This window comes from Halichoeres trimaculatus, unplaced genomic scaffold (assembly GCF_033239565.1).
Source record: "Halichoeres trimaculatus isolate MK-OKI-2021-1 unplaced genomic scaffold, fHalTri1.1 fHalTri1_scaffold_13, whole genome shotgun sequence".
NCBI lineage: Eukaryota > Metazoa > Chordata > Actinopteri > Labriformes > Labridae > Halichoeres > Halichoeres trimaculatus.
The window spans coordinates 12,354,720-12,426,808 of record NW_027437191.1 but is presented as its reverse complement, the minus strand read 5'-3'; the positions used below and the strand labels follow the sequence as shown (position 1 = coordinate 12,426,808).

General features: G+C 42.5%; 1 protein-coding gene across 1 annotated transcript; it reads left to right on the top strand.

Moving 5' to 3' along the window:
• The first annotated feature begins 25,051 nt into the window (after nt 1–25,051).
• Nucleotides 25,052–68,354, top strand: runx2b (RUNX family transcription factor 2b). Its single transcript, XM_074685129.1, has 8 exons — nt 25,052–25,481; nt 25,696–25,819; nt 43,806–44,068; nt 45,546–45,702; nt 47,553–47,657; nt 57,941–58,108; nt 62,578–62,739; nt 65,219–68,354. The coding sequence occupies exons 2-8, from the start codon at nt 25,762–25,764 to the stop codon at nt 65,695–65,697; spliced, it is 1,392 nt and encodes a 463-aa protein (XP_074541230.1). The 5' UTR covers nt 25,052–25,481; nt 25,696–25,761; the 3' UTR covers nt 65,698–68,354.
• The last annotated feature ends 3,735 nt before the right edge of the window (nt 68,355–72,089 follow it).

Here is a 72,089-nt window from a genome sequence, read left to right as displayed (position 1 = left end):
GATTTTTTTTTTTTTTATGCAGCTGGCTCTTTATTTAATCTACCATGAGTGGAACTGATATGACAGCCACACCAAGCCCGTATACTCCCCTAACAGTGATGATGGATGCTTTTTGATTCTGTTTTTTTTTTTCTCTATGAAGTCCTTTTTTGCTATGGTGCCCTTTCAATAAATATTTTCAACTCTGTCAGTTGATTCTGAGATCCCATCGATGAACTCTGTCCAGAAAAATAAACCGGGCAGCCACAGCCGTTGGCCTGGATGAGGAGTTGTTATTTTGTTCGGGCCATTGGCAGAGACTCTGCAAAGAAATGTTGCTTATTTTGCTTCTTTTCAGACTGAAGCTCCTGACAGCTTATGTAAAAAGCTGCTAACTGTATTACCATTACAACACTTCAGCTCTGCTCTGTAATTACAAGCTTCATTCACGCGGATGAGTGAGACAGAGAAAGAACAAGGATTGCTCTTTTCTGAGATCTAAAACAAATTGTGGTCAGATTGCAGTCAGGACTTAAAGAGATATTTTTCCTCATCACATTTGTATCAATCTCTTCTTGCTTTAAAAGACTGAACTGGAAACCTTGGAAATCCCAACAGGGCAATTTGTTGGATGGGGCTTGGGAAAACACTGTGGTGAAATTCAATGTCCGCTCCGTCAGTCATTTTTCTTTATAAAGGATGTTGCAGTGCATAAATGTTGACACAATCACCTCAAAAATGTCCTGCGTCAAAAAGGCAGCTTCCCCGGGGTGGTTTACACCCAATCATCTGGCTTTGTTGTTAAAGTCATGAGTGGGCCAGTGGACGTAGTGGCCCACAACCCACCGAGTGGGCCCGCTCAGAAATAGAATGGTACATTCCAAACCAATATAACAGCGGCAGTGCACCATCACAAGACCGCAGTAAATGGCAAAATTATTGTGCATACTTTCTGAGGCACGCCTAAAAAACCCTGCTGTGTCCACATGCACTCCCGCTAACATCAGGTAGCACTTAAGTGTCCTTCGCACTAATGTATGACTAAACATGCTGCCCCTTCACCAAGCTGCTCTGATATGCAGAGAGGGACGCTGCCATGTGCCGCTGCCTCACCAGGCAATAAAGACACCCCGGCCTTCAATAACAGGATATGGTCTGCGTTTCTCATTTTGAAAATGTGCACAAACAGCTCTTTAAAATAAAACGCAGCTTCTGTTTGATAAAAAAAGAAAAGACAAAGAGTCACAGAGCAGCCGCCCATTTCCTGGGAAACTTTGCTGTGTCGCCATAGCACTTTCACGTTTTCCTCTCTAGCTGTGCCGTCTGCTGTTTTCCCACTCTCATGTTGTAAAAGTCAGGAATGTCCCCGCTCTAATGAAGCGCCTCTCTGAAAAGACAGACTGGGAGAAAATTGAATTAATGTTAATATGGCCATTAGTTTACCACCCAGCAGGAGGAATATAGCAGGCCTAAACTATTCATGCTGTTCTACTCTTAATCGCTTTCTTACACTCCAATCTTTCTCAGGCGTAGCTTTGGCGAGAATCAGGGTGAGACAGCAGAGTTAAACCAGAGATCTGTCTGCTAGGACCTGTCGTCCAACCACGCACTGAAAGTTCCTGGTGAATGCACATTGGCATCCTTGAAGAGAATATCCATTTACTTCACAAAAAGACACAAAGGTGTTTCCTGAACCAGGCTGGAAGGAAAAAGCTGACACATGAAGGCACACTGGCAGCTTCGAGCAGCATCTCTTTAGTTTCTCACTCTCAGGTGTAAGTGTATCTGCCCGTTGATGTTGGCCTTTTGGGGAGGACGCTGGATGAAAAAAGAGCAGTCTTGGACCACAGCTGCCAAAACTTTTGACTAAATCTTAAAGGAACATGTTGCCTCCTAAAAATTTTGCAGTAATACTGGGGCACAATTTGAAAAAAATCTGAGTTAGATTTTTATGCTGATTACAACTAAAGTTGTCATGCTGATTCTAAAACTGCAGTCAGTTTTTTTTTTTAGCACATAATTTTTTTTCTCCACAGCTTACCCTCCAGATAAGCAAAATCCCACTGATTATCTGTAGTAAGACTTGCCAGCTGATTACGATTGGACTCATCTACAGCTACGAGGCAAGTTGTTTGTGCAGTCACATTTGAGACAGTGCAGTGAGAGGTGTGTGCAGCTCCAAATAACAGAACAACAGAAAGCTAGCATAGTAGGAATTAAGAGAATTTGTGCTGAATGTTGTCTTTACCCTGTAACCATGGACAAAGCATTGTAAGTTCTATTTCATTTAATGCTGTTTTTTAGTTTTCAACGCTTGTAAGTATTCCATCTTAGTGTTTTATTAACATAGAATAGAATAGAATAGAATAGAATAGAATAGAATAGAATAGAATAGAATAGAATGGAATGGAATAGAACTTTATTGTCATTGTAACAAGTACAACTAAATTGAAGTCACAGCAGCAATCAAGAAAACAAAAGTAAGAAAGTGTATAGAAAGTGCAAAAAGGTCCATAAGAAAATAGATGATGACAGCTTGTCCATCATTCTCCAGTTCAGCCAGCCTCCACCTCCACAGGGTCCAGGACTGAGCTTCTTCAGTCATGCTCCATCTCTGTCTCCTGGATCCTGTCCGCTCACAGCAGGTGAAGCTCTTCCAATGTTGCATTGGTGTCCAGTGTTAGCTCCGTTAGCCATGTCTGTGAATAGCATGATGCTACTCTGCCCTCTGGTATTCCCTCTGTTGCTGGGTTAGCACAGCTAGCTCGTCCATTTTATTGGAGATAGGTCTTATGTTCCCAATAACGATGGATGGAAGAACAGGTCCATGTCGTCACTTCTTAGCTCACACCTGAGAACCAGCAAGTCGTCCTCACCTCCTTCTCCTCACTTTGTGGGAAGACATCAGGCCTTACACCAGTTAGCATTGACATGCTACAGCTGGCTTCACATGTAAACAATGCAGCCATGGTTACATGTAGTTTCTCCAAACCAACACAGGAGAAAAAGTAGTAAAATATCACTGAAGCCACAAAATGTTTGGTGTTCATGACCAACAAATGAGCCACACAAAGTAATGATCCACTCCAAATACAAAGATTACGAAAAAGAGATGAAAAAATTACAAGAAACAGACAAAAAAAAGAGAGTTGCTGCAAAAGGCAGCCATTGCCAACAGGGCAGCACCATATATAGGTGTAAATTTCCTTTGTTCCAGATAATGTCTGCTCCTGTAGCTCCTCCAGTAGCCATATTCTTTGTAAAAACATCATAGTGTCAAATAAACATTGCAGTCATGCCTGTTTATGTCATATTTTATTGTATGTCAATATTTGAAGATTTTTATAAAACAAGCACGTATCTGTTAAGAAAAGTATTTTTCATATATTTAAGAAAACAGGAATCCTATGGTTCAAAAAATTGATGTGATAGAGAAATCAGTTTTGGGTTCTGCGAAAATTAGATAAAAACAGCTGTCAGACCTAACTTATCAAAAATTGTGTTTCCCAGTGTAATTTAAGGTCTGAATGTTGATTTTAAGTCAGTGCTCTTTGATGAGTAATTCCATCTTGATAAACTATAACAGGACCTAGAAAAGTGAACGTGTGGACACAGGCTCTGAAGATTTAACCCTGTACTCATTTCACAGCTCTGAGTCTACTTCAAGCCTGTCTGAGTGCTTGTACATATCCTGTGAATCATCTGTTGTGTATCAAATAGATCCAGAGTTTCGTCTGACAATGGGAGTAGCATCAACATCAATGTGTTCCAGATCTGGCAACGTGATATCCCGCCTTTCTTCTGCCTGTAAACAGATCATCCATTTAAAGCCTCTACGTTTTACTTAAGACCGGCTCGGGCTCAGTGTCCGCTGACTGGTTCCACGTGTGTGCAGGCGGCACTGAGGTGTGTGTCTGTGTGGTTTCAGCGTGTAAGCGTGTGCTGTACTAAGGGGGTCATGAGTCAGTGGAGCAGGGACGTGACTGATGCCCTCCCTAAGTCTTTCTCTAATTACCATTGAGGTGTTTGTGATCGCCCTGGTGACAATCCTGAGCTCGCTGGTGTGCAGTTTCAGCCCTGCCAAGAAGACACTGTCACAAAACCCCAGTCCGTAAGCTGTAATTGTGCATTTTCAAAAGCAATGCATTAGTCAATCACTGCACACCTTGATGTTTGGATGTGCGTAGGTTGGAGCAAGCAGCAACCCTGTCAACTGCTGTAGTAATTGCTGCTGAGTAATGTTCTTGCTTTGGCTCAGGTTGGGAAAAAAAACTCACCAATAAATCTGGAGGCCATTTTAGGACGTCACCCAACAGGCTGTGAGTTCGCATGGGAAAAAAATCAGCTATTATAAGCCAAAGAAATGGCAAAGTTGAAACCGTATAACCCTAACAACATCAAATTAAAGCTCTCATCAAAAGTTGGCTGCCGTGGAAAGAGGGCGAGAAGGCACAATGTTGGCCAACAAAGCTGCACGGTTAAAGGAAATACCCACACCGCTGACTGCACAGAAGCACAGCCTCCAGTCATTTCCAATGCTTGCAAAGACAATGGGGATACGCTGAGGCTTAAGTAATAAGCCCAAAATGACTTCCAGAGCGGCAGGGCCTCCTCATTTCAGCGAGGCAGCGATGCGAGGAAATCAGAGCCACGCGAGCTGAGGGTTTCATGAAGGATCAAAGATCGTGATTAGCCTGCACTGTCCATCCACCATTATGGGGAGATCTGCTGCCGATGGCAACCATATGCCGGCCGGATTAACCTCTCCATCACAATCACTATCCAAGGGAGGAGGAGACGAGGAGAGGAAGGTGGAGAGGAGGGGGAGCAGAACAGAACAGAGAGGTGAGAGGAGCCAAGAGAGAGAGAAAAAGGAGGGAAGGCATGAGAGGAGTGGAAGTGGAGAGGTTGAAAACTTCAAATGTCAGTCAGTGATGTGTGGCACAACACGTGTGCCCAATATGCAGGAAGCTTTTTGGCAGGTTTCCCTGACCTATATACTCCGGAAGTTGGAGAAATTGCAGCCTGAAACAAGTCTTTCAACTTTTAAACGAGCCACAGTGGATGCTCTGTGCTGCACATTTGGAATTTTAATAAAGCTGATACAAGTCAGCAACTAAGAAGAGTGATTTCATGAGCAGTGTAAAAAGCTGTGGTCATCTGATCAATAAAAAGTGTGAAATATAATTTACAATGCAGCTGAAATTTGACAATTCTAAATAATTCCCTCAGTATTGGACGTAAGACTGCTGCAGGTTTATTGTTGGAAGAGGTAGAAGGATTAAAAGGAATTAACAATAAGATGGAGCTGGAAAACATAGAGATATGACACCCCAGTGTATGAATGATCCCAGAATCAAACTGCCCTACCCTGCAGCTACCTTATTTTTCAATTTGCCAAGAAGATTAAAATTTGTCGACTCATCTGTGGATTATGTTCCCATTCACAGTCAACAAGGGTGGGAATCACAGGCACTTTTGCAGCAGCCCAAGTACATTTGCCAAATATTAGCATCTTTCTCTTTTATACGTGGAAGGCCGCAACCTGCGACAGATAAGTAGTGAATAATCTACCCTCACGCTCTGCTTTTTATTCCTGCATTTCAGTGTCTAACCTGTATACCGTATTGAGGGATTATTTGTTTATCAACAACGCCGGATGCGCACGCAACTAGGGTGCAGAAGAGCAATTTAAACACACAGCTGTCAATAAATCAGAAACCCTCCCAGACCAAAAAGAGTTCACAGACTGCTGAGTCTGAGACCCGGTTCATAATTAAAGAACCAGAAAACTACGTCCAGAGAACTGCACCAAATCAGAAAAAGACGACAATTAATTATTCACCTGCAGACATTGCTGGTGTTTCAGTGTAAAGTGTGACCCTGTTAACTGGTGACTCTTGACTGTTAATTACTGATTCTGTCAGCTGAGGGTCAACCGATAGCATGATCACTGTTAACTCCCAAACACCGGTTGCTCTGTGACGGTTCTGGCAATGTAGCTGTCTTTGAGCGCCCACCATTTGGCTTTTATTTCTATTTACTTTGCAGACCAAAAGCCTCAGTAAGAGCGGATTGTCAAAGAACAAGTCTCCGCTGCACCTCCCCTTCTTCTTCTTCGTCGCCACTATTTTCAAACAAATGCGACATATCAGCTCATTGGTGTTCATGAGCTCACACTTTGTTCATTCTGATAAAAAACAAAATATTCCCACACTGGGACTGTGGCAGGCGGCTTAAGAACCGTATCTTTCGTGCCATCACTCATATTGTGTGTGTTTCCTCCTTACCCCTCAGGACGCTCGCTTCAGCTCCCTCTGTGTGTACGCGCAAGCAGCCCCGTCTTCACTCCAAAGATCGCATTTTGGACAGATGCTCGCTATGCACCCTGATGTTAGGAAAGATAGACGTAGTGAGCCAACTTCTCATTCAGCCTTTTTGGTGGAAAGACAGGAGGAAAACAAACATGCATGCACGTGTCAGTTTATCGAGGCTGGCAAACTTACCGAGGACGTTTTTATTTATCATTCGGTTAATTGGTTTATTGATTATCGTGACAGGGCTTAAGTTAGACTGATAATCCCTCTATAAAACATGGACATAATCTCTGTGATGTCACCCCTTGGTTTTTGAAGGGACATTTTGAAGCCCAACAACTGTGAGTGTTATGACCTCCATCTTTTAGGCTACTGTCTAGTAAGAGATGGAGAGGAGGTGAGCCCTCAGCTTCCCAACTGATGGTTGTGAACATGTTTGATTTTGCTGTGGAAAAAATAAAATATCTCAATTTAGGGCTTTACAGGGATTATATTTTTTTTTTAAACCAGATACTTGAGGAACTGCAGTTTTATGCGTTTGAGCATCCCATTAGCAATAACCAAACTCAGTAACATCATTATTAGAATCCGTGAACTCCTCATGCAGTCTCTCACAGAGACATGAACCTCTTGCCATCTGTACTTTGGAGTAACTTGACCTGTTTTGGGTGCTCTCTTCATTCCCTGTCTGATTACTGAGTTGTTGCACATTGATGTGGTTTCTTGGGAGGTGTCCCTCTGGTTGACTTTTTCTAAAGCAGACACAAGTTTTACAAAGACATGTTGTTTCTTTCAATTTTGGGGGGAAAACACCACATCACCATCTCCAATTTTAAAAAAATAAGAAAAAAAATTGATGTGAAGTGTTCATGTTATTTTCAATTAAAAACTGGTTGCAGAAAATTAAATTCATCTTTTTTGCGTCATCATTTTACCCAGAATCCCACCTCTAATTGGTCTGGATCTGTAATAGCTATGTGATGTTGGTTTCTGCTGGTGTATTACTGAAGTATGAAAGGCTGATCATTTCAGTGCAGCAAAAGGCCGCTCCACATCAACTAATGATAGACTTACACTGAAAGAGATGAACAGAACTGGACTGTGTGTGTCTGTGTGTCTGTGTGTCTGTGTGTGTGTGTGTGTGGGTGTGTGGGTGTGATTTGTTTGTAACAAAAACAACAAAACTTGTCAGGACAGGGCTCATGATGAGGTAACGGTACAATCATTGAAAACAAGAGGATCTTCATGTTGTTACTTCCTGATGACTCATGTTAGCCTTAGTGACGTACAGGGGGAAATGAATGGCAGCTAATTGTCTGTAGAAGAAGCTGACAGCTGATTAATACCAGAAGAAATGTGAGATGTGAGACAGCTGTGAAAAGGAACCAAGAGATGGGGTCAACTCTTAAGAAGAAAGAGAGAAAAGACTGCGACACCAGAAAGTCCCAAGTCGAACTTAATGCCCATTTTGTAAACAAAGCAGAAAATATTGTTGTAGTAATTGAGCCTGGGACTCGGACTCAAGTCCAGATATCTAGGACTCGTGACTTGACTTGTGACTCAACTCGTGACTCAGCTCTTGACTGGACATATGCGCTGATGACTCAGATTTAGATCGGGATTTTTTTTCATTATTCATTCTGGTATAAAACCCTAAAAACAGATCGGTTTTCAGTCTACGGCTGGCACGTGTGTTTGTTTACCTGCTGATGACAACGCTAGCCTCTGAAGTCACTCAGACAACAATCCCATGATGTTATATTAAGTTGTGACATGTTTTTAACTTCACAAACATGCCCCCTTTAACAGATAAGTTGTGTCTTTAATTGAATTAAAAAAATCTCGTACATTGGGTGAAGCATGACTTAATTAAGCATTTATTGTATGCATTATACATTAAGTCTTTACAAATAAGCCAGGTTTCTAGTAGAGACTCTTTACATAACCCCCACACTGAAGAATTCAGATCAACAGACACTAATATAAATGAATGTGTTTTCTGAACATAAAAAACTGTCCCACACAGTCAGTTCAGGTTTACCAAGCTAATAATCTGGAGTCAAACAGCAGCATTCCCTTTCCTGAGCTCAATCTTGGCTAAATTCATAATAGTATTTTATATTATAAAAGGTAGATACTTGAAAGTTCCACGAGGTGAGCTTGTGTCCTGCTGTGGGAACTTTTCTGGGACTTGGACTAAGGTATAGACCTGAAATCGGCTCAGGTGAAGAGGACGACTTGGAATCAACCCAGATTTTTTCATTGGTGACTCTGACTGACACAGATAGGTTAGGTTTTTTTTTTTGGGTTACTCCGACTTAACTCTACTGGGACAATGAGGACTCAAACCTCGGCTCAGGCTCAAGCTGTTGTGACTTGACTAGCTGGCACATGGGACTAAGGCCATAGTTCATATGGCTGAGGTTATACTGAATGCAAAGGAAAAACAGGTGACTTAAAGTGTAACTATTGTTGTTACAGTCATACAGGTTCACATAAAGACAAGTTTATGTTTGATACTGACAATGTCAAATTTGAACGTGTTATCAACAGAAAGCTTGCATGCTTTGGAGATCTAACACATATATAATTTCAATGCGTTTTTACACTTTTACTTTAATTAAAAAAAATCTAACTTGCATGAAATTATCTAAGTAAGACCAAAGTGCAGTGTTAAAAACTTGAATCCTACTTTTTTATTATTTTTTTTTTTTTTTTCATTTTCTTTCTCCTCAGTTTATCAGATATTATTATATTTTCTGTAATATAATTTTCTTCCACCAATATTACAGTATCACTGATGTGGAAATACATATCAAACATCACATTATATCCTGAGTTGGAAATCTGATGCTCTGTATGCAGTTAAATTCATGCTCAGTTATTTAAAAGAGAGCAGGAAAATCTTACACTGATAATGAAGGAAAATACTTCAGAAGCATACTGACAAAAAAAATATGGTAATAATCTTGACTGTGTCTGTTTATTTCTACTGGAGCAATGTGTGATCTAGTGTACGCATGTGGTAGTAAACCTGTAAGGAGGACCAAAGGTGGGGTGGTGCTAGCTCTGCTAACTTTAGCCACACTCAGCAGATGAGTTGGATAGTGTTTACTTTCAGACTTTGATCTGCAGACATGTAAATAAGCTGTGCCTTGTTATGTCTTTGAGTGTCTTCTTAGCTTTAAAACAGTCATTTAAGTAGGTTTTAAATTTCTGTTTAATAACTAGAAAACTGGTCTCTGGAACATCACCAGCAAAACATTATTAGTTCTATGTATAAACGACACTTTTATTATGACAAACCAGCGCTCTGGGAACCTAACAGATTCTGTAAAGCAAACATAAAAGCATAAAAAAGCAAACATAAAATATGTTTTATATTAAAAAATAACATAATCTGACACAGTTCTTTAAACTGTACATCACAAATTTATTCAGCCAGCTTAGCAATTTGTGGCTTATTTGAATTCCTTTGAAAAAATCTAACTTTAAAAGTGTAACCATACAGAACAACGTCAAAACCCTCTGCTGTTTTGCCGTTGTTTGCCTCTATAATTTTTCTGTCTCCTTCGCCCGCTCCCTCTGCTCTGTGCCTGTTCCAGATTACTCAGATGAGCCGATGAGTCGCAGCTTTAATGGGCCCTCGCTCTCTTTCATCAGCAGAGAGCCCAGTCATCACTGCTGAGTGGAAAACCTATGTGGGCTCGGCTGCTCGGGGAATAGGAGCCGGATTAAGTGATATCATATTGTTGTGCAGGGGATCTCCCTCCCTTGGCAGCAGCACTGAGATTCAGTCATGCCTTCAATAGGTGTGTAGTCATCCTGTCTTCTGATACTAGCCTGCACGTGGTGATGTCTGTGCTGGTGATACTTTATCTCACAGCTGTCATGACCATAAATTGAAATTAAAATGAAGGCATTTGTTATAAAGGGATGAGTCACTTGTATATCATAGAGGCACATTCATTCACACACAGAGCATCTGTGAGGGTTTGTCTTTCTGTCCTCTCCAGCTGAGAAAATGAGTGGGTGGGACAATTTAGCCAAAACTTATTAGGCCTGTTTTTTCTTCAGATGAAAAGCAATAGCTATGGTTAATGTATTTTCCTGTGTAAACTATTTGGCTGCGTCTGAAGTCATTGCACCAACTGCAGAAAGACACAACGACCTGTGTCGTCTCTTAACAGTACTTTGCTCTGACATCATGTTGATACATTAGCCTTTGGTGAAATTTAACTCAGCGCACTGTAACATAGAGATGCTTTGGGGAAACCTTGTCTGGTCATAAGAGAAGGTCAGGGCAGATTACTGCTGCTGCTGCTGCTTAAGACTTTGTAGCAGTAATTCACACTGGGCTTGGATAGCTCCCCTGTGGTTTTTAAGCTTTTAAAACAACAGTTTCAGTCAACTTTCTTAGCTTTGTCACCTCCGTACTGAAGCTACCCAGAGTCCTACCATTTATATGAAATGAAAGCATCCAAGAAAGGATACATGACTTGATTAATTTGACTCTACATATGAATAATATGACATGAATTCTCTTATTTAATTTGAGGTTTTCTGTAATTAATGAAATGTGGAGACATTGTACCTGAAACAACAAAAGAGCGCTGCGGTTGCGTTAGAGAAAAGGATATTTGTGGGACTGTGAGGCTGGTTTGTGCCTGTGAATAAGCAGACTCTTCCATCAACCATTCCCGTCTAATTAGGTGCAACAGATTTAATATAAATGTCACAGCCTTTCGTATAATCCTGCCCATTGAAATAAGAACAGCCATTAGGGAACACTGATGTAATGACTGTTATGAAGACAAGCAGTTCTACGTGTCAAATGTCATTTATCACGGCCACCCAGGTTTATTTGAGCACCGTAGCCTTTGGGAACTTTTACAGACAATTTATTAAAATGATGCGTTCTGTTTTGAACACATAAACAAGAAATAAGGCAAGGATAGATGTGCAAAAATTAAACAGTACATTTACTAAATTAAGACACAATGGTGTCTCTTTTGGAGCAGGCCCCTAAACTGGGGTTAGCAAAATATCAAGTTTTGTCCTTCCAAACTAAGCAACACTGAACACTCTGAGACGTCACTCTGAGTGCAGTTCAAGTTAAGCAAAGAGAGCAGGAAATATTCATCACGAGAGGTTTTTACCGAACGAGTGTGGTGCCCCTTGCTAGTTGGTACCAGAATTACTCGTCAGTTAAAGGCTCTGTGAGGTTTATCCGTTTGGCGTTGATTGCAGTGACACCTGTGGCAGAAATAGAGAAGACGTGCGAGCACCATCACTGTAAGGACATGTATAGCCGCGTTTCCACCAAGCAGTCCGGGTCGGTTCATCTCGGTACGGTGCGCTTTTAGCGGCGTTTCCACTGACTCATCCCGGGACGGATCCCTAAAAACCGAGATGAGCCGTCCCACTTTTTTGGGACCCTTTCGTATGGGTGCCAGACTGAACCGATCCGCTCTCGGGAGGTGGAGCAACACACTGCAGACCGTTGATTGGTCAAAAGAATCGTCACTTACCCCGACAGCAGCTGCATTTCTCCTGGTGGGACACAGACTTCTCTGAAACGAAGCTTGATTGAACTTTGTAACAGAGAGTTACATGAAAATCACAGAGAGGACGAAATGCTGCATGTCTTCCATCCGTGCTCTTTGTTTACTGTGTCGCGTTTTCTTCTTTGTTGGATTTAATAGCGGGGTAAGCTGCTACGGCGTTGCGCCATTGTTTACCAGCTGTGGCTTCCGGCATCCAGCTTATACGGCGCCCACCACAAGAGGGCACAGCTTGCGGTGGAAACGCAAACGGGATGAGATTTAACTGTCCCAAACCGTACTGCTTGGTGGAAACGCAGCTTATGTTGCTGAGGCTTGTGGTTGTGTTGGAAGTAGGGCCGAACAATCAATCAAATTAAAACCAACATCACAATGTAATACAATGCAATTTTCAAATCACAAAGGCTGCAATTTAATTGCAATTGCAATATTGGTATAAAAAAAAAAAAAAAACGCAATTAGATTATTTTCCAAATTCGTTCAGCTCTAGTTGGAAGCAGATTAATGGAGGGCAGACTGTCTTCTTAACACATCTTTCAAAACTACCTTTTGCAGGATGCATAGCAACAAGATAATGTACAATTTGTAGTTGCACAGTGCAAGAAGCAAACTTGTAAACTCAGTTTGTAGCGTAGTGTCCAGAAGGTGTGCAGACTATCTGGTGCTCTGAGACGTGTCTATACCATGTGACATATTTTTTATTTTGTCCTACCAGAGCTCATCTACCCACTCCAACCTCACCAAGCAGAGCTAACGTAACCTCACTCTTCATTTTATTGATAAACTCTCAAGTTTGAACAGACAACTGCAGAATAACTGCTGACTGTGGGTTGGAATGAACATTATCACAAACAGTTTAACCGTTTTTTATCTCTTGCTTTATCACTCTTCCGTTAAGCTTTCTTCTGCTATTCAGTCCTTTTTCATTTTGCCTGTCCTGCTCAAGTGTCTAACGTAAGAACAAAAAATAAATAAATTAAAAAAATTCCTGATTAAAAATGGTCACATTTTGATAAATCTTGATCACACTCCATCAACTCATTTCTCACTTCTGAATTCTCTGACTTCCTTAAGTCTATGTACTATTAATGAATTTGTTTTCTGCAGCCTTGATTTCATATTATTATTCTAGGACACCAAACAATAGAGTTTCCAGGAAGTGTAAAACAATTCTAAGATATCAAATTCTATGTTATTACAGTATTCATTTGAAGAATTTGACAGATGCTTGGTTCTAGCAGAATTTCCTTTTCTATTTTGACGTTGAAATTGTTCAGAGGATAATGATTAATAGGTTTATTTGACCCCTTCTCTTTTAACACACTGTGTTCTCGTTCCAAAATGAGTATAAACAAACTTTAATGCCACATTTTCTGTGCAACTTTCTTGCCTTAAAAGTTGAAAACAGTTTGATACATGAGTTGAAAGTATTTCAAGAAGTCCACACATTCTTCTGTCCCTGTTTTACCAAAATTAACTCTACTTTATGATTAAATGGATCACTTATCACTCAAGATGGAATTTACAAGTACTTAAAAAGCTTTAATACCAAGAGTTGTATAGTCATTAAGTGTTTCTGTATTTCAAAGTGGAAAAACAGAAGTCAGGGTGTATTGATTCATTCCCCTCATGCTGTAACTTTAGAAATTCCTTCTGGAAGTATCAAGTCCTGCGTCTGGTGATCCAGACGGCAACACAAAGACACCTTAAAATATTTCATCAAATTTCATGACACAGAGAAAAACACAACAGGACTAATGTTATTTTAAGGTTTATGACAGTTGACATTAACAGTGATGTATGAAGTGTAATGTGTACGTTAGAAACTTCTTCAGCTCTCAAATGCAGCTAGGAATCTTCCAGAGGAAACGACTTGAAGGATGAAATGTTTCTTCAATCTATTTTGAGTGAGAGTTGGTTTATTAAATATACTGGAAAATCACATTTTCTATGCTGGTCTGCAGCATGAAAAGTCGTAGGGAGGAAGATTTAGAATTCCAAATAAAGAGGGAGACAGATCTCCTCTTTAAAGTCCGCTTTCTGTTATTTCAGTGGGGATTAAATGGTTACACTGTGCTTTGCTTGAGCGGCAGTCAGTAAACAGAACAGCAAATATGTAAGTTGGACCGACTGGAATGCTTTTAAATTTCTTAATGTAAGGTTTTAACTTTGTAAACTCAGAAAAATCTCTCGCAGTGAAGAGGAGCTCACAGTTTATTGAGCAGTGATGATGTCTGTGCAGACATAAAAATTTGCCTCCCCACCCAGACTCTTAAGGGAAGACACCAAGTGGAAACACTGTAAATCTATCATATGCAAGACTCTCGACAATTTAGTCACCCTTTGAAATCCGCCTTGATGATCAGTAATTGCCATCCGGACCCTTCCATCTTCTGCACACTTTCATGTCCCCTCAGTGGGTCTTGAATCATGGCAGCTCGTGGTCTCCTAAACGACCCTCCCGGTGTCTGATCTCTGAGAGAAGACCACCAAAATTGCAAAACTTTGGCACCCAAGCAGGCTCTCTGGTGTGCCCATTAAATCATCTTGCCCTATTCCCATCTCAATATAGCTGTGTATTTTTGAACAAGATAAATATTTGACTAATGCACGCTGAAGGTGCAGCGCTGAGCTCGGGCCAAGAACACCAGAATCATAAGAGGAATGAAAGAGGAGCATTCATTAGACGCAGCGTTTGCACGTGATAAGGTCGGATCCTGATTTGTCACAGTGATTCAATTCCAATTTCACATCCTTAATAAAACATGTAACATTCACCTAAAGCCAAAGGGGCCTTCTTAATATTTTGATTATTTATTGATACAAATTAGATATCAGCATCTGGACATCCAATGACTGTGCCCCATACTTGCCCTTGTGAAATCTGTTGGACCTTTTTGATAATGAAATAAAAACATAATTACAGGCAAAATGTCCTCGGTTTCAAACGAAACCCAGTCCACATCCAGAGTCGTTCCTTCAATTACAAGCTGTTTCAGAAATATCAGATATAATGTGGAAAAAATAAACACTGATAATTTGTTGAGAGACAATTTTGAAATGTTTACAGTATCTCAGTTACATAATGCCTTTCGGGTTGTCGTCCAATTCGAGAGACACTGCTGGCTTTCATTAGCAGCAGGCATTTTTCTCCATCATATTGAGCGATGCTGCCAGAAGTCTGTGCTTCTGAAAACATTGCACAGCCCTGCCAATAAGTTTCCCCCATTCCACTCCACCTCCCTCCCCCAAGCGCAGCCAGAGCGGGGCCAGAACTGCTGAAAGGCAGCACAGGCAGTGTGGCCCTCCTCCAAGCCTGGCCACTTTGGAAATCGCCACACGCAAGTGCTGGCCTCGCTGGCGGTGGCGTGATGGGGTCACCTCTGGGGCCCTGGGGTGGGTAAACACACATGACCCAAGACAAACTTTCACAATTCCGCCAGGTGTGCAAACAGGCCGCAAAAATACCCGGAAAAGTCTGACCATGCAAAAACAATATAACTGCCTCTGATGAACTCCTACAAATGCAGAGGTAGAGGCATAGAGGGCGACCGGCGCTGGGTGGGTCAGACGCCAGAGGGGAGGGCATGTTAGTGTTGCACGCTGAGATTCGTCACGCCTTACAGAATATGAGGGTTTTATTGGTTCGATTCGGAGACTCACCTGTTCTAATTTGTCTCCAGTGCGGACCTCATCCAGCCCACCCAGTCAGCTGTGCAAATTCAAAACTTCACAGAGAAATAAAACAAGAGAAACAGGAAACAGAAGCCTTTTTTAACTGCGTCGATTAAATCTGAAGAGTCGTACATTTCGCCTTGTCTTTAGAATTCTATCTCCATAAAGCTTCCCACATCGCCGAAGGTCCATTTAAAATCTCGAGCTTCTCCAGTGTTCATTTCACGGCCTGAACCAGGGACTCTAATCCATTGTCTCCTGGGCCGGTGAGTCCTAGAGCTGACCTCTGTGGGGAGTCTTCGCGGCACCAAATGTTGGTTTTCTGTCCATATGAACTCTACTTGCTTGAGCTTGTTGGGCCTGTGGCACCAAGTCTGAAGGACACAGAAAAACAAGAATTTAACTGAAACCAGATGCAGCACTGTCCTCCCAGATCATCCATTATGCTTTGTGTTAGATCTTCTCCGATAGTCACGCTGCCAGTGGAAGAGGATGCCTGTTATTTTGTTAGCAAGAGACAATCAAAGGATGGGAAGTAGACTCACAAATATGTTATAATTCTGGCTGCCAGCTTATGCCATGACACAGACTGAACATCTGTTTTTGCTATTTTGCAAATGTTATTTAAATTTCTGATCTAAGAATTCCTTATGAATGATAGCTAACGGGTTACTCTACATCTGACACCGAGGGTCACATCAAACAGAGAATCTTTGTAACAACAACACACAATCTGAGGCAGCTGATTTGGACTTTATAAAGATATCATTGTTACAGTTTACCTCTGCTCACCCCTACTGCTAGACATTGACTAAGCACGCAGCAGCCTGCTGGTTATACTATTAGTGATACAGATGAGAGATGTCTGCATGTCTGTAAAGTTAACCTGTAATTATCATGGCTCTATATCCCCGGGCGAGAGACTAAGTCAGATTTATAGATTTATTCTCCTTCTAGTCCTCAAATTAGCATCATGCCTCAGATTCCAGCATTTCATCTTGCAGGCTGCTGGAATGTTTTGAGAGTAAAAAAAGGAGTCATTGTAATTCACAGATACACATCCAGAAACCACCATCTGAAAAATAACATTGCAGAGAGGCAGCTATAAGAGCCTGCCGTTCAAAAGGAAGACTTTATTTGGGTGCAGCTGTACTTCTTTTAATTTTAGGCACAGCTCTCGACTGTTGTGGATTAAAAGGGCACAGAAATGTCTAATTCTGTTCATTAATAAAAGACTGTGCTCCCGGTGAAGGGAGGCGTGCTGCTGGAAGTCACCATCAGCTGCAGCTGCGTTCAAGTCTTTCTGCTAAATTAGGACATGAAAGATTTTTCCTGCTGCATTAAATGTTTTGCTGCCATATGGCACACTTCACTAAACCCTCATTCATAAAAAAAACTCCAACTTTCCGCACCGAACATGTGTACCAATTATATTCCTGAATGTGATTCATCTTTTAATTCTGATGTTTGGTTATTGGAAATACGCTTGTAAATGTTCTATTTCGAGTTTATTAGTTTAAGGTACAGGACGGCCAACAAAATGACGCTAATTCACCTTGATGGATAATTATTTTATTACCAAACTTTATGAGTACCTTGTGTTTTAAAACCCCACAAGTCACTGCAGCACATGAAATAGATACTTCACTGAATGAAGGAAAAGTGCAGTTTTAAATGATGAGCAGGAGATAACTTTTATATTATAAGGCTGTTTTTTTAAATCTCTTTTTGTTTTGTGTTTAAGAAGAAGTCATAAATAGTAGAGAAAGAAAAGTAAATAATCAAGTGACAGGAAATCAATGCAGTCAAGAACTGGAGACTAAGGGTACCTTTTTGGATAAAATTTGTGAAGCAGATTTTTTTTTTTTTTATTCCAAATTTTCTGAAAAATATTACTTGATGTGTTATGAATGAAAATGTAGACTGCGTCTTAACACAGAATACAAAAAAATCCAAAAATAAATTTAAAAAATATAAAAATATTCATTAATTTTAGATACATCTCTTTGGATATTATACGTATAACCCACCAAATTATACATTTATGATGTGATAAAACATGAAACAAAAATAAGAGGTCAATCACTCAGTCCATCTCCAGTTTTCCTTTTTATAATCCTTGTTTTATTTAAAGTATGAAGAAATCAGTCTTCTGATGCACATGCATTTACTTTTAATGAAGCTTGTTGCTTATAATTTGTTAAAGCATTTATTAAATCTTTGATTTGAATGAAAACACCAGAGTTGATGAAGAAAGCTGGGTAGTTCAGCTCTCTTCTCCTGAACCACATTTAAAAGGATACATAGCACACACCTCTGTTCAAAAGATTTTTTTACTGCCATATTTAATCTGCGTATGTGTCTGAAAGGCACGCGCTGGAATGCTTGTTAAAGAATGTGTTCACAACTCACTGATCCGCTATCTACATTACACTGTAATGTATGCATTCCTTTGTGCCAATATGCTGCTGGAAAAATCAGATTCCAGCATATATTATAAAGTGAACTATGCCCCCTGTTTGAAGTGATAGCAAGTGTTTTTCTTTTTTTTCTTTTTTTATTTTCCAGGAGGAGTAAATACATTCCTTGTCTGGCTTGTCCCGGACTGATCTCTGCTGACTCAGAAAAAAGATTACATACCTGCTGAGCACCTAACAGACAATGCCCTGGGGGGTTACTCCTGAGCACATTTAGTACGTGTGCAGACGCCTTTGTGTTCAGAATAATTTCAACCCAGCCCATGTCAAAGCAACACACACAGACTCTCGTTTATTCGTCTTGCTGTCAGCAAGAAAGAAACATTAATGGTTAAAGAGGTTCAGGTGAAAAACACTGGCTCACAAACGCTTGTAAATGCAGCTTTATTGTTATTTTAGTGTTAAAGATAATTGTAAGAGTTAGAAATAAAAGTCAGATGTGATATAAATGTGCTAACACTGTGGCAACTTCCTCTATAAGTCCATTTGGTACATTTGGATTTTCCCATCTGATTTGAACTTGATATTCAGGAAGCAGTAATATTTAAATCCATAAACCATAGAAACCATGCTGTGAGCTCTTTTAAAAATTATCCTAAGACAATACAGCCAGTGAGCTGTGGGAGCTGGCCTGCCTGCTTACGCTCCAGGCTGTATCATGACTGGTTCAAGTCAACGTCCTGCTCGTACATCTTTCTAAAATTATACACCACAACGAAGAAAAGCGGCCACTTCTAAACAATGTCAAAAATTCAGATTTAGATCCCTTCTTCTTCTTCTTCTTTTTTTTTTATCTTGTTATTGTGTTACACAGCGACTGAAAGACGAGTCACAGCATTATGAAATCATGTGAGGAGGGCAATTATCCATCACAAAAGCCCCACAGAAGAAGAAAAAAATAACCCACCGGCTGGAGGAGACAACAGAGCCTTTTGTTTGCTCCATTGTCAGTGACACAGTGCCGAACTCCTCCTCATAATGGCTTGTTTCTCCAGCGAGCCTTTATCAGGCAGACTTTGTTCTCTGCAGAGAGTAAAGCTGAGTTTCTCAGACACATAATGGGCAGCTTATGTGTAAGCTCATTCAGGTTGTGATTGGCTGTCGTGACCCAAAGATCTGAGTCATGGCCATTGCAGAGTTAACGTATTCCTCCTCACACTCGCTGCACACTGTCATTTCTGTTATTGACATTTGCGTAGAGTGACGGCATCATGTGACCGGGGGCGTCATGTGACCTCGTAGTGGAGTTGTATCATCAGTGCATTGTAATTATGAAGCTGACTTAGCAGTTGAGTGGCTCGAACTCTGTTGACCTCGGCCTAGCTGCTATTGTAAAATCTCTCAGCTGTTGACAACTGACCACACAATGACAGGGTTTCTCGTCTCTGCAGCTATACTGTACCAGCTTCATCTGACACATGCTGCAGAGAGTATCCAGAGAAGAAGAATCAGGAGCGTCACAAGGTCTTCAGTCATGGTCAGATACCGTGAGTTAGCGTTCAGTGTGAAGAAGCTGCTAAAAGTCTCAGTTCAGGACTCAGCGACGGGGACCTGTCCTCACCTTCAACACAGCATGGCAAACACAAACCAGACAGCAGGAACATGTAGACGTCCAGTCTGCTTTTAATGCATACAAGTGCCATAAAGTTTCACGGAGGTAGTGAAACAGCAGGAGAGTGGTATTCACGCCAAGCTTGAAAGATATATAGAAGTCCACCTCCATCTACTTAGCACACAAATTAAACCAACTTGTCAGTGAACATTTAGAAATCATCGCTTGGGTCTCTGTGGGCTTGGCTGTTTGAACTGCAGTGTAGGTAGGCACTGTTTATCCTGGACCGGCCGCTTGATTAAAATGAGGAATGGAGAAGAAAAAAAAGACATGGCTCAGCTCGGTCTCTGAGTGGTCAGCCACAGCCTCCTCATCGCGGCCTCCGCCAGTGATCCTCTCTTTTTTCTTTTCTTTTTTTTCAATTTTATGTAATCACAACTTGGAGAGCTATTTTTAATGTGTGTTTATGTTGTGCGTACGCCATTTGATATTAAACATTTCCCCTTATTACTTAAAGGCTGACTTTATTTTCCCTCAAAGCTGTGACTCCAAAAACAGCTGTCCAGACACCACAAAAAAGAAGCCCGAAGTCACTGGAAGATGTAGACCCCGCCGCTGGAGTCCAGAAGAAAAATATCTACTTTTCATTAAGACTATACCGTACCGTACTTTACCAAACAATTCACATAGAACATCAACATCCTCTTGGCAACTCAGCGTCGTAGATTATGTTTCGACACGTCTATACGTTTTGGACCGTGTTGAAGCAAAGCCCTCCATGACCGTTGCTCGGCTCTGTGGTCACAGGTCATCGTCCCGCCTCAGCAGCGCTGTAAGGAGATATTTACGTTCACACCAGCGTTGCAGCCGCCAACAGAAGCTGATTGCAAGTGGTGTTTGTTTCCAATGAAAGCACGTTAATTCAGGCTCGGCCGCAGTGTAAACTACCTTGGCATTTTACAGATGTCGCCTGTTAAAGTGAATCACTGTACCTGCCTGTTTGCCCCGAACGGGCCGTTCTGATGCTTCGCCAGGGAGAGTACACAACACGGGCCAAAAGGGCTATTAATAAGCCCTTCCTTTTCTAATACTGTAATACCTCCATGTGTGTAATGTCTGCTCTGGGCTAATTATGTCACGTCATTTTTAGCCTCGGCAGAGAGACGGACACAGACAGCCTCAGTCTGAGTTAATTTTAACTCATCTTAGGTGTCATTATGCCCAAAATATCCCCAGAAATGCTTTTTTTGCTAGAATTAATGAAAAAACAAAAGTCTACCGCCAAGTTCATGTGCTGCAACAAAGAAAGGAAACAGCTTACTGTATCCTACAGCACACACACACCATGTTAATAGCATGTGTAATTCTGAGCATGTTCCAACACATGATACCTCTATTATGTTTCTGTGAGAGCTTGAGATAACAAAGCTAGTCCATTTGAAGGTGTGTGGTCCGAAGTGGTAGAGAGAGAAAGTGTCTGGCAGGGTGGGCCATCGAACCACAGTCCTCAGGGCAGACCTTGGCCAGAGCCCAGAGTACGGCCAGGCTCTTCAGCTACACACACACACACACACACACACACACACACACACACACACAGGCAGTGCTGAGTGTAGTGTACGGCCACCAGTGGAGAAGCAGTAATGAATGAAATATTATATTCCACATCATATTCCAGCATTAAACATTATTACCTTCATATAAAAGCATGTTTTTGACAGCAAGGAATACATATATTACAAAATTGTCTATGCAGCAAAATGAAGACCCGTCAAAGCTGGAGGTACTTCCAGTACAAATATTCCTTTTTTGTTAGAAACCAGTCCATGCATTGCCTTTACACAGACATGAAGTCCAAATAATCCACCTATTTAATTTAATTTAGTCCAAACTAAGAAAATCACTTTAGAAAGGAGTTTACCAACTGAAAAATAACTATGTGCATATTTGTGTTTCTGCATCTTTTCTGGACTAGACCTGCGGTGAGTTAAATTAAATTTCCCATCTGATTTTTAGCCATGAGAAGCGATCATGGTAGAGGTTCCAGAGATAGAAATGATTTATTTGGTTTTCTTAAGGTGGTTGAATTGCTGTCCTCACCAAAAGCTGGGAAAGTAAAACAGCATTTGGCCAGTTTGAGCTAAACTTTGTGACCATATCTTCGGAAAATATCATGCATCTCGTGTAATTCCTCTCCCTCCAGTTCTTCCGCAATTCACGCCGAGATATCTGAGACTGCAACATCATCATAACTCAGATTTTCACCATCAAGGTTGTTTATGACATACCGTGCCACCCAAGAAGTTATGCCTCCTGCCATATGCACGAGGTTTGACATTCGTGCTTTATTTTTTCATTCAATATTTTAGATTCAGTCACGATGTGCAAATTATATTCCCATCAAACTGTGTGTGATTTACTGCGGCTCGGCTGAACACACTGCGGTGCTGCACTCTGTCCTAAAGTTTAATGTTTCTGACAGCAAGGCTTCCATTCCCAATAACTTTCAAAGTGTTTATACATGACCTTAAATATTATTCTTCACTTCAGTATCAGGTACCAAACTAATCTGTATGCGCATTCTGCCTGTCTGATTGTGCATACAAAACAAATAGCCAAACAATTATTAAGGGAGACTTTAAAGGAAAAAGATTTAGATAAATCCATCCCAGACATGGTTGACTGTATTAAAGTTTGAATATTTACTGTGTGCTGTGAGATTCAGTGTGTTTTCAGCATCTGAATAGCCTCTCCCTAAGGATTCTGTAACATGTGCTGCAGCTCCAGAGGCATGTTCTTGTTTTAGACAGCAAATATTTACAAAGCAGCGAGCCAAGGAAAATGTCTCACCGGACAAAAATAAGGTAGGTGGCAAAGGCTTGTGGAAATGCTGTTGTGCTGTGGAATTTGGGGATTGTTTGTTTTTCATGTTTGACATTTTATTTTATTTTTTACTTTTATTATATTAACTATGAAAAGTTAATAGAGAGTTACAATGCAGGAGACTGAATTATAAAAAGTGACAGCTTGCTTAGTTTTATCATATAAACAGGTAGGGCTTTATTTTTTTGTTCCTTCTTATCTCACACAAAGAAGTGTACATTTTTCATCAAAGTCTATTTGTCCATTTATTTTATTTTTCGTGTCAGGAAAATAAGGTACAACAAATGTGTAAAAAACTAAATACTTGCCACCTTATGGTTAACTCATCATTTGTTGTAGAAATGCTGTTTCAGCACTAAATGTATCAGAGCAAAATCATTCCACTGCATGCACATTTTAATGTCTCAGATGAGTATTTGACTGTGAATTTTTTTTAATATCCTCTTCCTCTTCTTTTTCTCTTAAAAATGCAAAATATTAATTATAATATCAAAGATTTTTTAGGGTCAGTTTAGTTCAGTTCAATCCTTCACCGATTGTGCAGAGGCCACAGTTGGATCAAGTAGCCTTGTTTTAGATGTAATTCTTGTTATCACCATACCAGAGCTTAGATTTTAGCACATTGGTTGTTAGACAGTCACTAAAATTTTACAAAACAATTTTATTTTAAAAGTCTAATTTTCTCTTTTCTTTGTTTTCATTAGCTGTGCTCACTCTGTTAACTTTATCTCCATGTAACTCGACCCCTGCTGCTGACTCTTGCACTCATGGCACATTTTGATGTTAATAAGCTGTGGTAATTAATGTAAGAATAATAGACTGTTACTTTTTAATGCATGTGGTTTGAAAAAATGTTAGAAACTTTGACATCCCTACTCCCTCTCTGGTTTCCTACTCATTCTACTGTCACATCCTCTAAATACAAGCAACAGCAAAAGAATGACAACTCATAAGAAACTTGTTGAAATAATGACACGTGCAAATTGAGTTAATTAAAATAATTGCTGTGCAAATTAACTTCAGTGTGAAGTCGTTTGAAAATTATATTTTAAAAAGCGAAAACTTGGGTTTGTGAACTATCTCTGAACAATGTAGATACCTCAGAAATGAAGTGATTCTCACCATGTGTTGTGTTGATAGAGCACTTGAAACACTCAGCAGAAGAATGTTTGAATTAAAGTGGACCGCCCCTTTAAATAAAGGGAGGTAATTAAACAGTGAAAGCCGTATGACTAATTTAAAGGTAGTTTTGATTGGCAGCAGTAAATCATGAGAAGACAACCCGAGGCAGTTTTTTTTTCTCTGTGCTGCTTAGTCATACTTGCCCAGTGGCCAGTATCAAGCTGGCTGCCGTACTCCAACTCTCTCCAACCTGACTGAACTCCCCGCTTCATTCCACACATTCCCCGTCTTCTCTACGAACACCCAGTCTGTGTTTTTGATGTGTTGAAACAAACACCTCCGATGGCTGATCAAAGACGAGCCGTGATGTGTGAGGGCGTGTGCCGCGTACCTGCGTGCGTGGGAATCTGAGCGTGTGATGATTCACGTTAAGTTGTCATGAGCTGCCTGTGTCTCCCCCCCTTCACGCTGCCAGGGTTACTCTTGCAGCGAGTTTGTGTGTTTTTTGTGCATGTCTCCAATTGTTTGTGAGGCATCCCTGTCATAAAAATGAAAGGTGGCCATAATTTACAGCCTTTTACAGGAATCAACACCCTATGATGCAAAAGATGAAAATTACTGGACTTTGAGTAGAGATATTTATGGCGTCAGGGTTAATCTTTTAATCATTCAAGTTGTAATTTATAAGCTTATGAAAAAGTGTTGATTTTAAGTTACATAAGACAACAGCAAACAACAAGGGTGCACTGCTAACAGAATGTGATAACCAATGCTAGCCAAATGACAAGAAAACAGCGTTTTACTCTGGGTGATGTGTGTTTTTTATGACTGCTCCAGCTCCCAAAAGGTACTCTCTGTTCACCAAAACTAAATTCCTTTTGTCAACATTGGCACTGGCAAGGATAAACCAGCGTTAGAACATCTCTAGTAATAACTTCAACACCAAAGAGAGTACTGTTTTTGACACAGCGAGTGTGAAATGGGAGAAATACACTCGCTGAAAACATGAAAACTCCAGTCTGCAGAAGTGACACTGAAGCAGCACACTCCTCTGTAAATAAGCAGTTTCACACCACCTCCGCTTTCTCCATACACACTCACACACATTCACCCAGCCGTTATGTCTCTCTCTTTCTCTCTTCGGCACATGCAAACACAGACAAACACACACACACACACACACACACACACACACACACACACACACACACACACACACACACACACACCCAGTCTCACACCAGCAGCCAGCCAGCCAGCCTTTTGCTCCTCACTCACACCCTCAAATCTTACCAAACTCAGCTCTCCCTGCTCAGAGGCAGACAGGAGCAGCACAGCAGCCTGTGAGAGGGGTTTAGGGAAGGAGCAGAGAAACACAGAGAAGGAGGGAGGGAGGGAGGTGGGAGAGGAGTAGAGAGAGAGAGAGCTGTTCCCCATATGCTGAGGAGAGGAGGCATGGGCGGTTGAACAAGCTGCCCCCACTGAAGCCCTCCTGACTCATGGGAGAGTCAGAGCTCGATCCCCCAGAGAGCCTGGAAACGCCGCCGAACCACGCGTAAGAGGGAGAGACAGAGAGCAGGAGGGGAGCCAGAGAGGAGAGAAAAAAGTCAAGAGGAGGAAGAGGAGAGGAGAGGGAAGAAAGCCACAACGGTAGGCTGTCCCACTCGACTGCTGTGCCGTGATGACGTCAGGGGTCATGTGACCGAGGCTTCTCCAGTGACGGCACATGGAGGGCAGGAAAGAGACGAGTTTTAAAGCTGGTGCCTTTTGGGTTGTGTGAGGGCTCTGCTCGCCTCCCAAACAACCACAGAACCACAGACGTGCGGCTCGGGGTTGGTGTTTGAGGGCGACCCGGAGTGTAAATGGTTAATCGTCGCGGGCCAGCACCAGTCACAGGGACGGCGCTAAGCGAGTAAGTACGTTCCAACCACACTCGCCAAGCAAGCAAGTCCGACACCATCTGATCTATCCGCAAAGGCGATATTTGCCTCTGCAATTTTTTTCTCTATAAAACCAGACCTGGTTGTTACTTGTGGTCATCTGAATAGTTGATTCGTAAAAAGCATGTCTTGTGGATGGCTTTTTCCATTTTTTTCTTCATGACACGCTGCTCGCTCTTGGTTTAGGACGAGTCAAGGGTCACGGAAACCACAGAGGAACAAAAGTGGGGCTTGCTGCAACCAGAGGCAGCTATGGCATCTAACAGCCTTTTCAGCACAGTGACACCATGTCAACAGAACTTCTTCTGGGGTGAGTACTGCTCCGTGGGGGCTGTTGTGTCTGGAGTTGGGTTGGGGGATCGGGTCATGGGGAGGACTCGGGGTCAGGTGTTGAGGTTTTGGATTGGGGAATTAGGAAGGTTTGGGTAAAGGGGGTAAGTTTCTTGGATGGGATTGAAGGATTTGGGTCCAGATGAGTGGAGGGGATCAGCTGAGGTCATCGAAGACCTGGCTATCCATGTCCAAGCTTTTTGTGGTGGAGGAAAGACCCAACAATCATCAAGGCTTTTTGTGGTGCGCAAACACACAAAAAAAACCTAAAAACCCCGCTCTGCATTTAGCGAATCCAGTATTTACTCTACGCGGTGTTTATAAATATTTCTGAAAGAGGGAGATGACATGTTTGTGCAACATACCCTCAGATTTACAAAGCGATGCCATTGCGGAACCAAAAACAAAAGTATGGGTGATATTTCTGACAAACGTAAACAGACGCTGAACAAGAGAGTTTACAGTCGAGCATTGAAACAAGATGTGGGGATTACCAGATTGTGAGTGTGTTGGGTGTCTGCATTGTGCGTAAGGAAGAAGTATTGATTAGTTTGCCAAGAAAGGTCTGTAATCACTTCCTGAAATTGTTCAGTTGTGTTTCTGTCATTAATTAATCAGCGTCAATTTCCACAGCCTCGAGGGAGCCTTTAATCCACTGACATAAATCCACTCTGAGCAAGAAGTCGCTCCATGTCGACTTCCATTAGAGGAACTTGTAATCTGAAGGAAACAATAATAGCAACACTACACAATCAATTTACACAGATTTATTGTTCAGCACCACAACATAAAATTGGATTTTCTTCACTTTTAATATTTAATCTCTGAAGATTTCAGAAGAAGTCCTTTTTTCCCTCCATGATTGTCAAGTTTTATTGGTGCAAACATTATGTCAAGCTGCTGCCTGGATCCCAAAGAGCATCTTTAGAAAATCAGACCTGTGAACAGTAGCAGAGTCAGCTTAATGGTTTTCAATTACCTATGAAGGCCAACTCTCATGCTCCAGTTTGTGGCCTCTGTTTTGGGTTAGTCTGTATTGTATTGTGACATATTCCTTACACAAACTAATTTAATCAACAATATAAATAATCTTTAGTTTAACCAGATGATTTTTATCATTTCAACAAACAATTGCTCTCCCGTGCGACATAAGAAAAAACTGAGTTTAATAGCTGCCTCCCCTCCTCCTCCACCTCCTCCTCGCTCCGCTCCATAGCCTGCGCTCCTCTGTCCAAATCAAATGTTTAAAAGATGTTTTTAAGAAGTAGCTCCGTGGTCAGACACAGCTGTTCTGGGCTCCGGCTCCGCACAGAAGCAGGGTGGCTCCTTAATGCGCTCTGAAAGCTGGAGAGAGCGCGAGCGTCCTCAACCAATCACCACCACCTATTACCACGTTAACCCCTGACCTCTCGGTGTGTCTCTGGGGTCGCAGCGCAGGGGAGACGAGAAGAGAGGAGCGGAGAGGAGAGGAGCACCGCTGCAGGAAATTGAAAGCATGCTGTGGTGGCAGGGAAAGGCAGAGAGGAGCAGATGTGTACAGATGTTCAGGTGGAGTGACTCACAGCAAAGATAATCGCTGATAGATTCTCGTAAAAGGTATCTTTGCTCAATATTGTGCTGCCGCCCATTGAAGTTGCTCCTGTTTATGATTATCTGGGCTGTAAATCTGTCAGTACAACCACAAAAAGTCCCCCAGACAGCGCAATGTGATTTTGCAAGACCACCAGTGATTTCTGTTGTATTCAAAAATTGAAACAAATAAATGCAGTGTACTGTAAATTATCAGAGCCTGAAAGAATTAGGATAAGACTTGTAAACATTTTGTTTTCTCAGACGAAAAGAGCCGAGTTGAAGCGACGCTGAATCGTTTATCTGCATAAGTGTGATGTTTCTCTTTAAATTTAAAGCATTAGTTTATTTCTATTAAGCTTGATTTAAAGATCATTTCTCTGTTTCTGACAACTCCGTCCATCTGTCGAACAAAAAACTCTGCTCTGGTCTTTCCTTTCTTGTTGATTTTATATTTTTTCTCCGACTTCTCCCGCTCCCATGTTTCTCCTGGATCGTTTTGTCCGGCGTCAGCCAGTTTTCCCTGTGAACACAAGTTACAAAATATTGTTGTGTTAGTTAGAAAGCCACATTACTCCATCCCGTCCATCAGCTTATATTTAAGGACATTTTTAATTTAGCCTGAGCGTTTCATCCCTAGTGATAAATTGAGCTGACTTGTGGGAGTGGGCACATATTCTAAATTGAAAAAAGGGGTCTCATTAAAATTTGTCTTGGCATTTACATCAAGCAGTTTCATTTAATTGCCTCAAATACATTTTTTTTATAACTCCTCCTCAGACTGGCAGATCCGATGGGGAGGGTAGAGTAATCTTCAACATGTGTGGCACCCACTCAACCACCGTGCCTCTCAGGGGAACATTTAAATGCCTCTTTTCTCTATTACAAAGTTCATTACATATAGACAATTAAGTCATGGGAGCAATTATCGTTCGGTTTGCAGAAAACAAAATGTAGAAACCGTCCGATCCAAATCAACACGATCAACAGAGAAAACAGGGTAACGTGGGTAAATATCTGAAGACTCTGGGCGGAAAACTTTCCCCAAAAGAAAATCTCTGATAATTTGCAGGGGGAAACCGTATATGTATTCAAGAAAGGCAGCTTCTGTTGCATAAGTGTTGCCTTAGATCTAACCACAGGCCTGCTTCTTGGAGACATCTTAAAAGTGAACCAGACATCCCACCCTCCTCCCTCCGTGGCCAGGGAGAGACGTGTAGCCCACTCATCAATAGGTAATTTGAAAGAGCCCGGGGGGGAAAATGTGAGCGCTTCACTAGCCGCTACTGTGCAGAGAAGACTCTTCCCCTTAACTCCCAGCTCAAAGGAACTCTATTTAGCGATGCTTAATTGTACCTCTGAGGCAAACATGTTATTTAATCCCAGCAGGGTCATACTGATGGAGTAAAGCGGTGTTGTGTGTGTGTTTTTGCTCCACGCTGGCTATTAGGACTTATTAGTGCTGGAGGTGCACATTAGTCTGTGTAATTCCTGCAGGTAATCACTGGAGGCTCCGAGTTAATGTGATCACTGTTTAATCAAAGATAGATTAATTGCTCTGTGTTTTCATTCATATGCACGAACAGTGAGTGTTTGGTTGAGGTTGATTATGGCCTTAAAGAGGCTGTAGGCAGTTATTAAGGTCCAAAGGAGAGTTTCATTGGAACTCTATAACCTGTGATTTCAATGGCCTGAAATACGTCTTTCCCACTATGTCTCTAATGTGAGAGATGAGGGGAAAGTTGTCTGCGTTTTTCTTTGAATTAGTCGAGAGATTCCTGGGTCAAAAAGCATCTCTTAGTCGCCGTAGTTTGTAAACTGATGCAAAAGTTGAACAATACATAAAAAAGAGTGTGGCATTATACCAGAAATCAAGAAGAACTCTGATTTCAAGGCTGTCTTATCTCATCAACAACCCCCTGTACAATATTTGCCTCTCCTCCTTCCAGTGGTAGCGGTGAGGAGTTATTTAAACATGGCAGAAAAGGGCTGCAGTGCGAGATCGCGTTCACTCCTGTAACACAGAGACTGCATCAACAAACGGAGCGTTTAGTGCAAATACTCACAAGGCTCCGCGTGTGTATTGTCCCGTCTTTTATCCCTTCATGCAGTGGCTTGGGGGCTAATTACACTGTTATGATAAGGCAACCTGCCAATTGACTGTGCTTACTGCAGGTTTCTGTCTACTTACACTGTTGATAATAGACTCAAGAACAATCGTCTTGTATGTTTAACACTTTGAGCACTAACATCTCTGCTCTCCCCCTTCATAAATCAATGCAAACGTCTCATATCTTCGCAGTGTTTACCCAACAGTCATGCCAAATTGGTGTGTATTTTTTGGACGCTGCTGCACACCCCCACCGCAGTATGCATATCTTTGATTCTTTAACACACCATAATTACCAGGTAGCTTAATGCTGTTGCGTTAGCCAGCGAAGCTTTTAATGCTGCGCATTTTCACACTTAACAAGATCCCTTCATCCATTTCAGTTGCATCATGCTGGGAGAATTACCGTTATCCGATATAAGCCCTCAGAGAGGAAGTAACTACCTAACACTTAGAAAATTGGTCTATCTTGGAAGCGGTTCTGCCTAATGAAACAGAACACCAGTATTGTAACCCTGATTCATATACCTCCTCCACTCTTTTCCTGTCTTCTCTTCTCCCCCCTCCATCAATCACCTGTGTTTCATTTTCCTTATTTAAGTCCAAAGTTGGCTTTCCACAGAGCTGATACAGCACTCCACAAGAAACCTGCACAGCATTGTTAAGCTTGTACTTTACTCCGATATGGCGTCTCTTCATGTTTCTACAAGGGGGGAAATATGAAGTGTCAAGGCTCCTGGATGTTTGGGTTCAGCCCGTAACGACGTGAGTGAGAGCGCGGCCGCAGCACCTACACAAGGCCCTACCTGTTCGGCCCCCACCCCTAAAGAAAAGGGCAGGTTTTTCCCCTTGTTGGTTTAATCTTAAAGGAATGTGGTATCCCCTCTGACTCAGGCCAAACTCCTGAATACATAAACCTACTTAACAGCAGGTCAGGAAAAGAGCAGCAAGAGGTTGGACGTGTTGGATGTATTTTTTGAGGCGTTTCTGATTATTTATACGAGGCAATACAAACAGTAAATCACCCGAGTGTGAACATAAAAAGGGAGAAAGGTGCAAGAAGATGAGTGAAGGTGCATTAAAGAGTTAAAGTGTGCTGTGACTGTGATCAATAGCTTGGCAGCAGCTCAGAGGAGCTGTCTGAGGGGATAAGTGCTCCCTGTTACAACGTGTTTCCAGACATTCACTTTCTCACCAGTCACACACACTCGTATACAGTTTGTCATTCAGCAAAAAGAGGAAGAAAAAGTCATTTTATAGGTGAGTTTTGTGTGAAAAATACCAGAATTATCACAGTCAGGTTCCTTTAGCACAGGTATAGCACAGTAGTGTGTGTATGAGTGTGTAGAGGTGTCTGTGACAGGAAGATCTGTCCGCTTGATTAATGCTCTCACTCAAACTGGCACCTGGAACCAATCCCCCCCTCTCCTGTCGCCCCCATCTCATGTGTGCGTGTGTGTGTGTGTGTGTGTGTGTGTGTGTGTGTGTGTGTGTGTGTGTGTGTGTGTGTGTGTGTGTGTGTGTGTGCATTCCTTATACTGTGCCTTCAGAGAGGCTGAGTGTGGGTGTTGAGCAGGAGGCGCAGATGGGACCAGAGGACTCAGAGCGGAAGAAAAGAAAGGTGTGCACAGTGAAGAGAACAATAGCTGGACGTGCAGTGGAGGGTATGGGGTGTCATTAATAACACACAGGCCCCATCTCCTAATTTGCTCAAATTACCTGCCCACACATCGGGCCCCCTGCCAGCGCAGAGGTGTGAACACAGCAGATCAAATACACCTGAAAATCAAAGTGCCCACCCACTCGGCAACGCCCACACGGCCCTTTTATGGTGGCCTGACAGCTCAGAGCATGTGTTGAAGAAAAGGGGTTCAAGTTTGCTCTTTAATGTGAGGGTGAGGGGTAAAGTGTGAGAAATTAGAGAGTTAAAGAGCAACATTAAAAGGAAGGAAGAGAGAAGAGTAAAGGAGACAGAGGCAGAGATATGACACAAAAGGAAGGATCAGCTTGCACTCTTGAGGCATCCAGTAAGGGACCGACTCTTTCAAACCACCTCCCATATGGCACCGCGGGGGTGGCCATTTACCATCATCCACCCTCCTCTCCTTCCCTTTCCTTCCTTCTCCTCCTTTCCCCTTATGTCCTCCCTCCATCCTTCCCCTCCCACCCACGCTTCCAGGAAAAAGGCGATGACAAACGTGACGAGGCGGCAATGCTTTGGTCACCACAATAATCAGAACAGAGTCACCAGCACCACCTGTGACAAACATGCACACACACCAACATGTGTGTGTGTGTGTCTGTGTGTGTGTGCGCTTAGAGACACTGACATGAAATATGCCCCAGAGACACAAAAGGGGCCAGGGGAGTGTGTGTAGGTGTGTTTGGTGGGATGCTAGTCTTTGAACTTTGATATTGACAAGTCTCTGGGGAGGAGAGGGGAGCTAGAAATGTTAGATCTCATTTGTTAAGTGGCCTCGAGAGAGAAGAAAGAAAGAAAGAAAGAAAGAAAGAAGAAAGAAAGAAAGAAAGAAAGAAAAGGTGAAGAAGTACTGCAGATAACAGGGATCAAGAGCTAAAACTTTGGAGGTTACACTGATAATTATGACTGCCTCATAAAGCCATAGTGTGTTGCAAACATTCAGACATTTAAACCGTTATTTAATGTATTTGTTACCAATTATAATCCTCCCTGTAAACAGTTGTTTAATTAGTTAATGAGTATTGACAAAGCAGCTGTAATCATATCCAATTATACATAATTACAGAGTTCAAATAAGGCATGGATTAACCATTAATCATCCTCATGCTGCTTTAAAGCTAGAAGAAATGAAGCCTCCCAAGCTCAGAGATTCATTTTTACCTCTTTCATGATTCACTCTTCATTTTACAGTTCAAAATCTGTCACTGGGGATAGTACGTTACTCTGAAAGAGACTGAAATATTTGTGCTTTTGTGGAAAGAAGATGTTAAAAATAAGGGTAAATTGTTGCATTTTAAGTAGAGATAGACCGATACGGATTTTTGGGGGCCAATACCGAGACTGGTTATTAGTAGTCAAGGAGACCAATAACCAATATTTGAAGCCGATATTAATTTACTGTCAAAGTGAGAATATTGGCGTAAAAGATTTTGAATAATACAAACTCCAACACTTAACTGCATTTAATGCCTTCAAGCATGTGTTTATTTAACAGCTCCCAGGCTCAGCAGCATGTTTTATAAAGTTGAATGAAAACTTAATAAAAATAAAGAGCTAAAGTTTTCTACAGTAAATAAAATTTTTCAAAGTTTCTATGTAACTGCAATAAAACTGGACAGAATTGAGTTTGTGCTGCCTTTTACAGGCGTGTAATGCAGTTGAATTAATTTTCTGTTTGGTTTAACAGGACTGATTTTAAATGACCATCTAGGGCTTCAATAGTTTAGACAGGGAGAACTATTGTGCAGAGAAGCATCAGAGCCAAAACAACACAGTTTTGAATGGGTTTCATATCGGCAGTAGAATTTTAAAAAAAAAAGGAAGATGCCGATATGCCTCAAAATGCCAAATATCGGCCCCGATAATCGGCCTATCCCTTATTTAAAGTAACACTCATGATCAGTATTTTGAATGTAAACCTGTTGACACAAATTTCATAGAAAATATTTATTTAAAATCTTCTCTAAACTCTATTAGTAGAGGAATGCTAAACAGAAGTTAAAGCTCCTGTGAGAGACTTTCAGTTTATGGTCATTTTGGCGCCCCCTGTGGACAAAGCAGTACCTCTTTACCCCTGATTTAGCACGGTAGATGCAACATCTGTTTTCCTAACATAAAAATGTATCTGCTTCACTTTAACTCAATTAAAGTGCCTGGTCAAAGGCTGCTTCGGTGGTCTGTAGTTGATAAATTGTACTGACACCTACTCCTGCCAGCAGCTTTAAACAGTACTAATAATTACACTGAGCAAGCCCATCCTGAAGTTGATAGTCTGGTTTGTTTTTGTATGTCATAAAAAGGCATCATTTTTAGTTTCCAGCTTTAAAAATGTCCTTTTATCTGTTAAGAACCACACCTGCCTTTCTTATTTTTTTAATAAGTGTTAACAAATTTCTTAAAAATGGGGTGAAATAAAAAGTTATCAGTTAGGTTTTCTGTCCTACAACTTTTTTTCTCATGCTCAGAAGTCTGTATAACTCCAGCAGTGAGAAAAAAAAGGAAAGTTTCGAGCCATTTCTGCTGCTACAGCACTGTTACAAAACTGCAAAATCCCCTACGTTACACTTCAGGTTGTTTTCAAAGCTCTCCTGTGTGACTGAGGCTGGCATCTTTGGAGAACTTGTAGCTGCTGTGTTTTTTTGTCGATCTCTGTGCTGTTCCAGTTTACACATTGTCAATCCAATCACACTGCTCCGACACGCTGCTCTGTCTGATCAAAGATTGCTCACATACGTACTGACTGATCCTCGCCCGAGTACACTTTCAGTCTGGAGTTGAATCCTGTCACTCACTCAGACAGCTGCCCGCTTACAGTCGTCTGTAGTTCATTTTGTTGTCGCAGTTTAAAGTTTTCCGTCAACTGTTGCGCTCTTCAGTCTTTTTTTGTCTCTCCCCAAAGGAAATAGGTCTCTCTTTTTTCTCCTTTCTGGATTGCGACCAATAACAGGCCTTTTCCACTTCGCTTCTCCTCCTGCTGAATGAGCAAAGGAGGATCCCAAAGGAGCGGGAATATTTTATTAGAGTGATATTTTGAAAGTTCCTCTCCCTCTCCGTCTTTCTTCCTCTCTCGTGACGGAAATTTAGGATGCTGCAACATTTCTGTCTGATTGTGTGTATGTGTGTGTGTGAAGAAAACAGCTCACGCAGAGCAAAGACAATTCAAAGTTACAGCTAAATGACAGGCTGCGAGGCTCCGCTCTTTTGAATTGCATTGTTTTCTTTTCATTCCTGCTCGGGAGGAGGATCGGTGAAAATGAAAAAGAAAGCCCAATTGGGACAGAAAGCGAGCAGTTTAGTCTCAGGAGAATTACTCTTGGCACAAACAAAAATAGCAGTCATTTTCTGCTGACAAACACTTTTTAATGTGAGGGTGTTTTTGTGTGAAGTTGGGCTCTTTGTGTTGACTTATTTATGACAAAGCTACCATTTCAGGAGAGAAGAGGTTGTGTATGTGTGTTGTAGCTCTGGTTTACTGTAGCCTGAAGGTGTGTGAGTATAATAAGGAAATGACAGAGTTTGGGGTTTAATTGGAGGCACAGGCTCCTTTAGAAATAAAAAATTCATCTGGAAATATTCTAATTTAAGAAAAAGTGTCGTCATAATTTTCTTTACAGCGCCCACACACAACTTTACCTTTGCATTTCTCAAGAAGAAATGTCACTTTCACATAAATACTGCATTACACACACGATTTCACCCACACACACACATGCACACTCAGCCAGACAGATACACACGCCCTTTTCCTGCAGGACCCTGCAGATGCAGCAGAAACAGTCGAGTTGGTCTCTCTGGTAAACAAACAGTGAGAGGCTGCTGGGAGTCTTCACTGGGCCTCCAAATTATAGCCCGGTTAACCAAAGTCTCAGAGCCAGCCCCTTTACTGCTACACACACATCTCATCACATCACATGCACACACACACACACACAGGCTGTGCACATTAAAGGCACCATAGAGGAACACTTTAAAAGCACATACACAATCAGGTTCTAATGGGACCTTGTCTGCGCTGCAGTTGAGCCAAGGGTAAAAGATTTTATAGACATAAGAGAGACTGAGAAGGAAGCAGACCCTGAGGGCCGATCATAAATATTACCCAATCATCAAGCTCTCAGTGTGAGGCAATTACTGATGAAAAAGAATCTGTGGCCATGTAAACACAGCTTTAATGTTTACAGCCTTTAACCCTGTACACAACGTATCAGGACTTTAAGGTTTCTGGACTGCTAGGAGCAGATTTTCTCAGCCTGAGGGATGGTTCAGGGAGCTTTGTTAAGTGGATTTGTGGTTTATAAGTGTTTTATTTTGCAGGAAAACTGCTTAAAGAAGCACCAATGTGGTGGAATACACTACTTTAGCAAGAGGAGGCCGGATTGTTAAAGAGCTTCTTTAATTGTCTGTAAATGAGTTCTGCAACTACTGGGGACACTTTTCAGTCTCTGGAGGACTCCAGAACATACCAGAGTGATCTATGACGCCATTAAATCCAGTTAAAACATTTAAGGCGATCAGTTCTCGCAAAATGATTTGCCGTAAATCTCGTGCTTCCAGGGTGACAGTATATTCCAAGCGGACGATTTAATTGTCAGCTAGAGACCACATCCCAACAGCCTCGTTGCCAGAGAGATTTTATGTGTGCGTGATGTTAAAATTCTCTGCTTAGCTATCATGCAACACCACAGAGTAGATTGTGTTTGAAGGACAGCGTTTCACAACATAACTGATGTTACCCGTGGGACTCAGCAGTCGAGGAGTCTCCCCGATCAGGACTCCACTCAGGCGCTAAAACTCTGGCGACATCCGAGGCTCAGTGAGGGGCAGGGCAGACTCGACATGAAAGCGCCCCGTCCTGGAATAACCAGCAAGTTCTGAGTAAAAATGTGGAAAAAACAGGGTCATGGGTCACACAATCAGACAATAGGCATTTATCTTTTGTGAAATCGTGCTTTCCCAAAAACATCCATGTTTCCTTTCGTTGAACCCTCTTTTCCAAAGATGGCTGGAACTGATTTTGTCTGAGGACGTCTCAGGCTGAAAGCCCTGAAAGTGAACTCCCTCCAACCTCCTTTTTTATCCTCCTTTACACCCCCACCTTGTTGTGAGTCATCTCTGACCAGTAGCCTAATAGGCCCAGTCTAATTACAGGCTAAGGTTCTCAGCAAAGGCCCATCTGAGTGCTGCATCAGCGGTGACACTCTCCACTTCATTTAACTCATTCAGCGCACAGCATCACACACATCAAGCAAGACCTTGAAATTTCAAAAACCAAGGCTTCCTAGGGGCCGTTTTGATGCTGAAATGGTTTGGAATTGGATCTAGTATGTGTGGCTCAAGGTTGCAGAGTTCAGACCCAGGGTTTTGGAGCAGCTCCGAGCTGGACTGAGATCAGGACGAGATCAGGAAAGAGAGAAAGAAAAGCAAGATCCAAACCCTCGGAAGTTGAGCCCTGCTGCTTCATGAACGCCCAGTGCTGCGGCTGCACGCTGTTCCTGCCCACCACTGTTGTTTTATTTCCTGTTTATCTGATTGGCTGTTGAGCCAGTGTGGGGCACGCTGACTGACAGACTGACAGGTTTGACGATGATTGCCCCCGTGAAGTAGTGGCGAAGAAATGCCACGATTCAACTGGAGGGTTTACAATAAAGGTTCACTTTCCGTCCGTAAAATTCATCATACATGGTCCGTGTAGGTCTCCAAGAGAAACAAATAGTATATTTAATATATTTTAATGCTCTATATGGTCCATTTCAAGGTGTGGGTTCACAGAGTCTGTTTATGTCTGCGTTCAATTGAGCATCCATAACAGACTCTTCCCCCTCCGTCTTCTTTACATCACTTTAGATCTGACGCACCTTTACTCCACCCCACCTCTGTCCATAGACATACAAACAGTTTTACATCCTGTCGCCTTTCATTCTCTCCCCATCCCCAGCCACTGTCCTCTGCGCCTTTCCTTCCTCAATCCTCCAAACAGGAGCAGTGGAAACGGCCCAGTGATAGCTGATAGCCCCCCTGCGAGTGCTCGTCTGGGCCGCTGCTTGCTCTGCCTCTCGCCTTGCAGTCACTCTCTGGATATCGCCTGTTCCTCTCCACCTCACATAAATCATCTTCGATCCTACGACACAGACGGGGAGAACAGAGAGAAATCTCTCCCTATAAATCTGGTATTAGTTTTACCTCGCATAATGAACACAGGGGCCAAATGGCCCCGGATACATGAGAACAGCATGTCTTGCAGATGTACTATAAATATTTTGATACTAGCCGGCTAGTTTGCAGAGGGGAAGTAGACCGGTGAAATACACAGAGGAAGGGAAAAGTGTAAAGTGGAATGTTGGCCTAGCCTGGGTGTCTGTATTGTCTTTAGCACCTACAGAGGGTCTGAGTCCAAGAAAAACGCTCTTTACACGGTTCCTGTTCCCAGCCGCGGTCCGGTACCACTCCTGGATACGCTGCGTTTCCTTCAAGCAAATCCTTCAAACTGGTCTCTGAGGAGGGGGGCTCATTGTGTGATTAATTGCACGATTGGACCTGATTGAGTGATAGATGGTTTGAAGGGAAAACCAGCACGCCTTCGGGGACACTCCAGGGCGACTGAGTCTGGGAAAGACGGCTCGCTGGAGGGTTTGATGGGTGGAACGGCTGAATTATAGTGAAGCCTAATAATAGCACAGCTAATGACACAAAAGCTGCACAGAGAGGGGAGACCAGAAAACGCCTGATGGCTTTTACGATATTGTGTTGCAGATCTGCAAAGACAAAGTCTAACATACACACTCGCTTTTGAAAAAAACTGAACTCTCCCATATTTTGGCGTGTTTCTGGCATCAGCCCCGGGCACTGTCACCCTACCCCATCAAAGAGCTGCACACAGAAACGCTACAAATACACTGTTACGCATGCTGTGACAGCAGGTGGTGTGTGACACGTCAACATCTGAAAGCTCTCTGGCACTGGCAGAGAGAGTTCTCAGCTCTGTTCCCCCAGTGGCTCAGATCTATCATTGGGTCTCTTTAATGGCAGCCTTCGTCACATATTACTGCTTTATTTTCTCCCCTCCATCTCCCTGCCCACAGAAGTTCCTTTTTGTTCCTATTTTTAAGTACAAGTGATCTCAATTAGGGACCTCCATGAAGGCGGTAGGCGGCAGACAGTCAGAGCAATAAGAGTAGAGAGGAAATTGTCTTTATACCCCCTCCTCCCTCCCTCCTTCTCTACCCTCCTGCCACAAGCATCGAGCAGCCGCCCCCTCCATGTCTCCATCTCTTTCCATGCTGCTCTGTGCCATTTCAAAAACAGAGTGAAATATGAAAGAAAACTCTGCATCTCTGTTTCCTGAGCAGAAAGATATACACTAAACTCTAAAGGCACAGCCGCCTTACAGACGGATACAGACTTGGATTACACTCAATGAAAATGGTCGCTGATATGCAGCACACACACCACAAAACGTGCCGTCCTCTTCCTCGCAGTTCACAGTGATGTCACAGGCTTGGTGACAAACAGTCATTAAGGGCTTAGCTGTGATCTGGGATCAGTGCGTGGATGTGAGGTTGCATCGATGAGGTCACGGGGAGTAAAGTTTCTCCTGTCGTCATCATCCTCCTCTGTCGGCTAGCTTGTTCAGTAATTATCTGCCCTGTTGGCCGGCGATCAGCCCAAGTCTAACTAGCTGACGGTCAGTCTAGTTTTGTGGCTTCTCTCTGTTCTCCTGGTAGGCTCGCTTGATTGGCTGGTAGACTGGATCCTTGGCTCTGTCGCTGCCGAGCCTGGTGGGCTCACTGATTGGTTAGCTGGCAGACCCGGTCGGCTGGTGGTCTGCCAAACATGGAAACATCCCGTTAGAGTTGAAACAGCCTGGGCCTCGTCACAGCGCTCCTCTAGAAGGCTATAATTAAGCGTCTTGAAAAATGCAGCGCTGTGAAATGTAGCCTTAATCCTGCGTCTAAAGTGGCTGTACTTTTCCTCTTGAATGATGAGAGTGTTTGCTTTTGCAAAGGAGGAAAGAGCAGCATCTCTCTCTTATTTTCATTATTTTTCTTTGTGGAGGAGTCAAAAATATGGTTATCTTCAACAGAAGTGTAAACATGTGAACGCAAACTGTTGCACCTGACTGTTGTTGCACACTTGAGCATAAACACTGAGCTTTAAACGTCCTGTAATCTTTCCTAATGAGGTGTTAATAATATGGATGGATGGGTTTCTAAACTTGTGTTTGAACGTGTCAAGAGAGATGTAATGAAGCTGACAGTTATAAAAGAGCAAGGAGGATAGAAAAACTTTGGAGTGTGTGTGTGTGTGTGTGTGTGTGGGTGTGTGTGTGTGCACATAGAGGCGGTTCACACAGTCTTTGTCGTCCCAAGTGGGACTGGGAACAGAAACTTTTATTACACGCTTGATATCTCGACAGGAAAATTAGTCAAAGAGTTGTCAGCTGAGTTTAATTTTTATTGGAGACAAATAATTGAAACTGAGCAGCAGAAATACAATATTACCATAAATCATAAAGTGCACATCCTGCTCACTGTGGTATACTGTGGTTCTTCACTGTTAGCGACTTCTCCTACTGTGCAATGACTCCAAGCCAGTGTAACACAGTAGATGAATAATACCAGAGCTGAGGGAGGCGATCCAGCTGTGCACCAGGCGAGCAGCCGCCACACTGAACCAGCAGCTTTATGCTCCATTCATTACTTCATAACATTAAATCTGTTAATACCAAGCGGGTAGGTCAGACTTTCAAAAAGTCCAACAGTGCGTGAGAGTTCCAGCGATCACATTCAATCAAAAGTTGATTTTAGACGGGGTTTAATCCAGGACACTCAAGCAGGGAAGTGGGATTTTTTGATTAAACTGCGTGTTCTGGCACATTAACGCCTTCTCTTGTGTCTCCTTCACATCTCCGAGACATCAAACGATAGATTCGAAACTCCGAGGTCGCCCTACCTCTAACTGACAGAGAGCCAGACAGCAGGCCGCACTGAGCAAACGCGGGCGTATCCTGTAGGGAGCTGGAAGACAGATGCTGGACGTTCAGCGGGGAGGCAAAGCGGAGTCAGATGAGACAAACACTCTTTGATGAGCCGAGTTGTTGGGGGTTTTTGTCACGACTACACAGGAGTGAGGAGCTGAGGGGGCGCGCTTTGAGGCCTTGAATCAGGCTGGGCGAATCATGAGGCTGTTCCTGCCTTTCCTTCTGATGGGCCACTGAGTGCAGAGAGTCTGAATTTATGACTCTTTCACAGAAAGTGGTTCACAAAATTAAATTCCAGTTCAGATTTCATTCAAAATAATGTCGAACACATATGCGTTTAAAATAATTAGCCTGATTGAATTGATGGACTGAAATGGACTCAGAGGTTGTTATTATTTCAGCCGTAACATTTCCTAAATTAAATTCCTCTACAACATTAAGGATGTTTTCCACATTACAGCAAATGTATTCAGCGGTGAAAAAGTGATATTATCTAAGCTGAAACTCAACTCTGTTGGAATAACCAGCTCCACGGTCCTTGCAAGGCCATGTTTATCACTATTACAGATTTAATTACTACTATTCACATTTATCCATCCATGAATTGTTAGTTGATCTTTGAGAATGTTGGACAATGTGAACCATATTTCTGCTGTTTGGGGCACATGGAGGGGAAGTGTAACTCAATCACTCTTTTTTTTTTCCTCCTCCTCCCCGTCCACATGACGAGGTGCCAGATGCGTGTCAGTGCTTTTAGACTTTATATATATCCCTCCCACATCCTCACACACTCACATAGGCGAGCGCTAACAGACATGCACTCATGTGCACACCCATGTACTGTCATACTTATGAAACACAAGAAGTCAAGTTATTTTAAGTCACTTTTAGGCTCAAGTTCTTTTTTTAAAAAACACAGAAATCTTTTTGTAAAAAGTACAAGACCATATCCAAGTTTATGACATAAAAACAATCTGCAAAATAACCCCCGACAGGACCCAAATAACCGGACAGCTGTGCCTCCCAGTAGTCCCTTTTTATTTAGAAACAGGCCAGAAGTATCAAAGGCCTTTGTCTTTAAGTCGAGCTGCAATAAAAGCCTGTTTGGGAGCAACGGAAAAGGAACACAGAGTAGCTGCTGTGTGATGTGGCACTCGAAACAGACTCGTTGGGAGACTGATGGGTAATCAGGGCGGAGAGCGGTGGGTTGAGGGTGGGTGATGAGAGCCGGCTGAGATATGGAGTCTGTCAGAGGGTAGATGATGCCCTCTACAGTAGACTCAGGAGGGGCAGACGACACAGGCCTGCTCACTGAATGAAGTCAACGCAGCAACCACTAAAACAAGACGTTTGAAACATTTCAGGCCTGTAATGAAAACATCCAATTATTTTTGTTCAAATGAGATACAGCTCACTGTGAGGGGTTGTTATTTTCAAGGGTGTGAGATGTTTGATTTGCTGAGAATATGTGATTTTCTGTGTTTGTTGTTTTTGGATAGCTTTGGAAAATGAGTAATTTGCAAGATGGAATTCTCCTTTTTTTTTTGTTGTTTTTGTTTTTTTTTGTGTGTGTGTGTGTTGTAAATGTAAACGGTTCCTTTTTAAGAGTAGTGCCCAAGTTTTTTAGTTTTGTTTTAATAGATAGAACTTGGTTGATTTTTAATTCTTACTAAAGGTATCAAACAGGCTGTGAGGGTTTATTATTTTTGTAGGTTGTTGGAGAATTATTTCTGTTGCTTTGTTGTGTAAATTGTTTCAGTATTTACTTTTGTAGACTTAAAGATATTTTTGACACCTTTTACAGCAGCATTTATTAGAAGCTCACATGCCTTTTGAAAAAAAAAAAATCTGCAAAGGAAATAATGTTACTAAGTGCATTCAGGGGAGTAACACCTCATTCCTTTATTATTATAGGAGTTCATTTTAAATAGAAGTCTTAGGACGCATTAAAGGGGCATGCACAAATAAATAAAAACACTTTATATTTTTTTTTTAAATGCAGATGTCCGTTTCTTTCCCCACAGTCTGGGGTATCCATATTAACTGTGCGTAATTACGCATCGTGGAAATCAGACTCGTCTTTTGGCGTGAATATGCTCTATGCAAAAAATGAAACAGTCGCTATGTGAATGTTTTACAAGCTGCATGAAACATCTAAAATTAAAACATGATTAAATGGAGTTTTAGAAACTGCCCCCAGCTCTCAAGCAGCCGCCACATGTGTAGTGGAACATAAATTAGAGCCGGTGTTAAGTAGAATACCTGTACACCTGCACAACAGCTCTCCCCTGCGACCGAGTGAAACCCTACCCCAGCGCCTCTACCTGACTCACCGCTCTCCGGTGACTCGCTCACTCCTTTACTTTGGAGTGGAGCTCACTTCTCACCCGGGCTCGGCTCCCTAAGCACTCTTCAGACGCGCACATTGTCAGGACGTTAGTTGTAACATAACGCGGACTGACGGACAGATGGAGTTACTGACTGGACTTGACCGTCCCCGGCAGAGTTAGGAGTGCGCGGAGGGTCCAGGGGAGCGGTATCATGTGGGTATGTAAAGCGGGCTGTGTGAGACACTGAAAACAGACAGGGAGAAAGGCGTTAAACATAACTCCATGTGTGTTTCATGAAGGTACAGACCTGACACGGAGACCTGTCCGCTCGTCTATACAGGCGTGATAGATTATGGCAGAGGGAATGGATCTGACTCCAGACACCACGTGTTGGAGTCGCATCAGCGCAATAATTGCTGGGCGCTCGAGCTATATAAACCACAAAAAGCCTGCGCACGGGAAACCCCGACCTCCAAACACTAACCACATTTACGGCTACAAAAACGGGATTCTATTTGCGCCTCCTTCATCTCACCGGTGCTGATTTTTTCCCCCCGATTTCATCAACCTTTTTAACCCTAAATACAAAACCTGCGGCGCGACCGAGAGACTTCACGGAAAACGTGTACCATTTTCAGGCGTCTCTGGGTTATAAATAGCTCTATTAAGTATTGTTAAAGCGTATTCCTTTGACTTTGAAACTTTTTTTGTGTGTACATAGCCTGCGGGCTTTCAGAAAGCCTTTCAGTTTGGCACAAAGACTTCAATGACGCACCTGGGGCAGCGCTTTGACTCCTCACTAAAGGAAGACAGACAAAAACTTTTTTGAGCATCTGGGTCGGCTGTTCCATTTTAGACCTGCTTTTTTTGTAATCGTATAGCCCGTTACGCGCTCGGACATTTATTTCATGTTATTTTTATCCACACACGAGCAACTACGCCTGCGTTATGGCGCATGGACGCTTCCCCAGAGAAGTTTGAAAAAAAGAGCTTGTCATTTAAAACATCATCAAGTTTTTGAGGGTTGTTTTTCTTGTCGGGGAAGTATATTTTATTTCGTTTGAAGGCGCCCACTAAAGTTTGTAGTGGAGAGGGTTTTGAAACGCGGTGTGCGCTCGCGAAGTCCCATTTTCCGTTGGCAGTCGCGCTGAGGTTCAGCGAGCAGCGCCGCACAGTGCGAGTTTGTCAGAGAGGAAAGGAGAGACAGAAAGAGAGGAGCTGGAGAGACTTTGGTGCCGTTTCTGATAATCCACGCTGTTGTGATGCGAATTCCCGTAGATCCCAGCGCCAGTCGGAGGTTCAGTCCGCCGTCCAACAGCCTCCAGCCTGTCCCAGGGAAGATGAACGATGTGAGCTCTCCAACCGGGCAGCCGGACGCGGCGGCGGCGGTGCCAAGACTGCGTCCCCACGAAAACCGCAGCATGGCCGAGATCATCGCCGACCACCCGGCCGAGCTGGTCCGGACCGACAGCCCCAACTTTCTGTGCTCGGTCCTGCCCTCCCACTGGCGGTGCAACAAGACGCTGCCTGTCGCCTTTAAGGTGAGTGCCGTCTCTGTCATGTGCTGCTGAGTTAGAGACCGCAGAGTGAGTCGGTCTTCCATGTAACACAAACAACCGCTAAATTAGTCAAATACATGCAGTTTTTAACCGAGCATAGCACCTTTTTCTGTTAAAACAGCAGTCCTTCTCTTTTTACACGTTTTAATTTTATGTGTCTGTTTGTTTTTGTTTATTTCGATATTTTATGTCTTGCTCCTCGTGTCCTTCCGCCAGTCCTCATAGATTTGGCATGCTGTCTGAACACGATATTAGTTTACTCTAAATATATTCAAATAGCCTCAGCCGCTTTTTGACTAACTTCCACATAAATATCCAAAAGTATGTGATTAAAACTTAACAGCATCAAAGCTACAACGTTAGAGGCCTGTAAATATGATGCAGATTGAACATGAATGAGTCACGTGTTTATGAAGGTTTTAAAAACAAACAAAAAACTGTTTAGGAAAAATTATTTAACATTTAAAATTACATTATTTATTTTGGTACCTTAAGAGACCTCCTACTTGGGGAGTAATTCCACAATAAAAGCCTTTTCCTAGCTTATTGTTTACAGTTCTTTCTACCCAGAAATGACTTACATGTGTTGAGGATTTATAAAAAGAAGACTTTTCACATTAAATATATGTTACAAAATGTTGTGGCCTGTTTTTCTAACTGATTGATGCTTATGCTTAATTAATTTAGACTGCAGTTTTTGAATTTTTACTGAAAACAGAAGAAAGAAAAAAGGTCCCCAGACATCAAACCAGCAAAATAAAAAAAAAGCAAAGTCTAATTACATCGTAGGCCTCTCAGTGTCTCTGAAGCCCTGACACTTTTCTGCTCCCATGATAATTCACGCGAAAGGCCCTATTAATTACTTGACAGATTTGATTCAAAGGATGGATCAAAGAAACACCAAAGTGGAAATTTGTGGCTAAAGCTTTGGCTCCAAATCAAATGTGACACATTTTAAAATATATGCGTTATTTAACCGTTCTTATTACCACAGCTCTGTAATTATTGCAGCTCTGTAGGCCTACTCACAACGCTTTTATCGTCATCCAGGGATCTAAATGATAACATAACAAGGCCCTGCTGCTTTTGTTTTTTTTTTTATGACAAAGTGAGGCTGAATTAAACTCATCTGTCAACAGGATTTTAGGGAGGATGGTGTGATGTTAAACAGGCTTGTTATGCAAGCTGCATTTATTATTTTTCCAGAGAAATTAGTAATTATCCAAGATTCAATGTCGCTCAGCTTTTGGCTTCAATTCTGAAGGAATTCCTCTATTGATCTTTTGTTTTCTAAAAGCATTCTTCCAATTTCTTTTATCACAAACAGAGGCAAAAATATGTGTCCGCATTTCATAGATGGAAGTCATTTTAACCTCCTCTTGGAGTCATGTGTTTTTCCTTAACAGCTTTGTTTTATATAATTTCTCATTTTCTGTTCTCTGGTCTTTGCACTCAACAGGTGGTCGCTCTGGGAGACATACCTGATGGGACAGTGGTCACAGTAATGGCGGGAAATGATGAGAACTACTCGGCAGAGCTGAGGAACGCCTCAGGTGTGATGAAGAACCAAGTGGCTCGTTTCAACGACCTGCGCTTCGTGGGCCGCAGTGGCCGAGGTGAGACCTGAAACACTCTCTGAGCTGTGTGCGCGGTACAGCTCAGCAGGAGCTATTAGGTTCAGTGGATTAGTGGTCACACTCCCGTCATGATAACCACATAATGATCTCTAACTCTGAGCTCAAATCCCACCGTCGCTCCCCTTAAACCTCAGGGTTGAATGAAGTAGCGTTGCTCTTTTTTAATGAGGTTCCTTGATTTATTTGTTTTGAGACAGAAAAGCTATTTAAAGATCTTCTGGACTTTCAAACATGACTTTAGACAGAGACAGCTGTGAGTAAGTGTTGAATGAAAAAGTCTTTTTTTTTCTTTCCTTTTCACAACGTTCACCTGACATGACCCTGCTCAGTTCAGCACTATTTACATGATGGGTGGTGCTGCAGCCTCGCTGCTGATCACTCTGCACACATCCTCAGGCTGTCAGGCACAGAGGCAGAAGCGCCCTCCTATTGGGTCAAAAAGCATTCCCAGAATATTTGGCATGGCCAAGGCGCGACTCTTTGCATCATTAACTGCCTTGTCACTAAGGCGTCTTATTTATGATTTCAGATTTGGCACCAAGGATGTGCTCTCACCCTCTCCAAACAGACTGGAAATATTCTCTTTGACTCTTTTATTTTCTACATGTCTCACAAAACGGCGGTCGCCTGCCATAAGTTGATGGTGATAAGCGCTGTCAGCACATTCATCTGTGACTTTTCCTCTCAGTTTCCTCCGGTTAAGAAAAAAAAGCGAGGAAGCAGAAGCAGTGAGGATGGAGATAAAATAAGAGCAGTGGAGGTATGGCGGCTTGTCGTCAGAGATCTTGCATGCAGCTCTCTGCTTTGACACAGAATCTAGTCACAGGAAGTGACATAGGAGCCTGAGGAGATCAGACTACGGGTCTGAAATGAACACCAGGCAGTGACAGAGATAAGTACAAGCAGAGCAAACTGATAGGATGTTAGATAGCTAACAGTCATGTCCACAGAGGCGGGGACCTCTGAGATGGACGAGGATTGATAGTTTGAGGCTGTAACTGCGCCAGCATGCAATGACAGCGAGGATGGAAGGGACAGGTGATTCAGAGAGTAACCAGACACCTGTGATAGCATCATTAGAGTTAATATTATAGTAGTATACACGACTGCTTTGACAGCGAGCCCGAATTAGAAGCAGGGAAGCAGGGAGGTGACGCACTGGGTGTTATCACAGATCCCTAGCTCTGGTTCACCCGCATGCACCTCAAATCAGGTATGTGGAACACCTGTTGCATCTGCGATCTGTTATCTCCCCTGATCATCTTATCGCTTCCTTGAAAGGCATGTTTACACAGAGCAGGAGTGTGGAAGAAAGGACATGCACGGGTTGGTGTCTGCGTCTGAATGGACAGCTGCTGCAGCAACCTGCCCCCCACCTTCCTGTTTCCTTTGTGCAGCCATGGTTACACGACGCATCTGCATACCTCAGCCTTTAGTGCTGCTGCTGACTTGGCTGTTGCACTCTGATTCATAGTGTTCCTCACACACACACACGTGTACACACACAAACCCCAAGGCAGCAACTGCTGGGGATTATCGAGAAAGGAAGTGACTATTAAAATGCCTCTCGCCCACTCACACAGCGTTAGACGGGGAGAAAGTCTGGATAACAAGACACTGGCTCCTCCAGTCAATCTTCCATTTAGGCTCTGCCAGAGAACCTAAATAGACCCACTGAAAGAGACAATCATGTCTGTCGTTAATCCTAGTTTGCATTGGCCATTATGTGATCACAACCACACTTGTGACTCGGGGATGGTTTAGCAATGAATGCATGTCATTGTTTCTGAGGATGGTGTGTCATTTGATGTTGTTTGATGTCACCACAGGCAAGAGCTTCACACTGACAATCACAGTATTCACCAACCCACCACAAGTGGCCACTTACCACCGAGCCATAAAGGTCACCGTGGACGGACCGCGTGAGCCCAGGAGTGAGTACAAAGGCACGCACATACAGCACAGTGCAGGAGGACACACACACACACACACACATGAACACAGAGCAGACAACATTAATTGCATGAGTTTGCATTTGAAGATGTGCACCAGCTGTCTCAGGCCTTTGAAGTTTGAAACTAGTTTAGGTGGGTTGTTTTCGAAAAATGTGGGGGAATTACAAATTGCTTGAAAGTAGAAATTAAAGGAGAAAGGCAGATCCTACATTTCCCAGAATGCAACACAGTGGAATTATTCACAACCCATAAAATGTTAACATTTGTTAAGCTGCACAGCTTCAGTTTTCAGACTTTAATTTTAAGTCTCAGGCTAAATTTCCGATAACCCTGATGACATCATTTCATACTTATAAACTTTCCTCCCTAAACGAAACAAGTACGCTGTGAACCATTTTTACAAGCAGAGAAATACTTCTTCTGATTGGTTAATTAAACTTAAAACTTTGTGGAGTACCCCTGTAAAAATCTGTGGGTGTGGCTAAATGTGAAAACAATCAGTGGCAGCTAAAAAAAAAAGTCCTGGCATAAAATATATATAAAGTAAAACCTAAATCAAGAATACACATAAAAATTTGACTGTTTAATCAGCCATCAACAGGTTTTGAAGGAAGTTGACCTCTCGGAGGGAACCTCAGCCCCCCTGTGACAGTCTGAAGGAAAGGAGAGGAAATAAAAAGTGAGGCAGAATATTCCTGAGAGGGCACACTGGGTAGCAGAATGCTAGCATCAGCTCCTTTTAATGGGCCATATAAAAACAACTGAGGAGGAAAAAAAAACTTTACTATAGCTGTCAGTGCCAACTGGTCTGGCATGCAGCTGTTTCCCCAACCCTCCTCCCTATTCATAAAAAAAAAAAACATATTCTCATCTCATGGCGTCTCAATGAACAATATCACATCACAAACAACCCACTCGCCGCCTGCGCCGCCGCATATGGCACCAGGACGCTCGGAGACACAGCGGAGCCGGGAGACAGTAGGATTAGCACCAGCATCAGTCTCCAATGTAGGAAACCTGCCAGGGTGCCAAAATAAGGGATCAGAAAGTCGACATCCAGCGTTCATCATCACACACAGCGAAACAAAGGCACATGCTAGTCGTCATACGCACGTGTACTCGCAATCACACCCACTTTTTCCCCCTTCTTCTTCCCTCACACTCGAGCCCTTTTCGTTTGATCAAAAGCATTTCCTGTGCATCTGCTGTCCCCCGTCAGATGACTTTCAAACAAGTCCTGTTAGTCGGTGGTGAGCAGATGGGAGTTCAGGGTAAATTTTGTTTAGAAAAGACCCAGCTTGATCTCAACAAAGTCACAGTCAAAGAGCTGAAAGCCTTCCTGGAAGTATGTGAGGGGAAACAGAGTCAATAGACGAGTAACGTAAACACCACCTTACATCAGGTGAGGGATTCTGGCACCTTGGTTTGTTATTCTTCCCTTTGTCCCGGACCAATTTGTGGTCAGAAAACATCTTTTACCGCAACAGCCTGCATGTGCTACCTTCAGTCTCAGGACAATAATTTAAGCAATAAAAAGTATGTCATCATACGTAACCCCTGAACTTCTTTGCTTTGCTGCTAAGTGGTCAGAATTGCAGCCGGTGTAATTTAGCCAGAAACTACAGCCAGAACACGTCTCCCTCTCAGGGGTCATTAAGCTGAGGTCGGAGGGTGGCAAAACACACATGTGCCCTCTCAACTACACCTCCCCTCCTCCAGGTTGTTCAGCACGGAGAGACTCAGAGCTGAGGGCCTCGGCTGTCTCCAAAGCCGTGATTCTATCTGTGAACGCTTCATTGACACATGGGGGGGCCATTACAGCTCTATTTTGTGTTAAACGAGTGGGTAATTAGGGGGCCTGTGGTACTCCGGGCCCCTACTGGGAGGGGTCCACACAGAGACACATGGAGAAAGAACAGTGAGCTGTGTTGAACTTGACATACACTGGCACTCTGTGGCCGCTGTCTTTGAAAAGAGAGTTGTTTTTGGAAGAAAAAGGCTGACAATAACACTCGATTTCAACACGAGCTAGTAACCAGCCTGAGAAGCTGAAATTAACAACCATTCTTTTGACTTTTATAGATTTGTTTAGACTTTTTCTTGATGTTTGTGGCAGCTTTTGCTCCCTGTTAATGACTTGCCTGCTTGTGGTGTCTCGCTCAGGAAGGACATTTTGTGTTGGCGTGTTTGAAGAGCCTTATGGTAGCCATATGAGTCTTCCTGCGGGAGTTTGATTTCCCCAGCGGTTCCTCCTCTAATATCAGTAGTGGGATAAGGTCGGACCACCCGTGAATAAGCAGGGCTCATATCTCTGAACTGTGGTGCTGAGCTGCAGCTAATTAATTGCGTGGTCGGAGTGACGAATATCAGTAGGGCCTACTTTAAAGATCTGCGGTATGATTTTCCTCAGAGGTTTACGCTGTGTATGTGTGGGTATGGTAAGTGGTTAGTCAGGTCCCTCTGGCCACTGTGTTATTAGCGGGAGGCTAACTTGGTTTCTGTGGCTCGCATTGTGCTTAATCGCTTGACAGCTCTTGGTTGCTCTGTGGTTTGCCACTGCACCAACAACTCAGCAAGCGTGTGTGTGTGCACATGTATGTGTCAGTGTGTGTTCATGCGTACAGGCATGTGCATGTCTGTTTGCTAATGTATGATTTTTAATACAGGTCTGTCCTCTAGTGTCTGCAAACCTGCACCCACATGGCTGTTCTGCACAGAGCGTGTGTGTTATTGGTGTCATTACTTTAGTGTAGCAGCAGTGCTGATTTGGAGCACAGCTAATAGGCCTCATTAAATGTCATTTTGAGCTAATAGACAGGGAGTGGCGGTTTAAACCAATATGCTTTTATAGGTGGTTCTGTCTCCTTTCAGCTGCTCCTGATGGTGGCTGCGGCCAGCTGAGACAAACTTCCTGAGTGATAATAGCCGAGTCGTAATAACACAATATACAAGGCTTTCTATCCAAACCCACTGTTCTCATTATGCTTAATTGATGACAGACAAACATAGGAGGTGACAAAAACCATTGTGGCGTCACACAAACTGTGTCTTGCTGTGGCATATTACAGCGGTTAATGTGCATAACCGAGTGTCGGTGACGGGTGTGTGTTGTGTGTCAGTGGTGGAGGTTAGTGGTCATGCTCTGCTCTCTGGTGTTTAAACTCTATGGGTCTGGGGTATCTGGGCTCGGGGACAGGGTCGTGTTTTGGTGCAGTTTTGGTCAGGGTGTTAACAAGTGTCGGGGAGAGGCCCACTTTACTTACAGGCCTGCAGACAATATTTAGTGGTTCAAGGGACCTGTCTGCCAAGCCAGACTCTTCCTGTGACACACATGCTTAATGTCACATGTGATACGTCTGTGTGCATTCACTGTAACTGCTTCAGTAATGTCCAAGACAGGCATCTTTGTATTTATCAATAAAAAGTGTCTCTTTGTTTTTTTACAAGTAAAAAGAAAAGCTATTTGTGAATGTATGTCATATATATGTAACAAAAACAACACATAATGAAGAAGTATGTTTTTAAAAAATAAGACAAGACTGAAACAGGCTGAAAATCTTAGAAGTTAAAGTGTCTCTTTAAGGGAAATTTAAAGCTACAGTGGCCTCACAGCACAGCCTCTTAGATAAACCTGGACCTCGAGGAACTCAGGGTGGACTCATTTGACGACTTCAGTCTGTGGTCTGCTTCCTGAAGGTCCAGGAGTCGAATGATGTATTTTTAGGAAGACGTAACTTATCGGCGTATATTACTAGCAAATGTGAAAGAAATTGGGAAATTAAATGTTTAAAGGAGACCAATAATTCAGGGACAACTGCCCATGAAGTGGTTGGGACTTTGGCTAGAACATTAGTAAAGTGAGTAATAGTAGTCCAAATGTGATTCAATCAAAGCAATGGATAACTTTCCCCGGATCAGGTCAGAAGAAAATTGGATAGATCTAATTCTTGATATTAGATTAAGACAAACAAAGCGAGACTATTCAACTGTCTCCACTGAAGTATCAAAAACAAAACCTCCCAGGTTTTTTACCCACAGGTTTAACATTTATTGACAGGCTGCCATGACTGTAAAACTTGAGCAGGTTAGTGTTGTGAGAGCAAAATGGAATAACCTCCGATTTGTCTGTAATTTGCAGGCATAAAATTATAGGACATCTTGCGCTTAATCTTGTTAAAGCAGTAAAGAGAGTATCTTTGTTGCTTTTGTGGCCAGGTGAAATTTTTACAGGGGTGGGTCCAGACTCTGTACACTGGGTGGCCATACAGAGGCCAACTCACAAGTATCACACTAATTTTATATACTCGCAATATTTTTTTATTACTTTAAAAGTAACAGAGTGTCAACATAAAACTCTTTAAGATTAATTCTTTTTGCATCATTAAAGATGATGTGTGCTAGATTATCTCAACAGAAAGGAAGGAAAGTGCAAGGAAAAGTGATCACAGCTCAAAAAGTTGGTTCATTTTATCACAAAATCAGATTTTAATTTGACCTGTCAACTTTGCTATGTATTGAGTTTTCTTTGTGCATGGATACTGCCTCTACCAGCACTGTCCTCTGGGTGAAACAGTCACACTGTGAAACACAGCGTTTTATGAGAGGATGTGGCAACTGATGCATGCGCCTGAGGGTCATCTGCAAATAATTAGAAACGCAAAATATTTAAAGCGTATTATTTACACTCAAGGAAGCATGTTAACAGTAAATGATAGGGGACCCAGAACAGAGCCCTGTTGCACACCACAAGCACATAAGCAGTAGAGGGTGACGCTTATAGTTTTGGCTATTGTATTAGCTTAATAGGCTCAAAATTGAGGATAAAACGCAGAGAAACAAACAATGCATCACTGAGCTCTTGAACCCATTTTCATGAATATCCTCTCAGATAAACAACCATAAACCCAACAAATTTGTTGAAGTGTCTTCTAAGCTACCTTGATTACTTTTGATAATAGGCTGAAATTTTCAGGGACGGGCTGGAAACAGTATGAGTCAGTGAAGCTTTTGTTGATAAGTTGGTCATGACGAGACAAAAAGGCTTCCAAACTGTGTCATCAAACACATGTCATTACAGGCGTACAGAGGGGATCATTACCTGCTCCGAGACTTGGGCTTTGTTCCTTTTCAACAATTTATACTCAGCGCTAAATGCTGTGGTCCCTGCCATCATAATTAAATCGAACCGCACTCCGTTGATTAGCTTTAATTGTCCATTATATCATGTAAAGTGATACGTCCCTACATTACCGTGCCTTTCGAGGCCTGCGTCAAGCATCATTTTCAAAAGACAGATTATAACTTGAATAGATTCCAGATAATTAAAGAGGAATCCAGAATACTCAAAAGTCTTTTCTCTTCCACAGACAGATACACACCCACACCTTTCTGCAGTCGTTTTTTCATTATGTGAAGCTTTTAACAATGGGAGCCGGACAAATAAAACTCACCCAAACATCAGGAGGAATGAAAAGAGGGAGGGAGGAAGCAAGATGAGAAAAAAAAAAAAGACTTCAGGCTTTTTCAGAGGCAGTCAGTCAGTTGCATGTCTTATGAAGTTCCTTGAAGAGGTGCCAAGTCTTTTACAACGCAAAAAACACAAAATCATTCAGCGGGAGGGAGGAACACAGAGCACAGAGACGGCAGAATGAGGAGAGAAGAAAGAAAAGCAGAAAATGAATTATTTGAGAGGACTTAGATCAAGAGAGACTGTCGTGAGTTTGTTGGCCCTGTGCTGTTGTAAAAAAACTTTTCAGAGATTTTTCTCCATTTTCTGGTCAAAACACTTCAGTGTGAGCGTTGAGGTGCAGAGGGAGTCAGACTGGAAACCACACACATGCCAAACTCTTTGTGTTTGTGTGAGTTTTTGTGCTCTTTAAACCGTACAATATGGCACGAGTGTGTATATGATGTGTTTTTGTGTTCAATAAATGTTTCGCCTTTGGGAATTATTGTGTATGTCTGTGTGTATATGTAAGTGTGTGTGAGTGTGTGTGTGTGTGTGCCCTTCCCTTGCCTGGCTTGCTTCCTCCAGGCTGGAACGCATGGACCACACAGACGGCTGGCAGCCCTCCACGACAGCCTGGCTCCCCCTTTTTTCTCTCCGTCTCCTTCTCTCCTTCGCTCGCCGCCTCATCTCCCACACCTCCTCCTCCTTTTCTCTCTTTTTCCTCCTTTTCTCTCCTTTTTTTTCCTGTTTCTGTTTTTATTATCTCTCCTCTTCTCTTTCTCTCCTCCCTCTCTGCGTTTGCACCAGACCCCCATGGTAGACGGGCGTCTGGCCGTCACCCACTCAGCGCTTTTCCTCTCAGGCCACGCTCTGCCAGTTTCAGATTGCCACCTGAAATAATTCATTGTTTCTGACCGCTCACAAAAACAACATGGCCACTGTGAGGGCTCCAAATAAAAAAGTGAAATATGGACCCAGTGTATTCATTCATCGGCTTTACTGGCCGTTCCACTCGGAGATGACTGACACACTCATACACACTCGCAAACACAGACTGGCTGATTCAACCCAGGCTCCATGAGCATGAGGGGTTTTCTGAATCAGCCCAAAAGATACATTCATCCAATCTCACCCAGTGATCATAAACCAGACTGAAGGGCTTCAAGGGCATGACGTGACACCAAATTTATAAATTATCCCATTTATTCAGGACTTTCTGGCGCTGCACTTTTTCCTCACATGTTACTTAGTCAGCCAGCAGCCAGGAGAACTTCCAACTGATGAGTGTTTAGTGATAGCTGAAACTTGATGTGTTTGTAAGGGAGGAGGTTCTTTGATGGAATAAATCACATTTCTGAGACATGAGAGGCTGTTCTGCTCTCAAGTCTGGACGGTGATTTTGAAGCTAAAGCCTGGAGATGCTAGCTTAGATTAGCGTGAAAACTGTAAACAGGAAAAAGCTGGCCTGTCTTTGTCCAAATGTAACAAAATCCTTAAACCTGAAAGGCTAACCTGCAGAGCAAGACTAATTGTTTCTCTCTGTTTCTTGTCTTCCTTTTTTTAATTAAGCTAAGCTTCATGTTAAGCGCACAGACAGGAAAGTGGTATCATGCTCCCATCTAACTTTAAGCAAATGAGGATATTCCCAAAGTAATTTCTGAAATCCAATCTGAGCCCGTATCATAAAAAATATAATCTGACTCCAAACCAGAACATGGCTGCTTGAAAAAAAAACTCAGGTATTCCAGGAATATTTTCATACTGTACTTATGAGGGAACAGCTAACCATCCGTCAAAGATCTCCGTGCTCAGGCTCAGATCCAATCTAATGCTGCCATTAATTACAGAGGACTTATATTCTGTTTGCCTACTTGCTCTTACTAACTGTTATCAGATCAGCAGGGGCAAGTTGAATCCAGACTTATGTCTCTTGGACGGCTGAAATAATACTATTCTAGGATCAGTGTGCAACTGCATGATTAGAGATACTATCTTTAGAGGCGTTATCTAATCATATTAATCTTTTTTCGTGTGTGTGTGCATGTGTTAGCCTGTGCTGCTTGTGCAACCCAAACAGTGCATGCATGATGCATTTTGTGCAAATGTACATGTCTGCATGTGCAGACGTGTGCTTGCATACGTCCGTTCTTGCATGTGTGTGTTTTCTGTGTGTGTTTCCGTGTGTGTACAAGTTGCTCACATCTGGTCTGAATCTGTCCATGTTTCCGGCCGCTGGCTGGGCAGGGAAGTGGCAGGCGCTATCGAAAATCTCCGCTGTTTTCACAGGGATGATGGGAATCTCAGGGACTTTCCCTACGGCAGTGAAATCATCCGCCTTTCCCGCTCCTTTAAATACCCCCGGCTCATTCCTCCGCCCAGCTAGGGTTCCGATAAAACAGCTGAGACGTCTTGTGTTTGGCAACAGTTGTCCTCTAAAAGGTGTAATTAACTCATGAAAAACTGTATTTACTGTCACAGCCTGCTAAACTAATGGACTTGAGGTCGAGATGTTTGGAGTGTAAATTGGACTTTTATGTGGTGGTTGAAATGCTGCATCTCTGTCCAAGGAAAAATACATTGGTTTCCTGTAAACTGAGTTGAATACATAGGTGTTAGCCTATACTTCAGCCTCAAATACTGGACACGTTTAAGCTAGCAGTGGCTGCTCTTTGCACATCAGAGCTGTCTTTTTCTCCTTAAATATACATGTAAATATACAGTGCATACATTCATCTTTATTTTTGAGTCTTCACATTATTTAGAACCTCACTAACTAATTCACCATCCACTCTGTTTTTTGCGCTCAGCACTCTTTAAACAGCCTGAGTCTCCGGACTGGTTCAGGCCCATCCAGAGCTCTTAATTTACTGGTCATCAGGGTCTCTTCCTCTCCACGCGCCTCCTCCCCCCTCGTGTCTGTCCCACTCTGTCTCCCCTCATCTCCCTCCCGGTCTCCCATTGCTATTTATTCCCATCACTAGGAGACGGGCTGTGCACAAAGCCCGCACTGTGTCCTGAGGCTTTTTTAGAATAGAAATTCGGTCTGTTGAAAATGGAAACGCTATGATTGACTGGGCACAGCTTGCACAGAGAGATGAGGAATGCCAGCGAGAGGCACAAATTATCCTCAGGAACGATGGAGCAATATTATTAATGAAATACGGCCTGAATATGTTATAAAACCAAAAACTTCAATAGGCTTAGGTTCCTAAGTAGCCGATATTAGCCGTGTCCCAAAGCTACTATGCACAGAAGCGGATGATGAGATTGTCTGATCATTTTAAACTGCTTGATGCCAGTCTAGTAACGTCACTGTAATAAAAACTCATGGTCTGTCTGACTGTCACTGGCTGCATTTTCATTCCCAAATTATTGCAGAGCTGAACCCCAAACAGTTAGACCAAGTAGGTTGTTGTGAAAGAGTCAGATGGTTTGAAGAGTCATTATTACGCATTTGCTATAGTGGAAAAATACAGTTGGCTCAAAAATAGAAGGTTTTGTCATCATTTTGCTTTCATTTAAAGCTGTGTGTGCCATGAAACCTAATGAGCGAGAGAAATGTGGAAATTTTCATGAGAGCTCCCTAAATGGGTCTTTAAAACATGTTGGTCTATTTGTCTACAAAGACCCCCTGTGTGGAAGCCTCTTTTGGTGTTTTTAATCACTATCAGTCACACAAAGGATGATCATGTTAAGGTCTCTTATCTTACGCTCAGTAACAACCATCAAGTGCTACACATGTAGTGCCAGGCCTTTGTTCCCATGCAGCGCAGGCAGCAGGCAGGTTGGGCAGGATTCTGAAGCAGCTCTCTGTTTCTGTCTGAGCCAACTGGAGCACTGCCAAGCACAGCAGGAGCTTCTACTCTCCTCTGTTTGATATTTACTTTACCGCCTTTACAGGGGAACCAGTGCAAGACCAGACAGACGCACTGATACAGAGCTGTGTCAGTGGCAAAAAGGACTCTGTATGTGAGTGTGTGCGCGTGCAGGCCTTTCTTTCTACCTCACCTTTGGTAAATTATAGTACACTACACCTGGGTGTCTGGCTGGGTTTGTCTGTGGTGGCCACTATAGAAGAGTTGGGACTGCTCAAAAATCAATGGGCTGGCAACACATTGAGACATTTTCAGGTTTTTTTTGATGCACAGTTGATGCGTCTTGTGGAAGACTAGAGAGTTACAAGCCTGGTGAAATGATGTGAGCACAGCAGGGGATGTTCAGAGAGTAACATTATAGGCAGAGGAATGCAGGAAAAGAACAGGTATAACATATTTGGCATAGGTTTTGATTCCTGTGGAGATAATTGGGCAATGGCGTGAGAGCATGTGTTTACCTGAGGAAGAAGCCTCAGGTTAAAGCTAAACATACAAGCAACTTCTCCCGCTCAGAATCACCCTGTCTGAACTCTCCCTCTCTCTCATGCCAGGTGATTCAATATAATTGCCGTTCCTAATTAGCAGGATGTAGCATCCCATTCCCAAGAGCCTCTGTACCTCCTCTTTGTTTTGAAGCACATGCTGTGTTTACCAAGAAAGGCATGGCATACAGAGGAACTGAGTCATTAAATGTCCATTATAAAGAAGAACTGACAAGCAGTGCGCCAAGAGAACAGCAAACAAATGGAGAACATCAATCATACAGAAGGGCACAGTTAGAGAGACTAATTCAACGACTGATAAAAATACTGTTTGCATGCAACATGGCAGCACTATCAAATATTATCATCAAATAAAATTCTGTTTGAATGCAGCCTTGAAGCCATCATAATTGCTGCGACTCCTTACCAATAAAATCTGTTTTCATGTGTCCTCAGGGCATCGACAGAAACTTGAAGACCCTCCAAAAGCTGGTCTCTTTTCAGACCGTCTCAGTGAGCTTGAGAGGATGAGGGTGAGGGTGGCTGTACCCACTCAAGGCCCCCGACCTACTCTCAACACAGCAGCCAACTCCTTCAACCCGCAGGGACAGACACAGATAGCAGGTGAGCACCAGAGTCTCATCTCTTATATTAGACTCAGAGAAAAGTGGATACAAGCACCATGGAGGCAAACACCCAACAACAAAGAGCGTCACAGCGGTAGATTTCATAGGATCCATAATCAATCAAATGGGTTAATCATGAAGTTAATCATGAAGTTAATCATAAAGTTATGCCAACGGTCAGTAAGCCTTTCTGGTCAAGATCTAAAAGTATAGCTTTAGATTTTTTTTTTAAATTACATATTTCTTCAGAAAAGTTTTGCTTTGAAACATGGCATTAACTGGCATCGTGTCAGCAGGTTTGACCTTATTTGGCTGCTGTTTTGCCATATTAAATACCCTGAAAACCTTATTTTGACCATATATCTACATCTATCTAACTGAAAAGTGTTAATTACTCCAGTTATATACTGAGAGACAGCACTATACAGAAATATTATTGCCTGAAAGCTGTTGGGGAAAAAATGAAAGCTACACGTAGCTGCACAGTTTTGCTTCTCAAAAACTATGTTGACAACATGCAAAGGTTTAGGACAGAAAAAAGTTAGTTCGACAGTTAAATGTTTATCGACCAGTCTTCAGAAGACATGGTTAACCTCTCGGTTAATTTTTTCCTTTTGAACCCATTTTGAAACAATTGCTTGTCATTGAATTTGTAAGCTATAAAGACATAACTACAGTAACAAAATGTTTGCCTACTCATGAGCTCATTACACATAAAAATCCTGATTTATGTGCTAATATCCAAGCTGTGGCTTTTACACTATTTGAGGAAGAGCTGTCAGAAGCCACCAATGCAGAACCAGATGGCAGATTGGCACCGTTCATTTGATAGGGAGGAGAACTGTCGTTGAATAAATGGTCTCAGCTAAAAAAATTATAAACATCAAACAGTTTCAATATTCATATTGTATGAACTGTGTGAACATTGACATGCATACAATGCCAAAAAAATACTCTTAACTGGCAGGTCAATCAGCATATCTGCTCCCTGATCTGGGAATATGACTGCAGAGTCAGCAACACAATTTTACAATAAAATACTTTTCATTGATTGCATGTCAAGGGATTAAGGGTAATTTAATCATATTATTTTATTCATCTTATTTGTTGTTTGCAGTTGAAGATAGGACTATTGGCATGTATGCATACTGCACTTTAAAAATTATGTTTTTGTTTTTGTTTTTTTTACTGTCCCAAAAATCCCATCATTGGATAAGGACTTAAAACAATAAGAAGGAGCTGGATGACTTTTCTGGAACATGTCCTAAATTATATCACCAAACAAGCCAGCAGCATGAGTCACCAACAAAGCAACATTTGAAGTATGTGAGGTGAAATATCAAACCTCTGGCTGGACTCATGTGCACATCCCGATAGGACTGTGAAATGCTCAGTGCTGCATGTTACATTAACACTGAGATCATCTGTCTCTCTGCTCCATCACTCGATCAATCTCCACTCAAGAAGGTAACACCATCTCTCACGGCTTGGAGCAGCTGCTACCTGATCGCCCACACCTCTGGAGGCTCGTAGCAGGCCGTCATTTAGCCCTTAGTTACTCTCTGGCTTGGCTTTGTCCTGTTTCTCGGTGGCTCATTTGAGAGATGGTTTAACTGTGGCAGTGAGTGGAGCGAATCGTACACTTGACTAAAGATAAATTACATACAAGAACTGCTTCAAAAGTGGGATAATTTCAGGTGTAGCTTAATTTTTATAAACAATGCAGTTTTGGTTGGAAAAGAAATCAAAGACAAAACCCCACAACCCTTTCAGAAAAACCAAAGTACTCTTTTGCCAACGCAATCTAGGATTACACTGGTGATAATATAAAAAAAATGCACTTTTTTGTGTTTGTATGATTAAAATTTCAGTGACTCAGCTCATTTGGTCAAATTTGCATTTTCCTCTTAAAATAAATAATATTAGATAACTTTTTAAGTCATTCATTTAATTCTTTTTTTCTTGTCCTATCTCTATGATATGCATGTTTTAGCCAACTATGTCAAAAAGTGCTTTTGTTTTATCCAGGGGTAGGCAACCTATTCCATAACTCGCACCACTTAAAATATACTTGTGTTCAAAGTGCCAAGACTTACTTCTTTCATAAATCATTGACAGTAGATGGGAATGTCTCCTTGAATGTCTAAGCTCGGCAGTGAGAAACGCTGCAACTTCCTTCTGTTGCCTGGTTTTTAATAGTACAGAAAGTTTTTAATGTGTTGTTTTGTTTCGCATACTTTGCTTACACTGTTTTGCTGCTATATCAATGCAATTGCAAGCTAGCAGAGTAACGTCAAGAGATTTGAAGTGATACACTTGCAAGACACATTTGCACAACGTTGATGATTTAAATTTATTAATTATCTTATTTATCAATTTTTTACATTAATAGTGTGCTCAATTTCTTGTTAAGTGTTAAAAAGAATAAAGCCCAATGGTTTTATCATCAATTTTATTTATTTATTTATTTATTTATTTAGTCCTCTGCCTCATTGTGCTTATTCTCTGTGTGCCAATATAAATAGCCTTGCGTGCCAGCTCTGGAACCTGTGCCCTAGGTTGCCTACCCCTGGTTTAATTCAATACAGATTTTATCTGTAGGGCTAGCTACTTATCCATTTCTGTTAGCATGGCTAACAACAGTTAAGAGAGGTTATGTTTATTTCCTGTTGTTGTGCTTCTGCTCTTTCGCTTTTTGCACTAGCAAGGGTTGCAGTTAAATATCCTTGTAAACAAAAATGTGTTCTACATTAACTCCCAAAAATATTTTGAGAAAATTATTCTAGTGGTTCATCTATTTCTCATTACTGCTGTGATTGTTGATACATCATTGGTACATGCTTTCAGCCAACAACTTCATCATTATTACAGCTTAAAGCTACAACATCTATTTATCCATTAATTCTTTAAACTAACGGTGTTACCATTACTTTAAGCTAACTGTTTCACCTGTTGGTGTGTTAGCACTCTTAGCTAATCTGACATTTAATCCAACAACACTCTTAGATAGCTCTCTCAACTTGTCCTACTTTGATTGGTGACTATGGTGGGGCCTCACAAGACTATTTCTGGGGAAGACCGAATGATTGTGGACTTTAGAAAACTAACATTTAAAAGTCATATTACACATTTTGACTGGATAATTGTGTTAAGATTACACTGTATGTAACAGTAATATGACTCTAGTGCTGCTCTGCACCTATTCACTACATAGCCCTGACACTTGTCATGGTATTAACATGCACATTGAGTGTACAGAGGGTGGGTCACAATCACCACCTGTGACTTTGAGGGGTTGAGAGCCACTGCTTTCTCTATCCGTCTTTTTTTTTTTTTTTTTTTTTAAAAGGTTACATTATTTCATTCAAGCCACCTCTGCCACCATTTTTAGTTTCTTACACATGCACTTAATCCATTGTCAACCTATCTCAAACATGTGAACATTCTGGTTACGCAACAAATATAAATTAATGTTCATTCTTTGATTTGAACTAAAAAGGAAAGAGAGATCATAAGCACAAAGGCTGATTATTTCTCATTTTGAATGTCTGAAACTTGTGTTAGTGGGAAGAAACAGTCTTTTTTATAGTTTTTCACAACAAAATTGCTTAATGTTTGCAAAGAAATACAGAAAAACAGCAGGATGAGATTCTCTGTTAATAAACAGCTTTCTCTCACCGCTTTTTGTACCGCTTTTTCCACAGGGGGCGCCAAAATCAACACAAACCAAACATTATTCACAGGAGTGTTTTTCTTTTTTTTGTTTTTCTTTGTTTTTGTGTGAATTCTTTATTGAGCTCCCTGGTTTCTCTCTTAATCCAGGGATTTTTTCCACTTGAGTCTAATTTTAAAACTGTCCAGGTCTATTCACTGACTTATCAACAAGTTGCTTTCGAGTCTATTCATCAAAGTAGCAGCTGGAGGAATCATCTCCCAGATAAAAATGATTAAACCAGTACAAGATGATGAGATTTGGTTGCTGAGAAAGCAACTTTGAAAACTTTCGGGCGCTCTTGTGGTGTCACAGCTGACACACACATTAAAGTGTGTACGGGAGTAATTTTCCTGGTTGTGTGCTGGTGTGTTTACGCCCTGGTTGTGTGCCAGTAAGGCTCTCTGTGCCTCAGCTGCAAGCACAATGTTTTATAAGGCAAACAGGAAGATCTTCTCTTCGAAGGTAAACATTAGATGTGTCATTATGGAGGATGTTGCATAACGCGCCCAACTGATACTTACCTCTAAACACAAGCACAGAGAAACAGACACTAATAATGTCTACAGTTGTTGTGAATGTTTTTATGAACTTGCTGCCCTTTTTAGCAACAACAGAAATAGGCCATTTGGAGCAGCTGATGGGCCTTTTGTAATCATTCTTTCTTTTCCTGTCTGTTTCTCCTCTTCACTTGTTTTTCTGGGCTGTTTTTCTTCTTCCTCTCTTTCTTCCCTCGATTCATTTCTCCCCATCAGACCCTCGTCAGTCCCAGTCCTCTCCTCCCTGGTCGTATGAACAGACGTACCCATCCTACCTGAGTCCCATGGCGTCCCCCTCAGTCCACTCCACCACCCCCCTCTCCTCCAGCCGAGGCACGGGCCTGCCTGCCATCAGTGACGTGCCTCGAAGATTGCCAGGTAGAGCAAATACTCAGTCAATCCAGATGATCATTTTCTTGAGAAAGACTCCCGCAACACAGATTCAGTCTCTGAACATGCTATGCGCTGTTATTTACAAGAAGGCAGAGCTGTGAGGAGCTGAGTCTCACATGAACGTGAGGAGTGAGGCATGTTGTCCGACTGTTTCCTCAAGTAGCGGTTTGGATGGCGTGGATGACAGTGTAGGAAAAACGATTGTTTCCTTTATTCCTCGCTCCAAGCCTTTGATCCCAGAGGACTATGGGTAATAACAGGCCCAGGATAATAACAGGCTCGTGACTGACAAATAAAGTGTCTTTATGGTGATAGGCCACTCTCACAAGGAATTCTGGGTAATTGCATTAGCCAGTCTGTTTGCCATAACGGCAGCATCTGTGTTCCAATTTGTCTCTGTTTCCCCCTCCCTGATGTGAAAGCTCCTTTAAACTCCCAACATGCCGCCAGACAAGTTTCTGCCCCGTACACCTGTTTGACTCTCTGCCATGAGTTTTTCTTCTCTCTACCTGCTTTTTTCTTCCTCCTGTTTCACTGCTGCACCCTCTGTGTGTTTGTGTGTGTGTGTGAGTGTGTGCGCCCCCGAGCGTGGGTGAGTGATTACGCGTCGTAGGCCGTGTGACTCTGCATTAGAAAAGGTTTAAAATCCAGCCAGCTGCCTTGTCAACTTTGATTAGCTTGGTCTTTCCCCTCAGCTTTCATCTCCCGACTGTTCGGCTTTGTTCTCAGAGTGACACACGTGCATGTGCGAGCACGCTCGCCAGCGTAAATACAGGCCCGAACGTGCTCACCCCCTGTTTTTTACCCACATGCACACCTCGAGCATTTAATGCCTCCTAAGTGATGTGACTAAGGCTCTCAGATCTCTGGAGATCATGTTGACACCTCGCCAGGCTGCGCCGTAACAGTATCCAGCCGCAGAACATACCGACAAGTACAAGCAGAAGCTGATATGGATGCTGGAGTGCAAACTCGGCACCATCCCTGCGCCCCCCATTTACTCACACCTTCACACAAACCGGCTCATGTGTTGAAATGTTGCAGTTGCTGAGAAGTTGTTGCTAAAGTTCATCAGTCAAGTCAGACACCTAATTCGGAAGTGATGCTCCAGAGTTTGTTGGACCCCTCTAAATATTTAGACAAAGTTCCACCCTGGTTTCATTTAAACTAATAAAGCTGGACCTGGCTCATCATCACAGGGCCCCTTTGAGAGCTAAAATAGGTCCAAATGTTAAAAGCAGGAGTCAGAAGTTTATTGAACAGCGCCGGTCATGTCTGAGATCACACTGCTCCTCCACAGTGGAGACAATCACCTACTATTTCTATTAGAGTCAAACGGATCTTGTGGAAAGAGGAAGTTTAAAGGCCTTAATTGGCAGCATATGCTATCTGACGCTAGCGACGATCCGGCTTCGCAATTCCTCCCTGCACATAAACACTGCGTTCCCCCTCCTCTTCCCCGCCACCCCCTGTCCTTTCACAGCAGACATGGTGACACGGAAGACGCCTAGTGATTTATGATAAGAGCGCCATGGCTGGACTAAACCACTGAGAGGAGACAGGAGGGGAGGGGGGGAGGACCTCCTATTCTCCTTAAACTCTGCGCCCAGCGCAAAGCTCGCCGCAGCCAGTTAGTGGTTTTTGGGTATTTTTTAAGGGATGAAGCGAAGAGAGGAACGAAGGGTGAGATGGAGCAGCTCCTTTTTCGCCGCTCTCTCTCACTCCGCCGGGGCGCGCGCACACGGGACACACACGTACACACACACGCTGGAGCCGATGGGAGGCGAGGAGAGGAGCCACATCAGAGCTCAGCCCTGCCTCATTATGGATCTCATGGAAACTGTTTCTGCTCAAAGTGTTTCCACATGTGCTGCTCCTGATTCATCCCAACTGCTTTTTTATGTGCATACAGTATTCACACACACATACACCCACCCACACACCGTATGCACACACATATTCATAAACAGTTATACAGATACACATGAACACGGGCCAACACACACACACACACACACACACACACACACACACACACAGAAACATAAATATGCAGAGGCGTAAACATATTGCTGTGTGGGTCTGCGCTGATGTGTTTGTTAACTTTATCAAAACCAAAGTGAAAAACAGCTCTGAATGGAGTTGATGGATATAACAATATTTATGGAATAATGCCGCTCCGTGCCTGTGCCCACAATAACCGTTAGCAAAAGTCTGTTCTTAATGAGCTAACACACATATCTGGCTCAAAACATTTGATTACATACAATTCAGTTTACTACTGTTCCAATTCTCAGGGGATGTATTTGTTTAATTCAATTACTCATTGAGGCAGAGTGCTGAGGGGTTTGAGAGTCCAAATAAAACCGCATTTCCTGGATTGAGAGCAAGTGCTGGGACAGAGTGTCATAATCTGAGGAGTTCAGTGACACTAATGTTTTTTTTTTTATGTGTGTGTCTGTAGGTTCGTCCGACCTGAGTCCATTCCCGGGTCAGTTTGAGCGTCAGTTCCCGGGCCTCTCCTCTCTCACAGAGACTCGTTTCTCCAGCCCCCGCATGCACTACCCAGCCACCTTCACCTACACCCCGCCCGTCACCTCCGCCATGTCGCTCGGCAGCGCCCACTACCACACCTACCTTCCTCCTCCTTACCCGGGTTCCACCCAGAGCCAGAGCGGACCCTTCCAGACCAGCAGTACGCCCTATCTCTACTACGGCGCTTCATCCGGCTCGTACCAGTTCTCCATGGTTCCCGGCGGGGACCGTTCGCCATCCCGGATGATCCCGCCTTGCACTAGCGCCTCCACGGGCACATCCCTGGTGAACCCAAACCTGCCCAGCCAGACGGAGGGAGGAGTAGACGGCGACGGGAGTCACAGTAACTCCCCAACCGTTCTCAACCCCGGAGGCCGCATGGATGAAGCTGTCTGGAGGCCATATTGAGGACAGCATGTGGGAGGAGACTCCTTGTTGTGGTTTGAAAGCACAAGACCTTTTTTTTTAATGAGTAAAAGGGGATTTTTGAGCTCTCATCAGCTATCTCTACCTTTTGTTGGAAATTAAAGTTGAGATGATAAAAAAAGTCGGGACTGGTACAGACTTGTCTTCCTGGAATGTGTTTTGACCAAGGCACTACAAAGGGAGCGATTCTCACAGCAATAATGAGAGACACTTTTACTAGGCTCATGTGGATGAGACATTATTTCATTTTATTCTAATCCACAAGCTAAGGGATGCTTCAACAATATTTGTAAAAGACTGCCTCTTTTGTATAGTGTTTGTATTTCCATAAGGCTTTTTGCAGAGCATGTTTTTGTACTACGACAATATCAAGATGCAAGTTAGGCACTGAGTAGCAAGTGATGAGAGTAACACATATGTTACTATAAGTGGTATGGACAGTAAATTTGCTTTGAACCAATTAATTTAACTTGTATATTGTGGGTGAAACGTCTCTGTAGAGCGAGGTGTTTTTCTTAGTTTTAACTTATAAAGCCATAAATTATGTATTGTATTTGAAACTTGAGTCAAAGAAGTGTAATCTGAATATTTTTGATGCATCTATAAGTTAAAATGGTTTTTGTTTTTGATAGGTAATTTAAGAGAGTGAGAGGTTTAATTCTTTTGTTGTACCCAAAGATTGAAATGGTTTTGAATATGAAATGTAATTTCCAAAGAGTATTGCAACATGTTTCTTCTGGTGTAACTTTCAGTTAAACTGCTCCGCACGTTAAGAGCTCAACATCCTCGCTAGGCGTTGACACACATTTGGCTGGGAATTAAACCTTTGGTATTTATTGAGCAATAACTCGTATTGTGCCTCTTGGCAACATACCATGAAAGAGAGCTTCATTGGGGGAAAATAATTATCCGTCGGGAAATTCTGCTTGATTTCTCCAGTTTGTCTCGTCTGACATGCACACAGATACATTTGCTTTTTTTTTTCCAACTTAAGCTAACGTAAATTTATTAAACTCACACGCAACCCAAAGATTATTGAGACGTAGACACGCCTATTTGTGCTCTAAGCACACTCCAAAGCAGCCGGTCAGACTTTGAGGTTCAGTTATTTTATAACTCGTGTGCTCCTCAGGCCTGAAATGGTCCTCAGATGATCTTAAAACCACAGATTTTTCATATCTGTGTGCCTTTTTAATTCCCCAGCCTCTTTTAATGTTCCGTCTAGATTATAGGGAAGAAATGCCAAGTCTATTTTAACTTTCATATCATGTGCAAAAGATAGCTTTGAAAAAGTGTGTCTTTGTGTGTGACACACATGGGTACTTTTGTTTGCATTTTCTCTTCAGTCTCAGAGATTGGAAAGGAAGCCTCACAGTTAAAGACAAAGCAGACTGTGACATTCCTTCAGACCTTTATTTATTTTCCGTTTTTGGCTCTTGTTGACACGCTTTTCCAAATAGATTTGTATCATCTCCTTTTCAGTGTTACGGTCTAAAATGGTTCTGTGGCACCAGTGTGGCGGGGAGGTCTGATATTTTGATGTGAGAAGTGTTGGGGGAGAAGGAAAAAAAGTGCAAAAAGCGAGGTGATTGGATGCAGCTGCTGGCAGCAAAACTGGTAACCAAAAAGTATGGGAGACTTGTGTATGTTTGTTTCATAAAGCACTTATTTCTTGTTTTATTTCTAGCAGCACTTGCGGCTGGCTGCCAGCAGGGCTCGTGGTTTTGGTCCTCAGCGTCAATATAACGCCACTGAAGTCACACACACACACGTACGCACATGTACACACACACATACAGAAAATGGATAACACTTGGCCAAACAAGCCATTTTCATTGGAGTTGAATCTGATCTCACCAGGCAGTTGGTATTTGTTTGAAAAAAGCATTTTTCATACAATATGATATTCAGTGCATGTAGGTAATATAATAACTCAATTTGAAAAAGCTGAGAAAAAAACAACCCTGTCCAAGGATCAGACTTCAGGCTTTCATTGAAGGTTTGCACGCAGTGCCTCTTTCTCCATCTCTGCAGAGGATGCTCTGAACTCACTTCATAGAAGTGAGCATGTCACACTACATTTCCCCCGACTGCTCCAGCCCACACAGAGAGTCTTCATGCTGTTACAGAGGAACAAAAGACAGCAAATTGAACCTTTTAGATCATCATGATTTTAAAGCTTTCTTCCAATTACAGATTTATTAAATGTGTCCACAGTAACTATGCACATCTGTTGGACTTAATTTAATCTGCGACCTTCTTTCTTTCCAAACTCTGAACAGGAAATGGTCTTTTTAAAAAAACTGTTTACACATCAGCGCAGCACTGACATCCTGTCTTTTCTTTTCCTTTGCTTTTTTTGTTTGTGTTTTTATTTTCTGAGGTTTAACCTTTTTCTTTGCTTTGTTTAATGTTGCTGTCATCCAGAACCTTGTATTATTATTTAATGATCAACATGTATCATACCCAGGAGCTGTACCTGACCCTGCTCTCATGTAAAGTTTACTTCTTATGTCTATTTTTATTCTTTATCTCTCATGAAGACTTGTCAGGAAATTGAATCTAATGGAGCCTCTGTTAGCTTTTGCTGGTACGTTTCATTAAGAAAAAAAAAACTTTTTTTTGTTTTTGTTTTTAAAGCGACACAGACCTGACAACAGTGAGTGAAATTGGCATTGTGATTGTACATTTGTCTATTTTAAGAATAAAATAGGAATTTTGTAACTTAATTATCATGTTCAATCTCTTCTGTCTATTGAAATAATATTTTCTGCTCAGTTACAAAGCCAGTATGCACGTATCAAGAGATAGGTCATTTCATTTCCTGGTGGCATAAGACTTAATGCAATGGGGGGGGTTGGCTGAAATGTGAATAGTAAACTGCAGAAACTGCCTTTTTGAGATGTCCACAGGAAAAAAAACTCTTTTAGAGAAATGATTGACTACAAAAGATGGTAAAATGATTTCCTTCCTTTTTTTTTTTAGACACAAAGTACCCACAGGGGGGCGCCAGAGGTGACACAAGCATGAAGTTCCTCATGGGAGCTTTAAAATAATGCCCCTTTGTTTATAGGTGTGTTTTGTGAAAATTGAGGTTCTGAGTCAAGAAAAAAAAAAGTTTTGAGGGCATTATATTTTAGTAACCATTTATTGGTTGATATGCAAGAAAAACAAGAAAGAAAGAAACAGAAAGCCTGTAGTTCACAATGTTCATTGACTTTTAAGTACAGCAGGTTATCTGATCTTCTTTGGGGTAAGATTTTAGATTTGTAAAGGATTGTGTATCAGTCTACAGCTCATCCATCATTTTTCCCTGGATTTCCATGCAAATATGAATTACACCACTTCCACCATTCCAACTCACTGATTCTCCACAAAAATTCAGCAGCGTCATCACTTCTTTAAATGCTGTCCTAATACAGTTAACAAGCAGGTCTCCATGTTTTTTTGCGCGTAGGAAGCACATCTAAGGGTGTCATCTCTGGTCTGCCGCTCCGTCTGCACCAACATTGTCTTTGGACGGGGACGAAGGCGGACACTCAGCCAGAGAACTACTGCCACCGCCACTGCCATGGCTTCATTTCAAAGGTACACTGAGAAACCAGAGAGACGGAGACAGGAACAGAGACAGGCAGAAGCAGGGGAGAAGCTGTTTTACATTATTCCGAGACATAATAGAGCCAATCTAAGTGAGCACACACACATGCTGAAACAGAGAGAAAGAGAAGAGGGCGAGCTTCAACATCCCATGTGTTTTCTTAAGGTTCAGATTGGGAACGTTTTCGGGATTTCCCTGAATATAGATTGCATGGAAAAAAAGCTCCTGCTGGTTTCAGGTTCACATTCGCAACATTCTCAGCCATGTCTAGCAATTATAATAATGAACTCAAACGGGACCCAGACACCCAGAGAAATTAGCATAATGTCCTGCACGCACGAGAGAGACAGGCCCTTTCAGAGAGGGGATGGTTTGGAGTTTTTGTCCCTGCTGGTTGAACATGATGCCACTGATGATGTGCGCCTGATTTTTATACCAGGTCGTTAGAAGTCATGCAGCAGGAGAAGCAGCCCAAAGCAGAAGCACGCTCTTCCTCGTGTTATGCAATCAACAGAGAGAGACGGAGAGTGGAGTTTATGAGGAGACAAAACCACTTTATTTAGAAGTCTGTGCACACACACTCTCACAAACACACAGCTGACAGCCTGATATGAATGTTTAGATGACCTCTGCAAACGTTTCAGTGGAAACGCTCAGGCGGGAAGTGAACCTCAAGGGTCTCATAGTACACAGAGCCGTAAATCTCTGTGTATCCATCTCTGCAAACAGAGTTGAGTGTGTGTAAGTTTTCTGCCCTCAGACAGGGACCTTTGCATCTTGATTTCTCATTTAGACCCCAGATAAACTCGGAGCAGGGGGCGCTCCAGTGTGGGCCTTGCCTGTCAGATCAGCATGAAGCACTGACCTCCATGAACTTCTCTGATCTGATGTAATCTGAGTTCAAAAAAGGCGTCCATCTGTCTTAATATCTCAGAGGGAAACCATCCTCGGGTCCAGCCCATAACCCGTGTAAAACACACAGGCCTGATCTTAATTTGATCTGATTGTAATTGAACAAACCCCCCCTCTCGGCTCCAGGAGGATTTCAAACCAAGTCAACAATAACTGTGTACTTTGGCGCACTCTAGTGGCTTTTTATTTAACCATGGGGACCAGTGTGAGGGGCCCACCCATACCGTGTTCCATGCAGGCTTGCAGGCAGTCAGTCAGACTGGATGTGGCCAACCTTGCGATTATTATGTTAGTCTTACTGCTCGTGAAGTTCCAGCACTCCACGTTTTTCTCTCTCTGGGCTCCAAGAGCTTTTCTCTGTAAATGAACATCAGTTTTGAAAAGTTCTTCAGCCTTACAGAGTGGGGATTGTAAACCATGACTTGTCTTTTGACCTGTAATAAAAGAAACGATCAATTGGCAGGCGAGCACGACCCAGAACCTCACAGACATGGATGTTTGTAAGAGAGCCTGACATCCTGCACCAGAACCCATTCATCAGGAGATTAAAGCATGCCTGCGTCTTCAGCCTGCGTCTTCAGCCTGCTCTGGAAACATTTGATTCCTTGAAACCATAAAAGGAGACTCAGGGAAAAGTGCATTTATGAAATAAAATGCCTACATTTGATGACATGTGCCAGTTCTGATTATGCAACCTGATCCTTGCAACACTTTCTTTTAAAAAAATAAAAAAAAAATTGAGGAGGGGGTATTACTGTGGAAATGCAAGTGTCAGGACCATGGACAGCAACCAAACACACAAACAAAGGGCCTCTTTGTCCATCCAGGGTCCTCACTTCATGTCAGTGTTTTAAATTATACACCATCTCAGCTGTCAAAAAGTGGCATGCTGTTGCAGCGCGGCTGAGTGTACAGAACATAAGACAGGATAAACGTCCACTCGGTGCCAAATACTCATGCAAAACAGGCTTTTTCCATAGGTTCAAGCCAGGCAATAAAATTTCAAAAATTTGGGCAGAGGCCCCATATTGGGCTGAAACGGAGCATGAAGGAGCTCTATGTGCTCTTCCTGTCAGATGAAGGGCTGTTAAAACTTTATCAGGCAAGTGTTAATTGAGAACTAATGGACTGGTGATTCAGAGCAGTCAGAGATTTCCAGCTCACTGCTGAATGACGGACTACTATGGTGACATTCAGATCATGTTGGGGCTTTTTGGAAAATCCACCGTGCCAGGCAGAAAAAAAAAAGAAAAAGATGGGAGGAGGGATGAAGGATGCCCGCCATCATGTCTGGTTCTGCTTTATACATTCATCCTCTGGGTCTCCAAGGATCATAACTCGTGTTAGAGGCAGGTTTTATGGTTTATGACTGGAAAATAAAATGCTGTGTGTTTCCTGCAGGCGAAGCGATGATTTACTACTCTGAATGATAAAGTGAGCGGCCGGCTGACAGTGCGGATGTGTGAGGGCTGCTGAGGATCCAGACATGTCCGACATGTGGATGTGAGTGTGGTCGTATAGCGAGTGTGGTCGCCTCAGAGCGGTTATATACATTGGAACACGACATTAGAGGGGAAAAAAAGTCCTGGCTCAGGAGAAAGTATCTTTACCTGACATCATCATCTCACATAATTAGCACAGTGTCCACATCCTTCTCCAGTGGCCATGGATTATTTCATGTGGTCCACAACTGGAACCGAAACCCTAACCAGTAAAAGCTAACCAAGAGCATAAATACCCCCGGGCCCTGCTGTCTGCAGACACGGCTACTCATTTTTACTACCCCTCTCCAAGAAGCCAATCAGATATGTTTATTGTTATCTTCTGCCATAATTTGAGGCTGATTATTTAAATACTCAGAGAA

Excerpts from the sequence above, each read along its gene's own strand:
- runx2b (XM_074685129.1), top strand. The coding sequence starts at position 25,762 with ATGGCATCTAACAGCCTTTTCAGCACAGTGACACCATGTCAACAGAAC. Across the intron at positions 25,820-43,805 it reads TCAACAGAACTTCTTCTGGG|ATCCCAGCGCCAGTCGGAGG; the intron begins GTGAGTACTGCT and ends GAATTCCCGTAG. Across the intron at positions 62,740-65,218 it reads CGTGCCTCGAAGATTGCCAG|GTTCGTCCGACCTGAGTCCA; the intron begins GTAGAGCAAATA and ends GTGTGTCTGTAG.